Raw genomic sequence first — 72,089 nt, 5'->3', positions numbered from 1 at the left:
AAAGCAAAGGCTCCTATGACAACAATCATGCCAGCCGAGCAACCGAGTGCTCCCAAGGTAGCAGTCACGGAGGGGCAAGCTATGGGGAGCAATAATGCTTCCACTTCAAGGGAAACCTCTAGCACGCCAGGCCTAGATGGGATATTCCTAAACGAAAATTGGGAGTATGACCTACAAGCAGAAGCTTTAACTGATCGGTACACAGGACACACCTATCATGTGGGTTGGTTAGATGTTATACAATCCACATCGGGTGCCACTAGCATAGATGAGCAACAAGAGAAAGTCTGTGATGTCCTCCATAGGATTGTTGAGTTAGAAAGACAGAACACAGGGATCAACATGCCTTCAACAGGCCTAATGAGATTCTTGGATACGGGAAAGGCCAACCAACCAACCCTGTCACAAATGGAGACTCCCTCAGTGAGCCCCATTGATCCTCCATATGTTGTTTCTCCAGGAGCCTCACTACAATCTGAGCCCACAAGTGGCAGCTTTACCTTCCCAGATCTAGCTCATCTTTCTCTTAATGACACTACGGCTACCATGCATATCCCAGTGGTGAGCATGACAAGAAGTACACCATGGAGTTCATTTGTTAACATTGCGCCGATGCCTAGTAGCACAGTGCCCCCAGCTATACCTACATGTATGTATCAATCATGTGCACCTGTCGTACCTAAGCCTCATGTAGCTCCTACACCTCCGATTATTCCAAGAGCTTACAATCCACAATGGAATTATCCAGGCTTTTATACAAGTGGAGCCATGCCATTTAATAATAACATGCCATATCAGGCACCCCCTATGCCTAGGGCCACGCCTGTAAACTTTGGACCACCGTCTGGTACACCACCATACGAAATTTGGGACCCAAGAGCCGCGCGTATGTTAAGGCCAAGGCCAACTCCCATCTCACATGTGGTTCCAGGAGCACATACACCCATTATACCTGCTCAAATAGGAGATTTGGCAGCATTTGCTCAAACTATCGGTCGCTCTATTGCGGAAAACATGCGTAGTGCACCTGATAGAGAGCCTAGGAGCAAGGCAATTCAAGTAGCTAAGCTCACATAGAAATTCAGTGGAGACGGAGATGCTAGAAAGCATATGGAAGTCTTTGAACATGTGTGCGATTCCTTGGAAGAGCACAATGAGCTACATAAGTGTAAGGCTTTGAGTTTGACCCTAAGCGGAAAGGCTGGAGATTGGTATAGAACCTTAAGAGTAGAAGAGAAAACGATCTACTCTACTCTTAGGAGACTGTTCTTAAAAGAATACTGTGCGCTCCTTGCCGCACTGTCGAAGCAAGGGACTTGCCAATACACCGTATGCGAGCCACAAATGGCTCCAAGCACACAACAAGCCTAAACTAGCAAGCTCAAGAAAACAAAGGGTGTGTCACTCACCGCTCTACGCTCGCCTTCGTGGTGGATTCCTCGCCGCGATGAAGAAGAAGCTGCAGTCGTGCCGCGCTCAACCGCTTCGCCGCCGTCGTGCCTTCGTAATGCTCGATCGCACACACACTCTCCCTCTCTCTCTCTCTCACACACACACACAAGGAGGTGAAGAAGAAGAAGATGGAGATGGAGCAAGAGCACTCTTCAATTGCACAAATGAGAGAATGAGTAAAAATTAGGTTTAGTTGGCTTTTATAGGAGCTCACCCCATTCACACTTGGGCGCCCATGCTTAACCAACTAATCCCTTGAATGTCCAAGTTAAAGTGCGCCTCTCATCGGCGATCACTCTACCTTTCCCTATTGGTCCGACAAGCCCGGTACCTGACTCTACCAAATACATAATATGCGTCCATCGTAGGTGATGGGTGTCCGTGAGCCATGAGGGTTAACATGCCCCCCTTCCTGATGTAGATTCCGTCCTCGGAAGCTATTGAGTTGAAGCTGGTTCGTCGAGGTGGAAGAGCATTTGAGATGAATGTCCTTAGCCTTCTTCAGTCACTGCAAAATCAAACAACATTGGCACAGTAATTGCATTCTCTTAAAAAGCATATGCAGTTTTAGGTAGACACATTGATTGGTCAAAGAATTTCAAACAATTTGATAGCAATGAACATTAAATTGCAATGTAATCAAATGCATAAACAGATGTAAAGGTAGAAAATTAAACAAGTCTGGGGTCGCTAATTTGACGGTCGAAAAGCACTAGAGATCGAATATTAATACCATGGGTAAGCTTCTTAATTTTCTGTGGTCAATTAAGTTGTTTAATCGCGAGAGCCAAGTATTCATGTTCGAGGGCTGACTAGAGGCTATATCTAGAAAACCTTGTATTTAAGCTACCATAAAAGGAATTTCTCATGAGATCATCGCCTGTCTGATTACTTTTTCTTTGACCCCCCAAGGTCTTTTCACATTGATTCAGTTTTGTTGTGTGTGCTTATTTTGTATGCCTTGGGTTTTTTGCTTTTCAAGGAAAAGCGCCCACACTGGGAACCTCTAGGGCTCTAGTACCATAGGCGATACATGTGAGTGAAGTACCAAATCAAGCTAAGATTTCTCTTCCAGCTTAAAATTTTACATTGTGGCACTTTGATTTTTTGTTTGTTCATTTTTAGCATTTTAATTTTGTAACTTTGGGGGGTCATATAACACTGTTACCCTCCCCAGGCTCATCACATTATTAAACTCCCTTTATAATACTTAAGCTAAAGGTCGATAGGGTTAAGCCCACTAGAAATCCCTAGTACATTTCATACAATGCTGCCTAAATCGGATTAAGAACCTAAGTAACCATTGCTTATTAGGAAGGTATTCCCCATGGTATTAAGAGAAGATTTCTAATACCTAGCTTGGTCAAACTAGCTTAGTCGGACTGCTTGATTTTTAAACCTAGACAAGTGATTATGACAAAACATTACATTGAATTATATGTTTGATACTAAGCAAATGCACTGAATATTATGCTACCAATCACAATCAAAGCAAATGCACTGAATATTATGCTACCAATCACAATCAAAGCAGACAATCATAGATGCAAAAAGATAAGGGCAATGCTAATGGACAAGAAACACCTGTTTGTGTCGATGGTCGCGCTTGATTTGAAGTGTGAACGAGAGAAAGGTTCCATGAAGGTCCAAATCCTATCAATAGCAACACGCTTCTGTACACACTATGAAACACAAACAATACCTCTAGGAGGCACATCAATGGGAAAAGAGAACTTTTCTAATCACTCAACTCTAAAACAGAAACACTCCTATCGTACTAATCTTACCTACCCTCCATCACTCAAGTGATGAGGATCAAAGGTGTTTTATGGCATAGGTTTCTGCTTCACTGTACCAGATGTGACATGTGTAGGTCTGAGTCAATGTTTTGACTTTTATTGTGCATACTCGTTTGCTAATTGCTCTTGCTCTTTATTTTTTGTTTTTTGTGAGTATAAAGCTTTATATGTACATTCCCTAAGATTGGAGAAATAGAGGTCAGGGAAAAAGGTTGAGAGGGAAGCAAGTGAATGATGACTGTCAGCAAACACTCCCCCCCTCCTTGGGTAGATCATACCATTTGAAATGTGCTTGTCACCCTTTGAAACCAATTGTTCCAGTTGGTAATAGGTGAGGATTTTTGCCAGTAGTTTTCTATTACCCTAGGTGCCTCGCCAAGTTGCAAGGGTGGTAAGGTACTCTCCCAGGATTGAACTTGAAGTGGTTCATCAGGTGATTCTTGAACACTGGGAGGTGTGGATTCTTTTGTAGCTTCATGGAGGTCCACTACTATAGATGGATACTGTGTAGAAGCTTTTACCTCTATGGATGTATTACATGATGAGCTAGAAGCGTCATGGGACTCCCCCCTTCCTGAGCTAGGTGGAACAAATCGTTCTTTCTTTGGTACCCAAACTAGCTCGGGAGCGGGTATGTAGCATTCTGTGATTTTTTTCTTTCCACGATCATTGATTCGTTTTGGAGCTACGGGATTGGGCTCACTTGGGTCAGGTGATAGGTAAGAGCACAATCTACGTTTTGACACCCAGATTTGATCATTTCCTTGATAGTAGCCTTGGGCTTCCAATAGTCGTTTAGGGATCCATCGCAACATTTTCTTACTTTTCTTGGAGCGAGTGGTACGTTTCTTACAAGGCTTCTGTTTTTTAGCACTAGCTATGGTCACTAAAGAATCTTTAGGGACCCACTTGTATGTTTTCTTCGTTACATTAGGATGAGTCTTGTCAGAAGCGATATGCATTGCTTGTAGCATATTTAAGGGTATACGCATTTCATCCCCCTCAGGTGTTACCCAGGTCGTCCCCCTATTTCCCCAAGTGTCTATGGTTAATGCTAGGTGTACCCAATCCACATTGTCTGATTCCGTCATCCCAGGTAGGATATCCATATAAGGAGAATCTTGGCCAATGTCTGTATCCTTCTTACAAGTGTAACAATATTGTAGTGGGGCCAAGTGAACTGTGGTGTCAGAGCGATGATCAATAATGGTTTTACTCCCTAAGGGGTGTACCTTACCAGTCACCAAATCCACTCTAAGGACAGAGTCTTGGAATTGAAAATAGACATGATTTTTAGACCAATCATGAACCATTTGTGCTTCCCTCATGAATGGTCGTCCTAAAATCATTTCATATGACATAAGGTGTTTAGAGAAATCCATTACAATGAACGTATGTCGTACCTTGTGTCCTAGAACTTTGATCTTAAGATCCTTGAGCATCCCCATAGGTTTGGCTATGGTACCATTTGCCATCTTTACCACAATGTTAGTAACACTGAGGCGGGGTTTTCCCATGGATTCCCAACAATCTTTTGTAACGATGCTAACTCCCGCACCACCATCAAGAATTCCCTTTATAGTTAATCCCTTGGTAGTGATGGGTAGGGTCGCATTAGACTCGTCGCCTTCAAAATACTGCCCTAATTCGTTAATGGGTACCTCGATCACAGACTCGTGTCCATCTAAGTCAAGTGATTGCACATGATTTTCCTCATCAATCATAATCGAGTCAGGCCTATTTGGTTGCGCAAACTACGGTAATCCCGTTTGTAGCTCTCCGTTAAGGAATGCTCGAAGTGCAAGGAATAACTCAGGATCTCCATACAGCTTTGCTATGATCGTGGTTCGGACCTCAGAAGACATGAAGTCCACTAGTTTGGCAACATTCATTGGCGTTTTGCAGGGTGTAGGTCCTTGACTAGGAACTGGTGAGGATGGAATCTCATATTCCTCAATGGGATCAGGTATTCCTTCGTTAAACATCCTTTCCAACAAGAAGGGTGTATGCTCACTTTTCGATGTCCTGTCCTCACTCCCTTCTTGGATGATACTAGATATGGCTAACGGTCTATGGTTCATGTGGGGTGGATGAACTTGCGTGGGAAACACTGTGTCATGAATTTTGACCTGCATGGGTTCTGGTTCTAGTTTCCTTTGAGTCTCCTCCACTAAACCTCTTAGATGTTTCACCTGCTCAATCTCGTCTACTGGGTTTGGATACGTCCCAATCTTCTTTTTACGATTTTTCCCTTTTTGCCCCTGCGGTTTATCTTGGGGGTCTTGGATTGGATTTGGAAACACTTGTGGTGTTTTCAGAGGCTCTTTATGGTTTTCTCTTATTCGGTTTTCATTTGGTTCCATGTTACGGTTTTCTTTGTCGGTCTTTCTCTTTGTGGTATTGGTTCTAGTCTCCATTGTCTCGACTGAATCTGAATCATCCTCGAGGTCATTCATATACACGGGGTCATCTCCTGTTCCTATGTTTGTTTTGGAACTTGGCTTTGAATTTTCCGTATTCTGCGACTTCTTCCTTCGTGTCTTCTTTTTCTTTGCTTGGATAACTGACGCGGTATCTCTCTCTTCAAGGATATGGTATGGCCCTTGAAGCATGGACCGTGTAATCGCATAAGCGGGTGCGACGGGTGGTATTGGCGACGTCACACTAGCAATTTCGACCAAATTCAGGGGTGTGATTTTAGGCACATTTGGGTTATAGGGGCATTGGGCAATCAAGTGATCTATGCCACAACGATTACATGTGAGTATTGGCATTGCAGACGTGCTCCCTTGATTCATTTGCATCTGTGCAGCATTCTTTTGCAGCCTAATAGGGCACTCCGCTACTCGATGTGGTCCACCACACTCCTAGCATTGAAGAGGTGGCCTCCTAGCCTGGGTGTTGATATTTTGACCTCTGGATGCGAGAGCAGCAGCTTGATAAACCGGCTTGACTTGTCCCCAACAATCTTCCATGTAGTATATAGGACATTCTTCCAATGTATCAAGTCCGTAGGCAATACTAGTGTCTATTTCCTCCTCACAACCATCTGCATAAGCATTAGATGGCTCGCAGCCCACTTGGTTCATAGGGGCGACTCTTGGATGCGGGGGCTGCGGTCCTAGCACAGGAGGTGGTAGCGGTGTAGCTTGTACAACATTTTGAGGTCTAGGGACCATGTGTTGCGGTAGTTGCTCAACAGGTGGAGTAGGCATCAATATAGGAGCTCGAGGTGCATCCGTCCAGGCTACAGGTGGTCTATTTGCCATCATACGTTTGATCATTAAACAATCCTTAGCTTGGTGACCATACCTACCACATGCGTTGCAAGTTCCATTAAATTTTACTCTAAACGTAGGGCACTCACTAGTGCTATGTGGACCTAAGCAAATGGAACACCATTGTTGCTCCCTTCTCGGATACATGTGACTATTTTGAGAGGGTCGATTATCCTTAAGAGACTCTTGGATTGCCTTGGTGAGGTCTGTCAAGAATGTCTCAAATACCTTTGGCTCATTGGCAATGGGCTTTGCAGTCATGGGTTCATACTCAATGGCTTGTGGGCTAGTGGATCTCGTGTCAGTAGACACCCTCATGCCTGCTATCATCAAGTTGTCCTCTAATTGGATTGCATTGGCAGTGACATCTTCCCAGGTTGTGATACCTCTAATCACTAGTCCATTATAGATTCCTTCATTCCTCAACCCTCGAATGAATCGATCAAGCAGTTGGTTATTGTTGAAGCGCTCATTTACAGGGCAACGAGAGTTTAAGTGCTTTAGACGACTAATGAAGTCCCTTACTGACTCTCCTTCCTTACGTTCGGCCTTCTGTAGCTGAGATGCTACACCCCAAAGCACACCTTCTCGTATGTACTCCTTTAGAAACAACCTTCGAAGGGTAGGGTAGATTGTTTTCTCGTCCACCCTTAGGGTCCTATACCAATCTCTAGCCTTCCCACTTAATGTCAAGCTTAAGGCATTGCACTTATGTAGTTCGTTGTGTTCCCCTAAGGAATCACATACTTGTTCAAACACTTCAATGTGTTTTCTAGCATCTTCGTCCCCATTGAATTTTTGCGTGAGTTTGGCAATTTGTACTGCCTTACTTCTAGGCTCTCTATCAGATGCGTGACGCATATTTTCCGCGATAGATAGACCTATGGTTTGAGCAAACGCTGCCAAGTCACCTATGTGAGGAGGCAGGGCCGGTGGAGGTACTCTTGGAATCATATGTGGGAGAGGAACGGGTACCGGTCTTGGCATATGTGTGGATGATGCAGGATATGGAACATAACCAGGCATAGGTCCACTCGGATAAGAGCTAGGGAGCGGCCCTCGAGGAGCATAAGCAAGTGGTACAATTGGAGGTGTGGGGGCCATGTGTGCATAAGGGGCTAGAGGTACATACGGTCCAGGCCCCATATTAGGTACTACGACACTAGGTAGTGGCACTGCGCTAACCGTAGATGTCATCGGTACATTCTCTGTCAGGCTTATCCGTGGAGTGAGCACTGTGTTTTCCTTGATAGAGGGTTGAGCCAAGTTAGGGAAGCTAAAGTTTTCGCTCGGAGGCTCAGATTGCATAGAGACCCCAGGTGAAATGACGTAAGATGGGTCTATGGGGCTCATTAGAGGAGTCTCCATTTGTGATAGAGTAGGCTGTTAAGCCTTGCTCGTATCCAAAAATCTCATGGGGCCAGTTGAGAGTATATTTACCCCTCGGTTTTGCCTTTCTGATTGAATAATGCCATGGATAACATTACAGATCATTTTCTGTTGATCTTCGATGCTCGTGGCACTAGAGGTGGATTGTACAATCTCTATCCATCCTACATGGTAGGCGTGGCCAGAGTGTAGATCCATCAACACCTCAGTGTGGAGGTCGTATGTCCAATGATCATTAATGAACCATCCTTCTAGAGTCGACGTGTTAACGGTTTCTTGTGAGGTAGAAGCAATATTGCTCCCCGTGGTTTTACTTGTCACCAACGGTACTCTAGAGGGAACTTCTGAAGGAGGCAGCTCAACAGGGCCTTCTTGGTAAGAAGTTGGCAGGATATCCACATGGACACTCTTTGGGGGTGTGGGGTCCACATGCGATGTGAAAGGAGAGTCCACTTCCCCACCCCCTTCGTGTGCTTCATTTGCATCAGGTTCCGAGCGAGTAGCTCTACCTAATGTTTCCATGAAACGGCTAAACATACTAGTACTAGGCTGTGGAGCTTCGGGAGGTGCATGGCCTTCTCTCTCAGTGTTTTGGGTAGGGTATGCTTCCATGATTTCTGAGTCGGAGGAGGAATCACTAGCGGCTATTTTAGGGTCTTGGGTGGTGCTACCTTGTGTCCCTGCTGAGGGTCTAGAGCTTATCGTGGATGGGTAATGGGTGTCCGTATGAACAGAGGCACCCTCAATATGCTCGTGTTCTAGCACCCGCCCAGAGCGTAAGTGCATGTGCTTTTGATACCCTAAGGTGTCAAAAAGCTGCTCTAGGAGGCCTTGTGACTAGTTTTTAGCGTGCTTTTTGTTTATTTTTTTGCTAGATTTTTTAGAGTGTGTCGTGGAATGGGCCGTGTGATAGCTCAAAACGAGCGTATCGGTCAGAGGGTCGTGCCGTGCTTTACAGCCCTCCGTTTGGTCACTCTATGCCCTCGGAATCCCTAAAACTGTCAATTTCCAGTAGGGAACTAGGCCCAAACTAGAAAGTCTAAGGGTGCAAGTGGGAAGAGAAAGGAGGAGAGTGGAGGACTTGTCCCACATGCTCTCATTCTCTCTTGAGGGAGTAGGGTATATATATAAGAGTGAGTCTAGTATATATCAAAAGACTGAGGACTGAGGCGTGGGCCTGGGCTTGGGCTTGGGCTTGGGCTTGGGCTTGGGCTTGGGCTTGGGAAAATGATCCCGATCCCGATCTATCTTTTATACAGAAATTGTAGAAAATTTAAAAACGCAGAATTGCAGAAATTGAAAACGCCGAACTTGAAAATGCAGAAATTCAAAAAACGCAGACAATAGCAGAAATTGAAACTTGACAGCAAATGCAGAAAACGCAAAAAACAGAAATCTCCACACACTCCTTCCCTGCCTTTCCTATGATAGAAATTGCACCACAAGGAAGCGTAAAGTGCTAACCGAGCTTAGTGTAGGGCATATCCTCGGCAACGGCGCCAAAAATGTGCGCTCCTTGCCGCACTGTCGAAGCAAGGGACTTGCCAATACACCGTATGCGAGCCACAAACGGCTCCAAGCACACAACAAGCCTAAACTAGCAAGCTCAAGAAAACAAAGGGTGTGTCACTCACCGCTCTACGCTCGCCTTCGTGGTGGATTCCTCGCCGCGATGAAGAAGAAGCTGCAGTTGTGCCGCGCTCAACCGCTTCGCCGCCGTCGTGCCTTCGTAATGCTCGATCGCACACACACTCCCTCTCTCTCTCTCTCTCACACACACACACAAGGAGGTGAAGAAGAAGAAGATGGAGATGGAGCAAGAGCACTCTTCAATTGCACAAATGAGAGAATGAGTAAAAATTAGGTTTAGTTGGCTTTTATAGGAGCTCACTCCATTCACACTTGGGCGCCCATGCTTAACCAACTAATCCCTTGAATGTCCAAGTTAAAGTGCGCCTCTCATCGGCGATCACTCTACCTTTCCCTATTGGTCCGACAAGCCCGGTACCTGACTCTACCAAATACATAATACGCGTCCATCGTAGGTGATGGGTGTCTGTGAGCCGTGAGGGTTAACAAATACATACGAGAGGGAGTACTTTGGGGTGTAGCCTCTCAGCTCCAGAAAGCCCAACGAGAAGAAGGTGAATCCGTGAGAGACTTTATTAGTCGCCTAAAGAATTTGAATTCTCGATGCAATCCAAACGAGCGATTCAACAACAACCAATTGCTCGATAGATTCATTAGGGGACTACGACATGAAAGTATCTATAATGGCCTAGTCATTAGAGGTATCACTACTTGGGAAGCAGTCACCATGAATGCAATCCAATTGGAGGATAATTTAATGATTGCAGGAGAAAGAGTGTCTGCCGAGCCGAAGTCAAGTAGCTCGCAAGCATCAGGGCATGAGCCAATGAAGATAAAGCCAATCGTGAAAGAGCAAACGATATCTGAGATGAATTTGGCAGATCTCACAAAGGCCATCCAAGAAATCCTTAGGGGTAATCGTGCTCCACAAAACACTCATATGTATCCAAGAAGGGAGCAACAATGGTGCTCAATTTTCTCGGGCCCACATACTACGAGTGAATGCCCTACTTTCAGAGTAAAGTTTAACGGGACTTGTAACGCGTGTGGTAGGTATGGCCATCAAGCAAGCGAAGGATTGCCTAATGCTTAAACGCATCATGGAAAATAGACCGCCTATAGCTTGGGCAGACTCACCTCGAGTTCCTGCATTGATGCCTACCCCACCCATGGAGCAACAGTTGCCATTACAGCACATGGTTCTTAGAACCCAAAATGTGATCCAAACCACACCGTTGCCACCTCCAATGCTAGGACCGCAACCCCCTCATCCAAGAGTTACACCTATGAACCAAATAGGTTGCGAGTCATCTAATACTTATGTACATTGCGAAGAGAACATAGACTCTAGTATCATCTATGGAGTCGACATGCTTGAGGAGTGTCCCATGTACTATATGGAAGACCATTGGGGACAAATTAAACCGGTATATCAAGCTACTGCGCTAGCAGCAAGAGGCCAAAACATTAATAGTTTTGCCAGAAAACCACCTCTTCAGTGCTATGAATGTGGTGGACCACATCGAGTAGCTGAGTGCCCCATTAGAATGCAAAAGAATGCTTCACTAATGCAAACAAGTCAAGGGAATGCATTGGCAATGCCAGTACTCACTTGTAATCGTTGTGGCATAGATCATTTGATCGCATAGTGTCCTAACAATCCAAACGCACCGAAAATCACACCATTGAACATAATAGAGATTGTTGATGGGACACCACCAACTATAAACATAGCACCAGTGAATGCATTCACACGGTCGATGCTCCAAAAGCAAAATTACATCCTCGAAGAGAGAGATGCTGCATCCATTGGCCGAGCGAGAAAGAAGAAAACACGAAGAAAGAAATCCCTTAATGATTCTAGCTCAAAACCTAGTTCAAAGACTAACATAGGGACAGGAGAGGATCCCGTGTATATGAATGACCCTGAGGATGACTCAGATTCGATAGAGACCACGGAGACCAAAACTATTACTACAAAGGAAAAAGCCAGTGAGGAGGATCACGAGAGGGAATTACAACGAACACCAAAAGAGTATTCAAAGTTAAATCACCCAGTTGCGAACCCCCAAGATAAGCCACGAGAGACAAAAAATGAGGATTGCAAGAGAAAGATTGGAACCTATCCAAACCCAACAGTGGAAATTGAACGAGTCCAACAACTGAGGGGTTTGGTGGAAGAAACTCAACGAACATTAGAACTTGAACCCAAACATATCCAGATGTCAGACACAGTGTTTCCCACACAAGTTCAACCTCACAAGAACTACAGGCCGTTAGCTATACCCAGTATCATTCGGGAAGAGAGTGAGGGTAGGACATCTGAAAGTGGACACACACCTTTCCTACTAGAGAAAATTTTTGGTGAGGGAATGCCCGACCCCCTTGAGGAAGTGGAGATTCCATCTTCACCATTCTCTTGTCAAGGTCCTACGTCCCACAAGATGCCATTAAATGTTGCAAAATTGATGGATTTTATGTCTTCAGAAGTTAGAACCACCATCATGTCCAAACTATATAAAGACCCCGAGCTAGTCTCAGCTCTTCGAGCCTTCCTCAATGGAGAATTACAGGCCGGATTACCACAGTTTGCACATATGAACAAACCTGACTCGGTAATGAATGATAAGGAACATTTAGCACCACCATCTGACCTAGCGGGACATGAATCTGTAATTGAAGTACCCGTTAACAAGTTGGGGCAATACTTTGAAGGTGATGAATCTAATGCTACACTGCCAATCACTACTAAAGGATTAACTGTAAAGGGAGTCCTTGACGGTGGTGCGGGAGTCATCATGGTGACAAAGAGTTGTTGGGAGTCTATGGGGCGACCTCACCTTGAAGCCACAAGCGTAGTGGTAAAAATGGCTAATGGATCTATTGTTACACCTATTGGAATGCTAAAGGATCTCAGAATCAAGGTCTTGGGACACAAGGTAAGGCAAACTTTCATTGTTATGGATTTTTCCAAGCATCCTATGTCATTTGAGATGATCTTAGGGCATCCATTCATGAGGGAAGCAAAAATGGTGCATGACTGGTCCAAAAACCACGTCTACTTACAGTTCCAAGACTCTGTCATTCGAGTTGATCTTTTAAGTGGTCGAACGCATCCTCTAGGAAATAAATTCATCATTGATAATTGATCAGACACAACAATTCACTCAGATCCATTACAGTATTGTTACACGTGTAACGAAGACACGGATATTGGGGAGAACTCTCCTTATATGGATATCCTACCCGGAATGGCTGAGTCAGACAATGTCGATCGGGTACACCTAGCGGCAACTATAGATACGTGGGGAACTAGAGGAACAACCTGGGTAACACCAGATGGGAAAGAGATACCACACATTGCACCAGTAAACATGTTAGGTGTAGCGCATGTAACATCCGATGATAAGAAAGAGGCACACCTACCTGAGAGTGAAACTGATGATTCCTCAAAGGCTTCAGGCCAATACACATCAGAAACGGAATCTCAGGGAGAAATGGATTCAGAACCTGAGGAAACATCGAGTGAGCCAAGTATAGAAACTGAACACTCAAGGTCTAGTACGACCATCTATGGTAATTTATATGAGAGTGAAGAAGATACAAGCGAAGACCTATCAAGAGAGTCGAGTTCAAACATTTACCAAAATCAAAACCTTAACAAGAAACAAAGGTCATATAAGAAACGACGATATCGAGCAAATGTGAGAGCTAGGATAAACAAGGAAAGATCTATTGCAGAATGGCTTAGCTATCTAGGGGCATGTGATGCTCATCGAAAGCTAGTGAACAATTGGAGTGAACATCTCCAGAGTGTCATGTGGTGCAGCCCGCGACCCATTGACCTCACTCAATTGGAGGTTACAGAGCCGAAATTGAGTCGAACTATAAGAAGACGTCAAAACCGAGAGTTAGCACAACAGCAAAAGGAGGCAGAACTAAAAGAAAGGTCTCCGTCAGGACAAGAGCCTGCTGACTTACATACGGCTCCTGAACATTTTAAATCTTATACCACGGGGGAGCGAAAGGTTGTGTATGCCAAGGCCCAACAAATACCTACCAATGAAAGCAGTGGAGTCTATGATGGTCCAACGGTAGTTAAAGAGATAGAATTAGCAGAACCAGGTGAGGAGTCTAAACCAGTCTTTATTGCTCAAGACCTTACCAAAACTGAAGAGGCTGTACTTAAGGAGCTCCTCAAGGAATACAATGATATCTTTGCTTGGACATATCATGACATGAAGGGCGTTCCACCTTTTGTGGTGCAACATACAATTCCCATGATCAACACTGCTAAACCCGTCCAGCAACGACCCTATCCAATGAATCCTAAGTACGCCAAAATTGTACAAGAGGAGATTGAAAAACTTATCCAATGTGGATTCATATACCCTATTGAGCACTCAGAATGGGTTTCTCCAATAGTCATTGTGCCAAAAAAGAATGGGAAACTAAGAGTGTGCGTGAACCTCAAGAAAGTTAATGCAGCCACTAGGAGAGATCATTATCCCTTGCCATATTCAGAACATGTGCTTGAAAGAGTTGCGGGCAAGGAAGCTTATAGCTTTTTAGATGGGTACTTTGGTTACAATCAAATCACAATTGCATTAGAGGACCAAGCTAAAACTGCTTTTATCACAGAGTTTGGAGTGTTTGCATTTCGTGTTATGGCTTTTGGCTTAACAAATGCCCCTGCTACATTCCAACGATTAATAAATAGTGCGTTTAAAGAATTTCTGAGGGAGTTTTGTGAAGCTTTCCTAGACGACCTTTGTGTTTATTCTTCTTGGGAGAAGCATTTGTTATATCTACGAAAAATATTTGAAAGGTGCAGATTTTATCGCATCTCATTGAACCCTTTCAAATGCCAATTTTGGGTTAAGCATGGAGTCATTCTAGGGCATATAGTGTCCAAGAACGGGATATCCACATATGAGAGTAAGATTAAAGCCATTGCCGATTTGCCACCACCTACGAACTATAAAGGAGTTCAAAGATTTATAGGCCATGTTGGTTATTATCGAAGATTTATTTTAAAATTTGCCGAGATAGCACGTTCATTGTACAAGCTTCTTATCGAGTTTCACTGGAGGGAAGAATGTCATCAATCTTATGAGTTATTAAAGAAGGCCCTAACAAGTGCTCCAATCCTGCAAACACCTGATTAGAATGTACCTTTTCATGTCCATATTGATGCATCAAATTTTTCTATTGGGTGTGTTCTAACTCAACCACGAGAACATAAATTGGACTACCCTATTAGCTTTGCAAGTCACCAATTAAATGATTCCGAGATGAACTACACTTCTCCAGAGCGCGAAGGTCTAGCCATGATTTACGCAGTAAAGAAATTTCGCTATTACCTTCTTGCTACCAAGTTTGTGTTTTATGTTGATCATCAAGCATTGCTATATTTGGTAAACAAGCCGTGTTCCACAGGTCGAATTACACGATGGTTGTTAATTCTTCTTGAGTTTGACTTCACCGTTGTTGTGCGGCCTGGGAGGAAACATGTCATGGCGGATCATTTATCTCATATCCCTAATGGCGAAGCTCCTACGGGGGTTGATGATGAATTACCTTATACTCCTTTGTTCATTGTTGAGACAATGCCGGAATGGAGTGAAAAGATTGTTAACTTCTTAGTTAATGGTTTTCCACCCAAAGAACTACGAAAAGATATAGCTCGAAAATTAATCAAGGAATGCGAACCCTATTGCTTACTGGCTGGAACTCTCTATAAGAGAGGAAAAGATGATGTTCTTAGACGCTGTGCCCGCGAGGATGAGTATTTATAAATTCTACAAGAGGCACACATGGGCGTAGCTGGTGGTCACTTTTAAGGAAACTTGACTGCCCGAAAGATCTTACAGTCAGGCTATTGGTGGCCCACTCTGTTTAAGGATGCATCACTTTTTGCAAAGGGATGTGATGAATGCCAACGCTTCAAGAAGCCACAAAGAAGTGATAGGATGCCTCTACATCCCATCAAGGTAACCCAACCATTTGAAAAGTGGGGCTTAGACTTTGTAGGACCGATTAGTCCGGCTGCACGTAACACGCAATCACGATATATCATTGTCGCTACCGACTATGTAACCAAATGGACTGAAGCAAAAGCAACACGAAAGGCGGATGCAAAAACAACAGCTAAGTTCCTCTTTGAGAACATTATCACACGTTTTGGATGCCCCTTTGAACTTGTGAGTGACAATGGAACTCATTTTATAAATGAAGTAATAAAAGAACTCACATCAAACTTCATGATATCTCACCACAAGTCTACACCCTATTATCCCCAAGAAAATGGCCAAGCTGAGAGTACCAACAAAACTCTCAGCTCCATTTTGACAAAGACAGTCGAGGCTCATCGCACTGATTGGGACCTAAAGCTTACATTAGCTTTATGGGCTTATCATACTGCATATAAAGTTGCTATTAATTGCACACCGTTTAAGATGGTGTATGGCCAAGAAGCAGTTATGCCATGGGAGTTTGTCATTCCTAGTCTTCGAGTAGCTTCTCAAGAAGGTTGGGATGGTAACCCCTTAGTGGAGCGATTATATATCCTAGAAAGGCTAGATGAAGAGAGGCAATTAGCTGTGCGAAATGCTCTAGTGGAGAAGGATAGGAGAAAGAAGTGGTTTGATAGCCATTTAAAGGATAAAGACATCAAGGTTGGTGATAAAGTTCTTATGTACGGGGTACGTAATGAAAAGAAGAAATTGAAATACGATGGTAAGGGACCATATCGAGTGTGTGAAATTACCCCGCAAGATACCATTCGTGTGGAGACTCTAGATAGAGTTGAAACCATTGGATTCCTTAATGGGAGTAAATTCAAAAGATATTATGATCCTCTAAGCCACGAAGAGTTGCAAGCCATCCATCAAAAGAAGGCTTCCAAGGAACAAGCAGAGCTTTAAAAAATCCAAGCAAGAGTTGAGGCTCGAGAACGACAACAACGTCTTAGACGCCAACGAGAGGCTAATCTGGGAATCACGCAAGCATTTTGCGAGGACACAGATGATGACTCATTAGAATCTGAGCCACCCCTACGATACCCAATTGAGCTAAATAGCCCCTATGGGAAAGTACTATACAATGCCTTATTAGATATGGGACCTAAATACAATTTGTTATCCTATGGAGTTTGGTGTCAATTAGGGAAACCGACCCTATCCCCGAGTACGATGCAAGTCAAGGGCATTAATAAAAAGAAAACTGCTATTCTTGGAGTCCTTCAGACCCCTGTTGTCTATGACAATGGAAGCATAGTGCAGAGGTTTCTAGTCATGCCCGCAGGAGCTATGGAAGGCAACGTAAACCTGGGACGCACGTGGATGTTGGCAAACAAATGCACTATTAATTGGGATACTGGTAGTGTCACGACGCGACCACCGACTCTTACCCCTATCATTCAAGCAAAGTCACCTACGTTGCAAACTCTAGCAAAGTTGAAGGAGAGCCAACATTCACAAGCCAAGGTGGTTAACTCGTCTTTGCCGGCTACCCATGAATCTAGCACTTCAACACTTGTAGTTGCAGCAAGCAGTAATATTGCAAGTACTCAAGCTGCACGACCTAAGAGTACATATCAATGGGTCCCCAAGGCCTTACTTCCAACTACCTCAACCCTCCCATCCATTCCAAGAAAAAATTTCCCCGGAAAACCAAGAGCGCGCCCTAGGAGAGTCAAGACCAAATCACGATGGATTCCAAAACAACTGTTAGAAGCCCAAGGCTACTATGATGGAAATGAGCAAATTTGGGTACCTAAACATAAAATGTGTCCTTCCCTATCGACAACAAACCCATATGAGTCAAACAGTGTAACGCTAAAGCCAATGACAGACCGTGGGAAGGGAAAGATCACAGAATGCTACACACCTAGTCCATAGCTAGTTTGGGCTCCAAGGCAAAACCAATTTATTCCACCTAGCTTAGGAAGGGGGGAGTTCCATGAAGCTTCTAGCTCCTCATGTAATACATCCATAGAGGTAAAAGCTTCTACACAGCCTCCATCTATAGTAGTGGACCTCCATGAAGCTACAAAAGAATCCACACCTCCCAGTGTTCAAGAATCACCTGATGAACCACTTCAAGTTCGATCCTGGGAGAGTACCTTACCACCCTTGCAACTTGACGAGGCACCTAGGGTAATAGAAAACTACTGGCAAAAATACTCACCTATTACCAACTGGAACAATTGGTTTCAAAGGGTGACGACATCATTTCAAACAGTATGATCTACCCAAGGAAGGGGGGGTGTTTGTGGACATCCATCATTCACTTGCTTCCCTCTAAACCTTTCTCCCTGACCTCTTAATCTCCAATCTTAGGGAATGTATATATAAAGCCTTATACTCACAAAAACAAGATAAAAAAGTAAAAGAGCAAGAGCCATAACACAGATCATAAAAACAAATTATGCACAAGAACACGACCCTTGTAATATTTGCACTCTAACCATCATCTATTTGCGTGTACAGGTATGGCTAGTACGCTAGAGTCATCCACTCCTACCTTGGGTGAGAGGTACCCTCGTTACTTTTCACAAATATTTCACATGGTCTTTCCAGTGCTTGCATGTGAATGGGATTTGATAGGTACGCTAACATGTGAGAGGAATTTTGAGGAGTTAGAATGGCTGATACGTCTCTTGACCACGTCTGATCCATACTTAGTAGAGAGCGTTTCTCCCATTGCACAAGCCTATCCTTTTGACCAAGATGACTATAGGCGTCTAGTGACCTTCTGAGTAAACATTGGCACCTATGATGAAGAAGAAAATTTACACGACTACATGGATGGCACATATGGTCTCATGGATGATGACTTTGTTTATCTCGACGACGAGGATAGGGGTTTAGCCTTAGGGTTTCCCCCCAACCTCTACAATATCCTATTCCCTTGACTCTCTAGGGGGAGTGCAAATAATTAGGTTAGAATTCCTTATGTTTTTTGTTGTGTTCAATAAGTGTTGGTACCTTTTCCCACTAATGTGCCTCTGGAGGTATTCCTTTTGTTTCCTAGTGTGTACAAGAGCGTGTTGCTATTGATAGGATTTGGACCTTCATGGAATCTTTATCTCGACTCAGTCTTCAAATCAAGCGCAACCATTGACACAAACATGTGTTTCTTGTCCATTAGCATTGCCCCTTATCTTTTTTGCATCTATGATTGTCTGCTTTGATTGCGATTGGTAGCCTAATATTCACCGCATTTGCTTAGTATCAAACATTTAATTCAATGTAATTTTTTGTCATAATCACTTGTCTAGGTTTAAAAATCAAGCAGTCCGACTAAGCTAGTTTAACCAAGTTATGTATTAGAAATATTCTCTTAATACCATGGGAAATGCCTTCCTAATAATTAATGGTTACTTAGGTTCTTAATCCGATTTAGGCAGCATTGTGTGAAATGTACTAGGGCTTTCTAGTGGGCTTGACCCTATTGACCTTTAGCTTAAGTATTATAAAGGGAGTTTACTAGTGTGATGAGCCTGGGGAGGTGTATCAATGTTATATGACCCCCCAAAGTTACAAAATTAAAATGCTGAAAATGAACAAACAAAGAATCAAAGTGCCACACTGTAAAATCTTAAGCTGGAAGAGAAATCTCAGCTTGATTTGGTACTTCACTCACATGTATTGCCTATGGTACTAGAGCCCTAGAGGTTCCCAGTATGGGCGCTTTTACTTGAAAAGCAAAAAACCCAAGGCATACAAAATAAGCACACACATCAAAATTGAATCACTGTGAAAAGACTTTGGGGGGTCAAAGAAAAAGTAATCAGTCAGGCGATGATTTCATGAGAAATTCCTTTTATGGTAGCTTAACTACAAGGTCTTCTAGATATAGCCTCTAGTCATCCCTCGAACATGAATACATGGCTCTCACGATTAAACAACTTAATTGATCACAAAAAATTAAGAAGCTTACCCATGGTATTAATATTCGATCTCTAGTGCCTTTCGACCGTCAAATTAGCGACCCCAGACTTGTTTAATTTTTTTACCTTTACATATGTTTATGCATTTGATTACATTGCAATTTAATGTTCATTGCTGACAAATTGTTTGAAATTCTTTTACCAATCAATTTGTCTACCTAAAACTGCATATGCTTTTTAATCACTTATGAGAATGCAATTACTGTGCCAATGTTGTTTGATTTTGCAGTGATTGAAGAAGGCTAAGGACATTCATCTCAAATGCTCTTCCACCTCGACAAACGAGCTTCAACTCAAATAGCTTCTGAGGACGGAATCTACATCAGGAAGGGGGGCATGTTAACCCTCACGGCTCACGGACACCCCATCACCTACGACGGACGTGTATTATGTATTTGGTAGAGTCAGGTACCGGGCTTGCCGGACCAATAGGAAAAGGGTAAGAGTGATCGTGGATGAGAGGCGCACTCTAACTGGGACATTCAATGGATTAGTTGGCTAAGCATGGGCGCCCAAGTGTGAATGGGGTGAGCTCATATAAAAGCCAACTAAACCTAAAATTCACTTATTCTCTCATTTGTGCAATAGAAGAGTGCTCTTGCTCCATCTCCATCTCCATCTCCATCTTCTTCTTCTTCACCTCCTTGTGTGTGTGTATGTGTGTGTGTGTGTGTGTGTGTGTGTGTGTGTGTGTGTGTGTGTGTGTGTGTGTGTGTGTGTGTGTGAGAGAGAGAGAGAGAGAGAGAGAGAGTGCGATCGAGCATTGCGGCGGCACGACGGCGATGAAGCGGTTGAGCGCGACGTAGCGGCGTCTCCTTCTTCTTCACGACGAGAAATCCTCCATGGCAGGAGCATAGAGCGGTGAGTGACACACCATTGCCCTCTTTTGAGCTTACTTGTTAAGCTAGTTGTGTGCTTGGAGCCGTCTATGGCTTGCACACGGTGTAACGGCAAGTCCCTTGCTTCGACAGTGCGGCAAGGAGCGCACAATCAAACTGATAAGACGTCTTTGACATAAAATATGGAATTTGATATGCTTTACAAATGGGCTCATTACAACAGTTGGACCAATGGGGCTCCAACACTCCCCCCCTCCTAGTTCATGTCTACCATGACATGATCGTCTTTGTCTGTATTGTCGTTGTCGCCTTTCTTGAGTGATTTGTTGTAGAAACGCATCATAGCGCATAGAGTCACTTGCCATTAATGGACCAAAATTGTTTTACTTATACATTAAGAAGCCCGTGTAAAATGCTTCTTCAAATGTCTGGAGATGGTAGCTTGGCAAAAACTTCAGCCGTTGGAAATAAGCATACAATACTGGCTCTATCGGTGGCCCACTTAGATCGTATGACAATTCTGAGATGCTTCTTTCAGTATTCATATACTCTGATGTCCAGCTTTCTGAGAAGGTTGTGAGACAGGCCAAAAATGTGCGAGCTATTTTACATAGCACCTTGCAGGATAGGTGAGGAGAGCCTCCGAATTCTGCTATGGCGCCCTGTAGGGTTTTCACCATGTAAGAACCGGATATTCTCTCTCCCTCTGCTGGCCTTGGAATTACTGGATAATTCAGCCATGTCGGATTTTTGCTCTGTAGTGCTTTATGTTGGCTGTAGGTGCATGTTCGGCGAGTTGGGCAAAACGTTCTGTCATTCCTCAGCTCAGGCGGTGCGTTGACTAAGTGGATCAAGTTATGAGGATGGTTCAATAGCCATTGATGCCTCCACTTTGGCTGGCTGTCCACTATTCTGTTTTGCCGTTCCCTATCTTGTACTTCTCCTTCAAATACTGGCACTTGTTCTTCTTTTTCAAGCTGCCGTTGATGTGTTAGAGTCTCATACTTCAGCAAAGCATAAGGTAACATAGGCGCATTCCATTCTTGTCGTAGCTCTGCTGCTGTTCTACCCGATTTGGAAATCCCTTCTAGAAACTCCTTTTCAAGTTGCATAGCCTTGTACCATATCATTTTTGTTTTCTTTTCCATCTGCTCGGCTAGCCTCTGCTCTTCCATCTTTGTGACTGAATCTTTTTCTGTCTCTTGGTCTTTGGAGCCAGTTTGATCAGTCTGCGTATGTGCCTCCTCTTCATCTGAATCTTTGTCGTACTCATCTTGACCCCCATAAACTTTGGCGAGTCTAGCCAAATTCATTGTTACTGGCTCCATGTGCACTCGTCCCTGTCCTTGGTGCTTCCCTGCACTTTGTAGACTTGCGATTTGTGCGGTCATTGTTCTACTATTGATTTGTAGAGCTTGAAATTCCATGTCTTTTTTAGCGGCCGACTCCTCTAACTGTTTTATCCTGATATGCAGGTTTTCATTTTCTTCCCTGAGTGATTTGGAAACAATGCTTTCCATTTCACTGTCAAGAGCTGGTCCTTGTTGTTGTTCACTTTGCAAATCTGAAATTTGTCTTTGTAGTTCACCTTCTGCTCTAAGCGCACTTTTAGCAATCATTAAACGTTGTTTTCTTTCTAACTCCAGCTCCCTCTTTAGTGCAGCCACTTCCTCTTCTGGATGGACTACTGGTGTTGTTGGTAGCGACGTTTTTTGCTTTTTAGCACGTTCGATTTCTCTTGCTTGGATATTTGTTACCGCTCTTAAATCTTTGACTTCAATTTGTAAGTCATCGATGACGACTTGCAAACTTGTGATGGCCTCTAGTGCATCTTGCTTTTCCTTTTCCAATTGTTGGATGTGTTCGTCTCTTTCACTGACATCTTCAAGGAACACGTTTATTGTATCTTCACATATGGCATTGAAGTCTTCGGATTCCTGTAAATTGTCCTTGAGAAGATTTACTGTGCCTTTGAGCCCCAATATTTCAGTATCTCTGATGCTGATCAGCTTTAGAGTGTCTTCCCTTTGCTCTTGCAGTCTCTGAACTTCCTCATCAGTTTTTTGTAGCTTCATTTTGTTGGACCGGTTTTGATAAGCTAACCATTGACTGTGCAGTCTTGTTCGGTTTAGTATTGTCGCCATTGACTGCAAATCTTCATCTATAGTAGCTTCCAGCTCAATTTCTTGAGAGGAGGAAGCTTTATCTTTAGACTGATCCACCACCTTTTGCTTGCCTTTATCACTATGTGATATGGTTCCAGTGTTTTGGCGTCTATCTGTTCCTTCTTCTTCTTCCTATTCACTGGGCGGTGTGTGAAATCTGTCATCTCGATGTGAGCTTTCTGAATGCGAAGTAGATTCAGCACGGGGGCTAGATTGCCTCTCACTTGTATCTGGCCTTGGAGATGGCGGCGGTGTCTCCTGATCACGTGAAGTCGGCCTCAGCTGATCTCTCAAAGTTTGGAGATCCTCCTCTTCTAGTAGCAGTTCTGGCTAATCCCTCGCATTTCTTTCTTGGATGTATTTCTCGAACCAATCTAGCTCAAAAGCTCGGTTGTTTCTATTCTTCGTTCTCAGTGTGAAAGTGCTACTAGACGGTTTCCAAGTGGCGCCTACATCGCCTCGTAGAGATCTTTCTAGAGCAAACCCTTCTAGCATCCTTTCCATCTTTGCTATCTTCTGCAACCTGGTGTTGTTTTCCATTTCCGCTTTTCGCTTCTTTAGTCGGGCATCTTCCTCTTCAGTTCTTTTTTCTTCAGCCATCTTTTCTTGTGTACTTCTTGTCACTCTTTCTAGCTTGTGTCCTCCAATGGTATTAATAGATGCCGGTACTTTCCTTTGTGATCCGTCTTCACTATTTTCCCTTAATACCAGCCAGTCGTTCTGATGAGGGGCAGGTGGCAACTGATCTGCCGCGCCTATGGCATGGTATATTACTCTGGTTAGGACTTCTCCTCCTGCAATGTAATTGGGTATGTCCTGCCTTAGCTTTGTCATTTCTTCAAACAGATATAACGCGTGATCTATGTAGAACTCACGGGTCATTCCCATAGCCCATGTCAATGTGGTTGAGATGCTCCCGTGCGGTGTAGTGTATCTTGGAGACCTTTTGCTGTAGCTCAACAAACACTGACTGTAGATCTGTGTCAGCTCTCTTACTTCTGGGTTTGCTATGAGTTCGAAAGAAGGTAGTTTGGACTTTTGCAAGTAAACTGTGAGATTTTTCCTTCTTTCTCTCATGTTTGCTCCTTGATCTGACAGTTTCAATGCCTCTTTGATGATCTCTTTGGTGATCTGGATCTCCATCACTTCATTATCCATGCCTGCCACTCTGCAAGTTCCATCTTCTTGGATAGTCTCTATTAGATGCTGTACCCTCTTGAAATCTATCCCTACTGGTGGTAGTGACACAAAGTTCCACAAGCCGACTTTTTTGAGCCATGACCTTTGCGGTGATCTTTTCAAGTAATTCTCTGCCTCCTTGGGAATCATCACCGTATCCACTAAGTTTCTTTTGTCGTCCACATATGAACCTTGATATATCTGAAAGGCCGCTGCTTGTTGCACATCTGCAGGTATCCATGTGGCTGCTGGCTTTAAAGAATTGGGTAGAAGTGCATAGGGTGTTGCACCTTCCGTTGCTACGTTCTTGCCTTTTCTTTTTCCCTGAGAAGCCTCCATAGATCCTGTCATCACAATTATCAGTTAATGCACAAACATAGTACTACTCTCCTAAATTGATTACCACTTAATCATGCATCTAGATGAGCCTTCTTAATCCCAAGATTAGTTAAGATAAAATGTTAGCAGATAGACAAGTTCTTCCATTGTGCGACTTTGGCGGCTTTAAATTGATGTTGTTGGTGAAGGAGAACAAGTCCAAATGCCTTGAAACTTTGTGTGGTGTATTCTCTCATGGCATGTAAGGTCACTCCATAAGCCAAAGCTCAAATCTGTCCCTTTGCTACTTTTTCTTAGTCTATCACGATAGACTGGAATTTTTTTTTATCTGGGTCCTTTTTTGCAGTTGTGACTCCACCACTTGGTTTCCCATACCTTGCACATGGTCTGATCCCCTTTTCACCTCAAATGAATGTCAAGTGACCCCTTTTTGGATCAACTCCCAATTTTCCAGATTCCCTTCAGAGAGATGTTGGTCTATCTCCTTCATTTTGTGTTGTTTTGGGCTCAAACTTAGTGGGTGGTCATCTTGCATCATGTTGAAGACAGCTGCTAATTCAGATTTTTGATAAGATGGTCCAGTATCCCTCTGCTTGGTCTATTGCGATAGACTGGGACTTAGTGCCAGTTTGTCATTTTTTGGCTTCGTGACCATCTGTCTGCCCTCTCCCAGTTGATGCAAGGTTTCTTGACCCCTTACATGTAAATTTTACCTATCTGCCCTTGAGAATTTCTATTCTGACTCTGAGTTGTCTGCATGTCTTTCTCAGCTTGCTATATGAGTCCATCTTGGCACCAAATTTGGTGTACTGCCTTCATTTGCTTCCCCAAGTCTAGCTTATAAAAATTTGAAAAGTCTTTCCCCCCAAAAATTGTTGCAGCAAGTCTATCGCGATAGACTGAGCTTTTTGGCCAAAATAGATTTTTCTGGCACTTTGACTTGATATTGGTGGTTAACATTCCTTGTTAGCACCCCTCATGAAGCCAAAGTCAAAGTTTCCCTTATCTAAGTGCAAGTTCAAGTCTATCGTGATAGACTGGGCACTTTGTCATTTTTACCAGTTTTTTGATGTTAGTTGACATTCATGGTGTTAATAGGCCCTCCTAGACACACACATCAAGTTTTAATCAATTTAGCAGAATGTACTCCCTGTTTGCAGCACTTAGATGGTCCTGAAGTCGAAGTAGACCACTTAGGTGATAGTCGCGGTTCCTTTTGGTCTTTGTATGATTCCGGCTGTCTTCTACTTCCTTTTGACCTTCCATCCAAGCAGTCGGTTGTTGTTTTGGTGTTTGAAACACCAAGAACGACCATTTGGACGTCTTTCTGGCCTGTTGCCGGCATTTGCCCTAGTGGAAGAACTTTTTTTTCCTGAGTGGACACATTCCATCTCATAGTTGACCTCCTTTGGATGTTCCTTGTTGAATTTGGTGTAATTTTGTCACTTGGTCGGCCCGTTAGAGTATCGTGACGCTTTGTGCGGTTTTTGTCAGATAGGGACTTTAGGCTCCGTTTTGACGAACTTTTTCATAATCTAACCCTTCAGTCGGTTTGTCGAGGTCATTGGCTTGCTGTCTATGAATTTTGGCTCATTTCCGATCACCTTGGTTTTGTCGCCCATTTGCAGGTCCTACTAAATTAGGGTTTTCTGAGCGGCTTCCTTCACGCTTACCGAGGTCATAGGCTAGATCCCTAAGCTATTAGCATTGTTCCTTTCACTTTTGGTCCCATTTGGTGGCCTCTAGGTCTCCCTAACAACCATTCTACCGTATGTGTGCACAGGTTGTGATTGTGATGCCGGCTAGGTTTTGCGACTAACTGAAGTAAACAACACTTAGAGTCAGTGTTGATGAGCATACCTCTCATATCTGATGTCGATCTGGCGACCGTGCGCGATGGATGAGCTCCTGGAATTCTCAACTACTGTAGGGAGCTCTCTCTCTCTCACTATGAAAAATGACTCAAATGAGGGATTTCTAGCCTAGTCTCTCTATATGTAATCGAGACTCCGACACCAAATTTTCCCATCTTTTACCTGTGGCCATAACTTTTTGCGAGATGCGGTTTAGGCTCGCAAATTTCCTGATTTGGACTTCGGTTGCTCCAATTTTACCATTTTTGTAGATTTCTCCTTTTGGAGGTCCCTTCATGACGGTGGTCATTTTGCTCTGTCACCTTTGCAGTCCTTAGTTTTTCTGTGTCTTCTTTACCTTGCTCTGATCAGGCGTCTCTTCTTTTGTGTTTCCATTTGGATTGCGGATTTTTTTCTATAATTTTTGCTAGAAAATGGCTAAAATAAAGCAAATAAATCCCAAAATAACCCGAAAATAGCAATTCTAACCTAGAAAAATACCAATGAGAAGCAAAACACTTTGTAGCTCACTTTTCTCTCGTCTATGTACAATCTCGCTCACTATCGTCAAACCTTGGCCTATTTTTTGTTGTTTTTAGACAGTTTTTGGCCAGATTTGACTCTCTTTATAGTCTATACACATCCCTAGGGGCTCATGAATGATGATTTGGTCCCCGATTCTGATTAATTACGAGGGAATATTATTTTTCCAAAAATCACACAATAAAACACAAAAAATGGTTGAAAAATTGCTCGCAAACATTGCCCTCTAATATATGACATGATAAGTCCGCATTTGGAATGCCTCCCCCCCTCCTAGTCGGAGTCCTCCCGGACGACAGGGTATCGTCAAGGGTATGTGTTGTGCATGGGTTTGAACTCATGCGAATGCAGGCCTTGTAATATAGCCCTATATGCATGTACGGTCAATGCATGTAGAAAGAATGTATGCAGTGCAAGAGGAAGGTATAAGCGATTCGCTTATTGGCATTTGTCGTCGAGGTTTCTTGTGGTATCTTGAATTGGCTGGCAGATTTTCTTTGCAAGTAGTTTGATTGTTTTCCACTGGTTTTGAATTGGCGTATGTGGTTCCTTTGAAATCGCTATTGTCGTATCTGGTGGAACATTCTCTCTTGCTGCCTTGATGATTTGTGTCTGATACATCCTTGTAGTTTTCGTTGTTGATTCTGTTTGTTTCCTCGTGCTGTTTGTATGATGTTGCTTGACCTTGACGGTTGTAGATAGCTGCACGATTGTCATCTTTGTCCGTCCTTATTTTTTTGTTGGCTCGTTTTGAATTGGCACTTTTGGCCTCCATACCAATATAGTCCGTTGCGTATTTGACAGATTGACTATGTTTCTCTGTAGATTTGTTGGCTTTCGGTGTTGTGTCTGTTCTTCAAACTCCTCTTTTATAGGAATTAGGCTGTCGCGCCTTATCCACATTTTGTATTGCCGCTTTTGATGTAATTGTGCCTCGGTCAGCTCTGTACGCCGTACCCAAACTTGCCTGGTTCCCTGCATGGTTGCTGATTTTTTATAAGACGTTGCTGGACTTGTAAACTTTGTTTGTTGTTGGACAGATTTTTGCGGTTGTATTAAATTTTGTTTCCTCCTTGATATGAATTGGTTATATGATAAGAAGGGTTCTAAAAAGTTTTCCTTTCTGAACAGTGCCTCATTCGTATCCAAATCAATGAATACCCTATTAGCTTTCATCCATGACACTGCTAAGATACACAAAGTTGCTGACCTACTTGGTGGCAGTACATGGAATTTTGTAGTGTACAGGTGTGCCTGAACTGTGATTGGTATTATAATAGACCACATCGTGGTCACCTCATCACCCGACGCTACTTTCAACCTGTGTGTCTCTGGAATCATCTTCATTGGTCCAAGTTTCTGAAAGAGCTCAAAGCTGATGACATTCATTTTTGCTCCAATGTCAAGCAATGCATAGATTTCAACTTGTTTTGTGCCTCCGGTAGCTTTTTCGCCATGTAGTAATCGAGAAAGGTGGTCTGCTCTTTGATGAGTTTTCCTTTCTTAACCACTACCGTAAAATCAAACTCCAGCAACACAATGAACCATCTTACAATTCGTCGCGTATTGCAAGGTTTGTTTACTAAGTATAAGAGTGCCTGATGATCCACAAAGAATGTGAATTTGTTCGCGAGTAAGTAATGCCGAAATTTCTTTACGGCATATATCATACCCAATCCTTCTCTTTCAGTGGTAGTATAATTATTTTCTGCACTGTTGAGTTGTCTACTAGCATAACTGATTGGAAAATCCATCTTTCCCTCATCTGGTTGTGCTAGTATACAGCCTATTGCAATTGCCGAAGCATCTACATGTACATGGAAGATCTTTGACCAATCTGGTGCTTTTAGAATTGATGCAGATACCAATGCATCTTTTAATTTTTGGAATGACTCCTCACATTCATTTGTCCAAATGAAGAGCATGATTAGACTATACAAGGGTTTTGCTATTACAACGTACATGTAGATAAAACGTCGATAGTATCCACAATGTCCCATAAATGATTGTACCTCTCGTACAGTGTTTGGTCTTGGCAATTCTATGATCACCTTCACCTTGTCTTCATCAGTGCTAATTCCATTAGCCGACACTATGTGGCGTAAGATTTTACCTTGTCGTACCATGAATACGCATTTTTTTGGGTTGAGGCAAATCCTATACATTCTGCATTTTTCGAATACCTTTCTCAGATGATCTATATGGTCTTCTCTCAATAGCGAATAGACACACAAGTCGTCCATGTAAATATCCAAGAATTTTCGCAAGTATTCTTTAAAAGCGTGTGTCATTAATCTCTGAAATGTGGCTGGAGCATTGGTCAAGCCAAATGGCATTACCCTAAACGCATATATGCCCCATTCTGTTGCAAATGCTGTTTTGTATTGATCTTCTAGTTTGACCCCCAATTGGTTATAACCAGAGAATCCGTATATAAAGCTATAGGCTTGCTTGCCAGCTACTCGTTCCAGGACGTGTTCAGTGATAGGTAGAGGGTAGTTGTCTCTTATAGTTGTTGCGTTTACCTTCTTGAGATTTACACACACTCGTAATTTCCCGTTTTTCTTAGGTACCACCACTATCGGGGACACCCAGTCCGTGTGTTTTATCTCATAAATAAATTCAGCCTCCATAGTTTTGTCTATCTCCTCTTTTATCCTTTTGGCGAATGTCTCATTGTACGTGTATGGACGTTGTTTGCTTGGCTTTGCATCAGACTTCAGAGGGATTGAATGTTCACAAATGTTAGGATCCACTCCCTTCAAATCTCTGTACGACCAGGCAAATACATCTCGAAATTCCTTAAGTGTTTTGATCAGTAAGTCCTCCTCTTCTCGACCTAGATCTGTGGCAATGTAAGCAGGTCGAGGATTTTCTCCTGGCTCTGCTAAGTCTATTTTCTTGGCATTCTCTGGCCCGTCGTAGGACTCGTTTGATTTAGGCTCCCTCATTGGTTGTTGAACCACCAATCTTCTTTCCTGAATGGTGTACTTACAATAGTGAGGAGGTACATCTATATTTTTACTCCCATCACTAGCGTTCGTTCCATCGCTACTTTCCATTTCAGTTGTCCATACATTTTTAATTTTTTGTTTCCACTCATTGTATCTCTTTTTCCATTCAATTTTCGTCATAATTGGACTACCATAGACATTCAGTTTTTCTGTTGGAACTCTTTTTTTTGCTTTGCTAGTTTTCTTAGGTTTCAAAAGTCTAGACTTAAATCCTGAGTCTTCCTGACACTTTATCCTTAGCACAATCAACAGCATGAATGTTCATAAGGAAATGTGTCTTACCCTCAAACTCCTGCATGGGTCTCAACCTGGTTGGTGTACTGATGTTGTGTCGTTTACTCTTGTATCTTTTTTGACGTCTCTCATTTTGGTTTGGGAAATTGTAGAAGACGTCATTGTCTTGATCTTGATTGTCGTCTCCCTCTGTATTTACCGACTTCTCCTCATCCGCGTTATCCTTGTTTTCACTTTGATCAGAAGAATCATAAAATTCTTCTCCTTCTTGCTTGATTTCTTTAGTGGGGATGTCCACATAGCCCACTATCTTAATCTCAAGTTTCGTTTTTGTTTTATGGATCCTCGTATTCTCAGTATCTACCTCGTCCTCGTCCTCCTCCACAATTTTGCTTAACATGTAGTATGGTATGATATCGTAGCCATTCTCATCACAAAATTTGATGGGAGTGACTTCATCGACGCATACATCCAATGTAGCTAAAATTTGAGACCATTCTAGGGGTTCGAGTTTCTCTTCAGGAAAAGGTTCTCGTATATAGGCATCGTCTTCCAAGACCCTCTCTAGTGTCCTTTCATCGTGGTCAAATTCACTACATTGAGATGCCCCACACATCCATATCTCTTTTTTCTTACAAAGCCACGCTGGGACTTCTGATCCACTAATGGTGGTTGAGTCAAATTCTTCCACAGGGGTTCTCGTGACATCATGGTAGCTATGATTTTTCATGTTTACGCGTGTAGTAGTTTCAACATGTCTTAGATACAAATAATCATACCCCCAGTCCTGCACCATTTTGAGTTGCCTCATGAACGGCCTACCAAGGATAATTTCATAGTTGTTCTTCTTGCCAAAATCTACTATGGCAAAGGTATGTTCATACTCTATGCCACAAGAAGATACCACGATTGCCTCAAGCAATCCTATAGGCCTTTCTATGTGCCCATCCGCCAGTTGCAATTTCATTCTAGTTGTTCATATTGCTGGTTTTCCACATTTTTCCCATAGCAATTTGGTCTCAATGGCAATGCCAGCTCCACTATCAAGTATTGCCTTGGTTTCTATGCCATTATACTCAACTGGTAGGGTCGTGTTGCCGTCTTCACCCTCACAATACTCTCCTACCTTGTTGAGTGGCACTGGTCTAGTGTTGACTTTCTTCGGTTCTGTGTCATTAAGCTCGGTTTCGAAGACCTTAAGAGACGTCCTTATGCCAAATTTTTCAAGACATTTGCCCACTTCCGTCCACATGCTTGGCCTAATTTTTAACAATTCTGCCAATGTGATTGTACACTTGACCGGAGTGGTCAACAAGTCTGTCAGGATTTTAGTGTCCAATTGATTTGAACCGCCTATTCTCTGAAAAGGTACTCTTCCAATTTTTGATCTTGCCTCATAGTCCCCCATATATGATGGCAAAGTTCTGAGAGGTTGTGGTATGCTATCTTCGGATGCAACTGAACCATTATCCCCTTGAAATGATTTAACGTCCAAATCCCATGGAGTCTTATTCAAGTTTAGCTCCGAGAAAGGCGCTGACTCGACTGTTTTTGTCTCATATTTTTCTTGAGCTTTTCGCACCGTTTCCCATAGCTCTTCAGGCCAATTTTCTTTCACAATAGGCGAATATGGTGGAAAATCTTTCAGTGATTCATCAGTGCTATTAGGTACGTCTTTTGCATCCTCTACATCCGGCAAGGATTTAATGTTTTCTATCTTGCCAGGTATCCTTTGTTCGGTTTTGTGAGGTGTTTCATGGTTTGGTGGTTTGATTACTCTATCTCCCGCTTCCATAGGTGGAGGCTCTAGTAAATCTTGTGTAGTATTAATCAGCTGTTTGCACATCTCTAGTCTCTGTTTTTCTATCTCTGGATATGGATATGTCATCCACCTTTGCTCTAGGGTCTATCTATTCTTCAATCTTGCTTCATATGCTTGCAAGATTGCATCTAAGGGTTCATTGATCTTATCTACCAATACCGACCCTCCTGAGCTTGCACTCTTTGGTCCTTCCGTTGATTTTAGAGAGTCGGACTCTCTTTGCTGTTTAAGTTGTTCTCGAGCTATCGTTAGCTCAGCTTCAAAATCTTTTTGTTTTCGCTCACGTCTAGCTTTCATTTTCGCTCTTCGTTCTTTCCAAGGATTATCACGACTGACACTAGACTTGTCAGTCTTGATTTCTTCTTGATTTTCATCGTTACTCTTGGGCTGATTGTCATTTTTCCTTGCTTGGGCTCTCGTCAAGACCTTAACAGGAATCGGAGTTTCGTTTTCTGACCCTCCACTAGACGGTAGCGCTCCCAATACATTCAAGGTAGTTTTTGCTCCTTTGCTCGGGTTTTTAGGGCAATCAGGGATCAAGTGAGTAATTCCACACTCCGTGCAATATGCGTTGACCCTAATGATTTCTTCATGAGGACAATCCCTCAGTCAATGGTCTCCTCCACACTTGTAGCATGGTCCTTTAGGCTGTTGAGGTGCTCCTAGAGCTCCTCTTTGTTGGTGTGCAATTCCTTGCCCGCTCATGCCTCCGTTGGCTATGAACAACAGTGTTCTTTCATCCAGGCTATATCATCCTTCTCTCGCTGCCTGAAAGGCAGTTGGTGGTCCTGTATTTCCTATCATGCTCCATGGTTCTGGTGTAGAGGTTTCATCCTGTGGATAATAGACAGAGTTTGCCGTATATCCATTGGGATCGTTGTAGTATGCATGCATAGGTACCAAAGCCTTCTCGTCCGACTCAATTACTGTGGGTGTGTATCTTATGCCGATTGGTCATAATCCTGGTAGGGGTGGTTGTTGTCCCAACACTGGTTGTGGTCTTTCTGCACCTACAAGTCCTGGTAGGTTGCCAGTCTGATATCTAGGCATCGGTTGGACTTGAGGAGATGTTGCCTGAGCTTGTGGAGCATATGGTCGTTCTCTCACATATCCCTTGTTATAATAACACTCCTCTGTTCCATGGTTTGTCCATTTTTGTTCAATCGCACACCATTTTGGTTGTTTAGCTTGTGGTTTGGAATACAAGTTAATCTTTTTAAGCACTTCCTCTACAAGCTTCTCTTGGCTTATCGCTACTTCCCCCTTCAGTGTTGTCTTAGCAGACTTGCTCCCGCTTTGTTGTGAGAAAGAATCATCGTCAAGATCCTTGAACTCACCCTCTTTGTAGACCGCACAATTGTCCACAAGGTATAGCGTTTCCTTGGTCAAATCATTCAACGTAGTGCTCCTTTTCATATGTAAGTCCTTTTGAAGATCTGCATTCCTTAGTCCTTGTATAAATATAAGCATAAGTCTGGACTGAATTGGCATTTCTTCCACAGGACAGAACTTAACATATCTTTTTAATCGGAGGGCGGCCTTTCGCACGGACTCTCCATCTTTCGGTTTGAATTTATGGATTTGCGAGACGGTATTATGAGCTATCCCCCTTTGTGAGAATTCCTCGATAAACTCGTCAAACACTTCCTCCATAGAATCAAAGTCTCTTCGCTCCACCGAGTCAAACCATGTAGCCACATTATCCTCTAAGGTTAAACCGAATCCTGCAACTTGGGTAGGAAAGTCTAGCACCTCTTCAGCTATAATTACATGCACAAAGGCTGCTACATGATCTCTTGGATCCTTGCTTCCCGTTGTCAGGAGTTTTTTGGAGCAAGGGATTGCGCATATGTACATATACATGCATGGTGCATCAAATAAAGAATTGCCCATTTTCCAGAGCCAGGTGCTTATGTGGGGCCCACATGTGTACAGGTAGGACACCATGTACATAGTGCATCGATTTTCACTATTACCAGTACCGGTGTGTTTTTTCTACAATAATGAGGAGTTGGTAGCGCGTAAAACTTCTCGAGGAAGCTATCCGCGGGCCGACGACATGAGGTAAGCAAGTGCGTCAGATGGCATCTAGTGGCGTCAGGAGGGCGAACGGGGTCAATACTTGCACGCGGAGAAGTATGGACACAACGTGGGTGTTTGCTTGAGAATTATGCAGAAAGGTCATCATGAGGACCTTTTTTTGGGGCCACTTCACGTGGTGGCGAGATGCATTATTGGAGAAAAGCTGAGTGCCAGGTGTGCGAATGATGCAAAAAGGTGACAACTATGCACTGCGAGGTCAGTTTTTGGCCTGTTCGGGGTCCGTTTGAGGTCATCTAAAAGGCCAAGGGTGCCCAACTAATAAATCTAAGTGTGAGAACTGAAAAAATAGAGAGAAGACTAGAAAAAACGTGGAGAAGAGAGGAAGAACATCCGCAGGTGTGTTTTTTGGGTTTTTGGAGCCTGTTTTGGCCGTAAACTGCTCATCCGAGGTCGCATTTGAGCACTTTGACATTGTAGACTGGGGTTTTGGGCCATTCCGGACGCGATGGCACTGTCCATTTTGCCAAATTCCTCACTCTTTTTCTGTTGTTTTTGCTGTGTAAGTTTCTCCTATGAGCGAAGTTTCTGCTCCAATTTATGATTGTATCTGGCATATTTTACCCATATTGTGTGAGCTGTTTGCCCCATTGGTGTTGGACCAAGCTCATTTGTATCTAATTATCAGAAATTATCCTCTTTTGAGCTGAGTTTTTTGGGTGTGTGTGTGTGTGTGTGTCTGTTTGGAGTGGGCAAGTGGATAGTCTCTCTCCTCTCACTCCAGAGGTGTGTTCCCTGTCTCGGCCAGGTGTGTTGTGTAAGCCGAGTGGTGCCCCCTAGTGTGTGTGTGTATCTTCCCAAGAGTGTGTGTCGGGTCGTTATAGAGGCGCTGTGTGTGTTTTCATCCCGCTCACATTCTTTTGGCGCCCCCACTGAGGATCTTCTTCGAGTACCTTCTTCTTCGAGCTTCGAGCTTCAAGCTTCGAGATTCGGGATTACAGGTTACAGGTTACAAGTTACAGGGACATATACAGGTATAGGTAGCTGGAGTACAGTGATATACTAGCAGTGATGTCACTTGCAGTTGTTCTGGGTATGCATCATTTGGCGCCTGTTTGAGCGCATTGTTTGTTGGTATTGTACGTTACTTGTGGGAACTACCATTGTACGCCTTTGTGGAGCCATATTTGGTTTTATTTGGCAGTCCCAGCCATTTCTGAGACTTGGTCTGGAAGATAGTCATTTCTGAGACTTGACTATATGCGAGTTGCATTCGCCTTCGTGTGAGGGTCGATACCGTGAGGTTTTTATTGATCTGGGGGATTCTCAAATGTGGAGATCCTTTTGGTGATACAGGTAGTTGGAGCACCCTTTTTGTGACATCGCCATAGGCTATGTACTAGTGAGTCCTACTTGATGCTCGGGTTCTATTGTTGACAGTTTATGCATACATAGACAGTCTATATTTTGGGTTCCTACTGCTCTACTTCTGGGGAAACTCTGTCGAAATTTTCCAAAGTTATGATGGCTGGTTTTTTGGTATTTTGAGCCATTTATGCTGTTATGCTGCTGAAATTTTGGCAAAATCAGAGGATAAGACAGGTGTGCCTTCTTGGGAGCTGCATAGTTGGCTTTAATGGATGATCAAAATGGCCCTCAGTTCACTCCTTTTCATTTAACTCAAAGAATTCAGATTAATGTTCATGTGTCCAGGAAGATCTTTTTCCAGCAACGCATAGTCTTTATGTTCAGGCCAAGAAGATTACGAGAGATCTTGGAATGTCCTTTGCCTGTTGTGATTCCGATGATCAACTATGAAAACTCATTTGATGTGCATGTGTTTGTCCTTATCTGATGTTGATCTCCATTGAAGTTTTTGGGAATTGAGTCAGTTAACAGTCTTGGGTTCTTGCACGTGTGTTCAAAGGGGTTCTCAAAGCATTGTAACTTGGGTAACCATGGCTTTCTCTTATCCGGAATTTCATGGAAGAAGTGGTGAAGATGCGGAAGACTTTCTGGAGCAAGTCGAGGTGGCATGCATAAGCAACAATATGTGTGATGAGGAGAAGATTTTGAGGCTATTTGGATTGCTTTTGAAAGATGAGTCCTGTGTTTGGTTCATGGATTTGGAAGCTAAAGAAGCAGTGGCTTCTTCTTATGGTTTGAGTCTTGACAAGTTTATAGAAGCTTTTTTAGAGCGTTTCCAGGTTTTTGAAGATGCAAATGCAGTATGGAATGAGCTCAATGCTCTTAAGCAAGGTTCTTGTCAAGGTGTTGATGCCTATGTACAAGGTTTTACAGATTTATGGACTCGTTGGTGTGTTGCTCTTAAGGATGAGACCCCCCCTTGTTCATTGAAGAAAAGTTTTTTTGTTGATGGTTTGTCACCTTGGTTGCGGTTCGAAGTTGAGTTGAAGAGGCCCGAGTCTTTTGAAGATGCAGTATGCATTGCAAAGCACAAGGAATGGAAGTTTAAGCGTCTTGAGGAACATGGTATCAGTACAGGTATGCATGTGCAAAATGGATTTGACATGGAAGATGAAGTTAAGCCTAAGCAGGTGAAAAGTAGCCTATCCTATGATGTTTCTCATTTCTTCCCAAGGTCTATTGTGAAGCGTAAAGAGGTCTTGCAGGTTGACAGGTTTATGGAAGAGCCTAAAGAGGTGAGTAATGCTTTGGATACAGGATTGAAAATTCTTGAAGAGGATGCATTGGCTACTTGTGTACCTTGTGATTCTAGGTGTGAGTGTGAGGTCGAGGTTATTTATGATGAGCACGTATATTTGGATACTAGTTCCTTGGGAATTAGGGAAGAGGGCAAGGTTGAGAGCCATTTTGTGGATTTGTTGGATGTGGATCCTGTTTTGAAGCCATATTTTGATGCATGTGCAGTGATTGAACCGATTTGTGAGCATGCTTGTGGTTTAGAGCAGGGATCTGTATTCTTGGAGACTGATGAACCCATGCTAGAAGCTATGGATAGTGGTGCTAGACATGATTATGATGTGGATAAAGTTATGTGTGATGATGAGTATGCTTATGATGATGAGAAGGGGTTTGGCATATATGAGTCCAATCTCAGCTATGTGGATGCCTATGCCAGGGATATGTGTGTTGGAGGGATACTTTTGTGCTTTGGATATCAACAACTTTACCTTCACACAATGCTTTTAGCTACTTGGGTGCATGATTTGTAGGTTGTTTCTATGGCTGGTGAAGCCAAGATGCCAGGTGATGAGTCACTTGAGTTGTCTCTATCGGTTCGGTTGAATGTGGCATGCAATATTTATGCTTTTGGAACTCCGGACAGGGCGGATGTGTTAGTTGAATATACCTATGGTGCATTTTGGTTGATTGTTGACAAATGTAGGTGTGGTGTTATGATGCTTCTTGTGAATCAGGCGATATGCCTTTGGCCTTTTGATCCAGGTGGAATGAGCATCTACTAGTGCTGCTGCTGAGCATGAATGCTCTAGCAGGCTAGGGGGTGGGCAAATTATGTCAGGAGTTTTTTGGAGCAAGGTATTGCGCATATGTACATATACATGCATGGTGCATCAAATAAAGAATTGCCCATTTTCCAGAGCCAAGTGGTTATGTGGGGCCCACATGTGTACAGGTAGGACACCATGTACATAGTGCATCGATTTTCACTATTACCAGTACCGGTGTGTTTTTTCTACAATAATGAGGAGTTGGTAGCACGTAAAACTTCTCGAGGAAGTTATCCGCGGGCCGACGACATGAGGCAAGCAAGTGCGTCAGATGGCATCTAGTGGCGTCAGGAGGGCGAACGGGGTCAATACTTGCACGCGGAGAAGTATGGACACAACGTGGGTGTTTGCTTGTGAGAATTATGCAGAAAGGTCATCATGAGGACCTTTTTTTGGAGCCACTTCACGTGGTGGCGAGATGCATTATTGGAAAAAAGTTGAGTGCCAGGTGTGCGAATGATGCAAAAAGGTGACAACTATGCACTGCGAGGTCAGTTTTTGGCCTGTTCGGGGTCCGTTTGAGGTCATCTAAAAGGCCAAGGGTGCCCAACTAATAAATCTAAGTGTGGGAACTGAGAAAACAGAGAGAAGACCAGAAAAAACGTTCCTCACTCTTTTTCTGCTATTTTTGCTGTGTAAGTTTCTCCTATGAGCGAAGTTTCTGCTCCAATTTGTGATTGTATCTGGCATATTTTACTCATATTGTGTGAGCTGTTTGCCCCATTGGTGTTGGACCAAGCTCATTTGTATCTAATTATCAGAAATTATCCTCTTTTGAGCTGAGTTTTTTGGGTGTGTGTGTGTGTGTGTCTGTTTGGAGTGGGCAAGTGGATAGTCTCTCTCCTCTCACTCCAGAGGTGTGTTCCTTGTCTCGGCCAGGTGTGTTGTGTAAGCCGAGTGGTGCCCCCTAGTGTGTGTGTGTGTGTGTGTGTGTGTGTGTATCTTCCCAAGAGTGTGTGTCGGGTCGTTATAGAGGCGCTGTGTGTGTTTTCATCCCGCTCACACCGTATATTTCTTGTTTATCCATTTTTGCACTTGAGAAGGTCTAATTCTATGATGGTCTCCAAATCTCATCATGGGATCTCCCCGTCGTAGTCGATATACCTCCTCTTGTCTTCTGTAGTGGCCAGGTTCTTCTCCCAATGGTGCTCCTAATCCATAATTTCTAATAGCTCTCGGCAGAGATGGTTCATCTCTCCGAACTCGTTCTCATGGTGTTCTTCCAAGCTTAGTTGACCCCTGAGTCTTTGGCTTACTCTCTCCTTGATACTGTGCATGGAGTGGTGGTTCTTGTAAATCCCTTAACCCTCGTGCGGTTTGATAACCCTCTCGGGTTCAGCCTTGTTCTAATGTAGCACTCTGTCGAAGCCATGTCTGCAGTGATGGCTGAGTAGCTGGTTGGTCCTGGTATTTGGTCGTCGGTGGTTGGGTAGAATGTGAGGTAGCATCATACTCTTCTGAAAAGGGATTAGTCGACATGCTAGGGGAGTAGGTGGCTCTTGGTACTTCGTCGGGGCCATAGGTCGATGCTCCCGGAACTGTTGCCTTTTCAACCTCTTCTGGGAGAATACGTTTGTATTCTCGCCCGTATCTGTCAACAAAAACAATATCTTTCCCCATAGCAGTTTCATAAGAAAATAAGTAAAGAACCTTGTCTTTGCTTAATTCATTCGGGTAGGGTTCCTTGCATTGAAAGTAAGAGACTATTCCTTCGCTTTCATGCTTGTAAATCCCTACATTCTCATTATAGGTTGGGACTCTGTTTGTTTTCTTATCATACATAAAAAGTGCTCCAGGTCGATCAATGTTAGGAGGCGGTTCTTGGGTTTCTGAAACCATTTTCCCTTTGGCCACGTTATCCCCATATCTGTTGTAATCCTGAGGGTTACTTTCTATCAGATAGTGGTTTCCCTTTTCATCTCTGAATCTGTCTCCATCATCGTAGACTCGAATTATCTCTAGTCTCTGAGCCGGTCTTTCTTCAATACAGATACACTTGCGTCCCCGATAGTCAGAATAGACTAGGACTCCCCTTGAGTTAGTTCCTTCCAAGAAGATTATAGTGAACTTGGTTTCGTTTAAAGGATGTAGGGAGGTGCTCCCCCCTGGCATTGGTCCTTCACCGTTGAAACCTACTGGCTGTTGACTCCCCATCATGAAGAAGGAATTTTCTGACGAAGTGTCAGTATCACTTCCCTCTTCAATGATTGGTGCCAATGGGTCTAGTCTCGTCTGAGTTACACTCTCTTCTGTGGACGTGGTGCTAACTTGACTTTTGACACTTTTAGCTCCCGACTTAACAAAGGCTCCTGACCTCAAATACATAAGAATAAAAGTTTTGTTGCAAACTTAAAGCTTACCTGGACTACTTCTTCCTGTATAGCTTTGTGATGACCTCCTTCTGGGATCTACACAAGGATGGTTAGTCTGTTCACAAGTGTTTTCCCTAAATTACCAAAAAAACTTTCAAGTATATACAACAACCACTTAGTCAGTCTTCTGGTGGTCCAATTTCGATGATGAAATGATGGCTGGGATCTATATAGAGAGTATGTTCTAGCAGTACAGTCACAAAATGTAAAAATGTCTGACTCACTACTTCCTTAGTCTATCGCGATAGACTGACAGTTTGCTCAGCACAAGTCAGTTCAAAATTGTGACTTTACCCTTGGGTTCTAGTTACCCTCTATAGCCTATCCCTCAAGTTTTGTGAGGTTTGGACACTTGGGTTGGGTTTTGGTCCCCTTTTAGTATTTCAGTCAGAGCTTGATTCTCTATCTAACCCTCACATTGACCTTTAGTGATCTAAATGCCTTGAATTTTGGTGTGTCTGCTATTTAGGCCCTGATAAAGCTCTCCCTAGGGAAAATTTGAAAGAAAAGTTCCCCAACAGAAAGTTCCTTGGTCTATCGCGATAGACTGAGCTCTTTCTTCATTTTCAGCTTTTTTTTCCAAAGTTTTCCCCACAGTTAGTTTAGTTTCCCCTTGTGTAGTGCATTGACCAATTTTGGCACTGTTTGGACATCTGGTCAAAGACTTCTTGCCCTTGTCTCTGAATCCAGACTCCAAACACCAGTTTTGAAGTTTTGGGGTCAAAATTGGTGTTCAAATTCACTCAATTTTTGTGAGTACCCTTGTATTGATGTGTTAAGCTTGTGGTGTAAGGGTTTTTTGCTTGTTGCTAGAAAAACACCACCTTCACCAGTCTATCGCGATAGACCAGGCAATGAGTAATAGGGACTCAATTTTTTGTCTGTTTTTGCATACTCTTGTTCCTTGGGCCCATACAAGTCTATCCCCCAAGTTTTGTGAAGTTTGGACTTATTTTGACCTCAAACTCAAGCACTTCAAAAATTTCACTTTTCTCTGACAATTCACAACTCCATTGCACTTGAAGTGATGCAAATTTGATGACATTGCATCTTAAACTTGTGCACATCAGTCATACCTCATGACACAGTCAGTTTACCCTTGGCTAATGGTTATATCTCATCTTGGCCTCTTTTAGGTTCTCTTAGTGTTTCCTTATGACAATCACATGTTTCTTTTTTTTTTCTTTTGTTGGTTTTGGTCACAGTTTTTATGTTTTCTCGAGTGTTGAATCATAAATTTCAATGTCGACTCTTTTCACCCCTTTCAAGGGTATATGAGGTGGGTTTTTCTTTCAAGGCAAGCAAACAGCCTTATTGTTTCTTCTTTTTGTTTGTTTTTTGCGGTTTTATAGCGTTTTTCTACTCTATTTCCTCACAAGTATAACAAGCACTCAAAACCAAAAACCATAACTCCTCATTATCCTATTTAACTAAATCTAACTAGTCGCAGACCCTCGGCAAGACACTGGCTTCCTGGCTATCCACTAGACCTCAGGATACTCTATCTTGGATCTTGTTCTAAAAGTTTAAGCTCTCTCTAGTCAAAACTAAAGTAAGCTAACCATCACACGAGTGACGTAGATCTCCCTACTTAAGGTCTTGTGTCCCCGGCAACGGTGCCAATGTTTTAGGGCTTAAGTACTCCCATGTTCATACTCACGAGCACGACACAGACAACATACTTATCATCCGATGACACGACTAACCCGTAGGTGCACGTAGGCAATCTCGTTAGCTTGTCAGGCTGAGACCAATCTACACATAAGCACTTTTATGATGCATCAATCACTAACCCTGGTAGAATGCAACCCACCCTATCCCTTAACTCTCACAACACAGTTTACACGTCCAATGAACTCAGAATCGCATCAAACTTACTAGGCACCATCCTCTCACTAGGACATACTTACCTATAAGTCTAATCTCACCAGATTTGAACCCTAGCTATCTCGAATGCTGTTGCGATAGACCAACATGTCATAATCCAAAAGTGGGCGAAACTTAAGTTTATCAGTATCTATGTGTAGCTAATCTCTTTCTCATTCCATGAAGCACTTGATTATTGAAAACAGACACCGTTTGAGCTACTTACAAGCAAAACAAGCTCGAGGAAGAATCGATCGCGATCAACTCGAAACGGCGAATGCGTGGCGTGGGCGCGTAGCTCTCGAAGAGACTATCACGGTGGTGTGGTCGCATCGTGAATCCGGTGAGGGAGAAGCGCGTAGCGAAGAGGATAAGACACACTCACTCTCTCTCTCTCTCTCTCTCTCTCTCTCTCTCTCTCTCTCTCTCTCTCTCTCTCTCAGACTCGTACGACACAGGATTAATTCAAATGTTATCCAAAAAATGGTTCTAAGGTGACTTTTATACTTTAGTCACCTTAGCTCAAAAAATGTACATGGGGTTCTCTTGCTCATGATTACAAAAGTGGAAATAATTCTGAGTCCTGACTAACTGACTAATATTTACATAATCCAAACGAATGGATCAAACTGATAAGACGTCTTTGACATAAAAAATGGAATTTGATATGCTTTACAAATGGGCTCATTACAACAATTGGACCAATGGGGCTCCAACAATGTACTCATTAGAGCAATTAGTTTACATCATTTCCATTCCAAAGGTTGTAGATGAAGGTGACAATGGTCGAAGAATTTTTGGGGATGCCCAACAAAGAGACACATAGACGATACACCACGGCATGGCAATGTGGAATGATACATGTTTTCATAAAACATCGGTAATGACTTCTTCCTTGTACAGTTGTAGTATTTTTACAATAAGAAAGTCCCTCCAACACTGGAGGAGAAGCATAAGTCCCCCTTCAACACTAGAGGGGATAAAAGTGGCGGGGGAAGGGCACGTTCCCTATGGTATTATTATAAATGTGGAGAATGGTGCCAACTCCACACCATATGTATGTATGGTTTTTTCTTTTTTTATTTATGGGCACAATCATCACAAATGCACGAAATGCATCTCTCTCCATCTTTATTGTAATGTGTATATTTTCACCTCCATACATCTTTTAATGCAAAATCTTGTTTGTGATGCGAGGTCATAGAGTTTTTGGTGAAAGCTTCGAGGAGAGATGCTACAAAGCCTTCAGAATAAGAGACGCGATGAGGTGTAAGGTACAAATCTGCTCTTCTTGTTTAATTCACACCATTTCCACAGTGATTCGATTGAGGCATACTAGTTTTGGACATGTTTAGACACCTTCTATATGGCCAATGGACTGTAATCAACCACACTAAGGCTGGATAGAAGTCCTCCAAGGATCAATTCAAACAAGTCATTACTAAAGCTAGATGTATGGAAATCAGATATGGGCAAGTCTTAAACTTCTTGACTTCCCAATGGGCGTCGAGATTACCTATGCTCAGAGATGGGAATGGGTGGCTGACAAATTTAAGCACAAAATCAACAAATGGAAGTTCCATCAGACTTCTATCTCCTCAAGAGCATTTGTTCTTAATCACTATTTGCTTCCTTCTCTAATCTATTTTCTGTCTTGTTGGTGTCCAACCAAGTATCAGTTGAATCATGTGTTCTCCCTGACCCGATCCTTTCTATGGCGAGGAGATATATATCACCCAAAGATTTCTAAAGTGTCATGGGAACATGCTGCCTTCCAAAGGAGAAAGGAGAGTTTTGCATCCTCAATCTTGATTATGTCTCTGTTAAAATGGCAGCAAAATGGATCTGGAGAGCTTCAGACTCAGAAGACTATTGGGTATTTCTACTCAAAAGAGATGTGCATATATTTAAGGTGCATAATTACAAAGCAATGGACCAATCTACAACTCAGAGATGTCTTGCTTGCTCTTGTCTTATGTATCCCCTATGGTTCCAAGCTGGTGTGCAGAATGTGAAATGTGTGGAACTCTGTTAAATCCAACTAGGAACCTTCCAAGATATTTTATCTAACCATATATCCTTTTTGCTAGATTCCTTTTGGTTTGGATTCTTTGAAGGAAAAGCCAAAGTTGGAGTCAGGAACAAGGCTCATAACTAGTGTTTGAAGGTTGGAATCAAAGTTTGGAAGGATGTGGGAGAGAATGGACAACTCAAATCTCCTCAAGCTATGAAAAGGGAATTCTCAATTTCAGCTGCAAATTCTATATGGTATCTTCAAAGAGCCAAACAATGTATGGAAAAGATAAGGGTACTTGTCAAAATAGTGCACGCCACTAGCAAGGCTTCCTTCATAGTTTCTCAGATGCTCAAAGAGTTTAAGCCCAAAGGATTGTGGAGAACTCCCTCAAACAAAAGCTTAATAGGATTTGGAAGTTGAGCTAGAGCTATAAGCAATAGACATATCGTTTCAAATGTCTTTGGGCCTACCCAAATGCTAACAAACAAACAATTTTAATGTGGCTTATAATCCATCAAGGTATATGGACTATTGAAAGATCTCTTAGAGTTGGAATTGGCAATGGAATGTGTATCAAATGCAAGCTGGTCACAGAAAGTTGTGCTGACATCTAGTTTAAGTACAAGGATAACATGACATCATTCAATTTTTATATAACTCTCCCAAATATCCTCATACCCTTGGACTTTAAGGATCTGCTGTTGGGCAATTGTAAAGGGATGGGTGTTTGACCCTATGGAATATTTAGAAAGGACATATTATGTAGTATAGATGGCTACAGAGAAATGCTTCAGTGTTTCAACACCCTTCTTCCCTTCCTCTGTCCCTCCTCAAAAGAGATCTTTTTTAGTCATCAAATCAATTGTGTAATAAAGCTAAAGATGCCTCTTTTGAGAATTAAACTTATTCCTCTATGCAAAGAAGTTTCAACTCTATACATAGTTGTGCCTTTTTTTTTTCAAGCCTATAGACTCAAAATGAAAGACGCTTTGGGAGAGATGCAAAACTGGCCATTGCATGCAAGATTAACCTGCACCAAACCATACAGGCGGTATTAGTGTGGAATGAGCCTCTGATGATAGCAAAACTCCGCCCTGTACAAGCTACATGAGCTTGCTTCATCACGGATGCCCTTTTTTCCTTTCCCCTCTCCACGAATCTCTGAGTTCTCCTCAGCGTTCCTCCCTCTCTCTCTCTCTCTCTCCTCCCCTCCCCCTTGGGGTGGGGGGCGGAAACAATGGAACTCCATGATGCACTGAGAAATGGGTTCGTGCGCTCAGTACCCAACAATCCAGGTTCATCAGTCATTTCGCCTTTTGTGCCATCTATCACTGCATATAGTCCTCTGTTTCAAGGTCCTTTAGCTAATGGCTCATCCCCTGTTGTCCTCCCTGTTAGACATGCCATCCAAAGCCCTAGAGGAGCCCTCATGCAAGCCTTACCCCCCTCTTATGCATCAATGGCTAGCATGCCTCCAAGGAACCCAATCAATGGGGGCTTCCCTCTAGTAGAGCAACTGAGGCAGTTGGGTACAACTCACATACAGCAGGCGCAAATGTATGAACATTTACCTCAAGTTACTCTCAAGGCAGGTATTGCTCCTCCAGTAATACATCATGACATTCGATTGTTCTCCAAGCAACTGGGAGAAGGCTATGGCATTCAAAATGTAGTCACCCCTCCAGGGGAGATAGAGAAAGACATTCCTCTCCAGCCTCCACTCAACCAAAATAACCAGGAATCAGACAATGGTCCAGAATATTCAAATGCTCAGGAAGATGAAGGGGGTACTTCTCCTGAAGAAATAGGGGTTACCATCCACTCCAAAGAACTAGAGCAGTGGCACTCCCAACTGCAGATAATCAGATTGCTACATGGTGCAAGACCCTCTATTGAAGCCTTGACAACATGGATGGCTCAGAATTGGGATAACAACAACATCAAGGTAACACATGTTCAATATCTCTTCAACAATTACTATCTATTTTTTTTGTGAGGATGCGAATGATGCTCTACATATAGTCAGCCAAGGGCAATGGCTAATCAGAAAATCTCCATTGCTGGTGTTCAACTGGTATTTAGGGTTTAACCCTAGAGGGCCTAAACCAATAAAAGCCCCTATTTGGATTGATTTCCCTGACTTGCCTGTGGAATTTTACCCATGGCTTAAGAACACTGGGTTATGCATTGGTAGAGCTCTAGGGCAAAGATCAAGAGGGGGAGTTACCCTAAATGGGACCCTCAGCTATTGATAGAAGTAGACTTGAAAGCTGATTTGAAAACATTAATCCCTATCAAAGACTCAGAAGGCAACCAGCTTCACCTTCAACTTGTGGCTTATAGGAACTTACCGAATGATTGCTTCCACTGATTTAAACAAGGCCATTTCATAAAGGTTTGTCTAGATCTAAAACCTCAACCTGCTCAGTCACCTCAGCCCCCTCCAAAAAAGAAGGACTTCCAACCTGTCTCAAGGAGAAACAACTCAAGAAACAACAGCAATACAAGGCCAACTACCGCGAGGAATAAAAATAGCTTTAGCCCCCTTCTTGAGGATGTATTTGATCCCTTCAGTTATGATCTTCCCAAACATGAAGAAACTGAAAAATCTCAGGAGTGTTGCCCCACCCAAGGTGAGGATATCAATAATGCATCTCAGGACCGAGTTTTCTCACATGGACCAGTACAAAATCCCTTGCAAAAAAAAGCTGTTCTCCCCTCTGAACAGTCCCATGAATGATGTCAAGGGGACAACCTCCTCTTCATCTTCTGACTCAGAAGATTTCTCTGTTCCTAGCACTCAAGACAAAGGCAAACAAAAGTGAGGACAATCTTTTTGAAACCCAACTACAAGAACAAGACAACCAAGTTAAAGCTCAGCTTAGCATGGACCCAGACAAATTAGTGGACATTCTTATGACACAAGCTGAAGAGGAGAGGCTCCCACTTCTACCCAGTATCTCAACCAAAAGGAAACAAGAACCATCAAAGACCCCACAAGGGTCTCAGTATCTCTGGCTAAACCCTCTAAAAACAGCAAGAAATGAAATGCCCAAACATTAGTGCTTTGTCTTTTAATTGTAAAGGCTTGACAGACCCAATCAGGGCCCAAGCCATCAAGTGTTGGATGCTGGAATCTAATGTAAAAGCTGAATTTATATGCTTACAGGAGATCAAAGCCTCTGGTCAGATTTTGTCCTCTAACCTGCAGAAACTTGGAGCAAGCTTTAAATGGTTTACCACCTCGCACCCCACTGGCAGGGTGGAGCTGCATTGGGTATTTCAGAAAAATATACTAATCAAGTGATAAACATCCATTCCTCTACAAAAGGTCACTGGGTAGCTGTTACCCTCAATAAACCTTTTGGCTTCACAGTCATTTCCCTTTATGCTTCTAATTCATCAGGAGAAAGAGCTTCCATCTGGGAGGAGGTCACTAGTCTGCCAAGTCCGACCTGTTTTTTTGCAGGGGACTTTAATTTGGTTGAGTCTATATATGACAGATGGAATCAACTTGGACAAACCATCAATAGTAGAGAAAAGCTCAATTGTAATAATACAATTGCCAAGCTTAACCTGGTGGATATTTCAGAAGAAACTGGCCTGACTTGGTCAAACAAGCAACATGGTAGTTGCTACAGCGGAGCAAGGTTGGACAGAGTTTACTTGAGCAGAATGTGCTTAATGATTTCTGGCAGGTAAGATGCAAAAAGGATAATTCCATTCTTATGTCTGATCATTCTCCTGTCATTGTTGATCTCCAGAAGGAAGTATGTATGTACAAAGCCGGTTGACCTCATGTGGATCAAACACTGCTGTCCTTGGGATTTATAAGAGAGAAAGTAAAAAACATCTTTGCAGATTCTTTTTCTGGTAATACCTCTATCTTTAAATCTTGGGATCAAGCTGTTAAACAAACACAAAAGCTTCTTACAGAGTATAAAGCCAAGGCTAGAGACATTAGGAATAGCAGAAGAATGATGATAAGGAGACAAATTAAATCGCTAAAAGATGGCCTACTGCCTGGGAGCCCTCCTAGTCCCCAACTAGTCGAGCTAAAGACCAAGCTTAGAGATGAGGAGCTCTTAGCTACTAAGGCCTCAATCCATTGGACAAGAGACTTTTGGGCTAGCAAAATTGACAGGTCTGATAAACACATGTTTAATCTTCTTAAAAAGAAAAAAACAAAGGATTTTATTCCTTTTTTGAGAAATAAAGATAGTCAAGTTGTAAATAATCATGTCGATGATCTGAAGGTTGCTGAAGCGTTCTTTTCTGAAATCTTTTCAGCTCCCCCCAAAAGAGGGGTGATCACACCATTGCTAGAGCTACCATTGCCAGAATAAGAAAGAAATCTGTGCCAATACAGGTAGCTCAAAGGTTGGATCAGCCCCTATCCGAAGGGGAGCTAAACGATTCTATAGATGCTCTTAAGGATGGTGAATCACCTGGTATTGACAATCTTCCAAATGAATTTTTCAAACTGTATAAAGATTTTCTAGTCCAACATCTCTTGTCCATATGGAATGGGGCCATTAGGATAGGAGCTCTCTCCACCTCTATGAACACTGGTGTTAATAAGCTCATACACAAAAGGGGAGAAAAGGAGGACCTAGGGGATTGGAGGCCTATCTCCTACCTGACTTCTGTGTACAAAATTTTCTCTTTGTCTCTAGCTAGAAGAATAAGTCCCATTATGCACCAGATCATCCTCCCCGAACAGAAAGGATTTATTAGGGGGAGGTTTATCCTTGATACCATTATTACTTTGTGGGAAACCATTGATCTCCTTCAAAGCAGTGAGCAAGACTTTGTTTTTTTCAAAATCGATTTTGATAAGGCTTATGATAGGATGGAATGGGATTTCATCTTTCAATCTCTGCATGATATTGGTTTTGGCCAAATCTTCATCAAGTTCATTCAATTACTTTTTGGAAATGCCTATGCTAGAATCTCGATTAATGGTGATCTATTAGATGCTTTTTCTTTGAAAAAATCAATCAGACAGGGCTGCCCTATATCCCCTCTCCTTTATGCCATATGCTTTGCCTTATTGGGATGGCTAGTGCAGGACGCTCTTAAGAAAGGCCTAATAAAGGGCATCAAGATCCCTGGTTCTTCCAAGGAGCTGGTTTTACAACAGTTTGCAGATGACAAACTCTGTGATGTCTAATGAAACAGGTTCTGTCGAGCACTTTTGGACCTGCTTGGACACCTTCTATAAGGCTAGTGGTTCAGTGATCAACCATTCCGAGACTAGATTTAAATGCTCCAAGGACCAGGTCCCACAAGTCATAATCGAAACTGGTTGTGTGGAAATCAGAGAAGGTCAGGTGTTCAGACTTGTTCCTATGGGTGTGAGCCCCTCTCAATATTTAGAAGACAAATCCCCCCCCCCCCCCCCCCCCCCCCACACACACACACACACACTAGCGATCTCGCTAGTGCTAGTGGAGAGAGAGAGCTCAAAGGCAAGGGAGAGCAGGTCTAGGCAGTCAAGAGGGCAATTAAAAGGCCATCCGAATGGGCAATGCAAGGTCAGGCCAACCACAACTGGAGAGAGAAAGAGAGTGTGTCAGAGAGAGAGAGTTCAAAGGACGACCGAGTGAACAGTTCAAGGGAGGGGGATGGTCAGAGGAGAATTAAAGGCAGGTCAATGGGGAGACACACCAAGGTGGAAAGAGGCCAAAAAATATATAAATTTTCAAAATGCCAAGGGGCACTAGCGACATCACTAGTGCATCCCTCTTCAACAGAGAACCTAGAGAGCAGATACAAGACGACTAACCCTTCCAAAGATGCCAAATATGGATGCTAGATGGACCAATTAGAGGGCAACTTCCAAACATGAAGACTCCCCACAGAAAAGTCGATTTATAATAAAATTAGAGGCTTTTTTGGTGCCTTTTGAAGCTTGTAGAGTGTAGTTTTTTGACAGAGGAGTGTGCCTATCAACCCCCTTTGTATTTTCTCATGAAAATGGGCATTTGGATGGTAGTGCAAAATTTGTATGTGCCTCTTGGAGTATAATCAAACCACTATTGCCCAGTCTTGCTGTCGTTTACCCTTCCCCCTTCTATTTCTCTTGCTCTTGTGTTACCCCGCAGTGCCGGCAATGTAGATGTATGTACCCCCCCAGACCGGCAGTGCATTGAGTTGTTGTTTTTGTTTGTGTGTGTGTGCGCGCGTGCGCGCGAGGGTAGAGATGAACAGTGGTAGTAGGTGTGCATTGTGTGGTGGTCCTGTGAAGTTTGTAAGCATCGAGAAATGAGCAAGCAATGGTCAGCTAGTGTAAAGTGTGTTTTTTGAAGGTTTTTTTGAGAGGATAGGAGTGTTGTGGATACCTTGAGCTATAGAGATGCCTTGGTTTGTGTGCCGGGTGTGTTCCCCCATTCCCCCTCTCCAACGTTAAGTAATAATTGTGTAGTTGTTATTTACCATTCTCTGTCAATATGGCTGCTTCTTCCTCCTCACCAAATCCACTCGATGAACATTACAGGGGCCAACGATGACAACGTGGAACCTATGTGTGATGAATCTAGTGTCCACTCAATGGTCTTTGAAGATGGTGAACAAGATAGTGCATTGTGACACAACTACGTCATTCTTGGAAGTGGATAGTGGCCTCATTTCTGATCATGTGTCTCCTCTCCACACAAGGGCCGCTTCGAGCCTACCTAAGATTGATGTTTCTTCTGCTCTTAGCATTGGGACCAAATCCCTCAAATGTGTTGTTCAAAGCGGTGCGTTGGAACATACTCTTATCAATACTTACGAGGAAACAACAAAATTAAGTAAGGCAGAACCACCCTAGAAATAGGTGCAATAACATCAAGAATTAAAAAACTTAAAAAACAATTACACCCCATGATTCCCTTGAGCATAAACATTGAACAAGCCTCCTTACCAAACAAAGCTATACAGCAAGCAAATGATGTTCCTATATATCAATGTTCTAAATGTGGATGTTTAATGTTTTTTTCACAATTAGCTCAAAAAGGGCGTAGGTCGGCACTTGGGAGGTCTGGAACCAACAAGATACATGAGAACTATGTTTGTACTTCCTGAGGGCGTAAAAGGCAAGACCATGGTGCATTTATCACTCCATTGAATTTCATAGGATTTAACTCCTCTTTGGATACAATAGACAAGTTAAATATTTAGAAAGTCTCCTAGTGAGCATTATGCTACCTTTTGCCAAAATTAGGGAGCTTACATATGATGGTCAATTTGGATTACGAGGTAGCGTTGTTAACATTTTGGCATCCCTGGAGAAAACACAACAAATACTGTTGAGGTTCATTCATGATGAAGCCTCGATACTAATGGGTATTAAGCGCGGTCTCCAGTACAACTATTGCTACCTTTCCGGAGTTGTCCGCTCATTGCTTACAATGAAAGCCACTACTCAACTATTGCAAACATCTTTATACAAGAAAGAAAAAATTACTCTAAATAACGAGTGGCTCAACCATTTTCATTGTATGTAGAAGCCTCTGCCTAACGATTTTGTTGATGACAATGAACCGCCAGAAGAAAATGATCTAGCCACAGATGTCATGCTCCATGGAATTGAGTCATCTCAGCAAGTAGTGGATCATAATGTCGAAGTCTTCTGTGTAGCTCCTACTGAGGGAAATAGTTCTTTGAGTATTTTCAAATATGAATACTGTGAAGAGCTAAGTTTTCCTATGGTGAGTCCCATAAATACCACTCACTTGTTACGCATAGGTATCAACATATGGCTCAATGGGAACTTATGCTCAGTGCTAGAAGATTTTCCCTAAATATAGAGAATCTTTTTTCAAAACAGTCAAAGTAATGACTCAAAAAATCGTGGGGTCCTCCCAACCACCTTTACCTCCTGATGGAATTAACTTCCACCCATATTAAAGTAGACCAAATAGCTTTAGATGAGCTGCACCGTCTCAAAATACGAGCCACTTGGCAACCTTCACAGGTTGACCTCCTCTCTCTACCCATCACTTGATAATATAATTTCTTAACATTGTATCTCTTAAGAAACACTACAAAAATCTTATTCATGATGATAACCTAATGGCTTCACGCATTCTTTGTCTTCAAGAAACAAAACTACAACATGATGATACCATAGTAATGCATGGTTACACACAGACTTGAACATCTGGCCCCATTGAAGTGTCCCTCTTCACATCAAAAGAAGGCAACCTTCACAGGTTGACCTACGCTCTCTACCCATCACTTGATAATATAATTTCTTAACATTGTATCTCTTAAGAAACACTACAAAAATCTTATTCATGATGATAACCTAATGGCTTCACGCATTCTTTGTCTTCAAGAAACAAAACTACAACATGATGATACCATAGTAATGCATGGTTACACAGACTTGAACATCTAGCCCCATTGGAGTGTCCCTCTTCACATCAAAAGAAAACATACATCTACAACACGACAACATCATTTCTATAAAAGAGATAGAATGCATTACATCACTCCTCACTACGCTATATCGTCTGTCAATAACCCTGGTAACATTGTACCACATACCATCCAGTCCAATTCCCTTGCTCCTACAAACATTGCGCACTCTACTTACACCTCACCACCAACACACCCCTACCATTCTACTTGGTGACTTTATCAATGCTAACTACCAAATCCCTAAATACATTGCTATTTTTAATCTTCTCGCCACACACACCATGGCGCAACATATAACCCACAGCACAACAATTTACAATTCAACTTTGGACTACAAATTACTTGCCTGTCATAAAATAGTCACTAACTTCTCATTTTGGTCAGACCACTTTACTATTTACTTGCTACTCCCACTAGCCTAGCACCACACATTTCAATCTCCCCCTCTTCCCGTTTTCTGCCCATGCCTTCAAGATTCCTTTCGTTAGCAGGTCGCCGTGATTCCTCACCTTGTTTTTTTCCAAATTGTGGAGACCTAATTACCTTGAGATTAAGACATTTGGGACAGAGTTTTGATTTTTAATTGTATCCAATAAGAATAAAAAAAAATCAAAGTTCTTTTTAGTCAAGGAAAAAATATTTCTCTCTACGTCTCAACATGGTATCAGAGCGGGAATGATCACGCGACGATTCAACTCATGGTGACAAAATAAATTATGTGTATGCAGTTTGCTTATAGGATTCATAATTTCTCCAAATTTTATTTTTGAGCATTGATTCTTGTTAACCATGATTCTTTTGTGTTAAGAGGAATATGATTAATGTTTGTTGTAGTGTTTAGTGCTAAATCGATGTTGTGAATCGTTGATTACATTTACTTCTTGATTTGTATTTTGACGCCCTCAAATTCGTCCCAATTTTTTAGGGTCTTCTGCTCAAAATTTGGAGAAATGGGAAAACGCGATGGAGTGTAGCTCGATCACACTTTGATATTGAGCTTTGCTCTATCACGCTTTTGTATCAAGCTTGATGGAGGTTTATTCTTCGTGAAGCGTCCGTGATTATTTTGCTATTTTTAGCATCAACTTTTTCAATCAAATTTAGTGTTTAACTATTCATATTGTGGCCGTCAATCTTGAATCTCACGTCACTCTATTTTGAGGATTCTTTTATTATTGACTTCTCCTTTCACCTATTTTTTGGGTGTCGTCTCTCGTCATCTTTGAACTTTTGCAGATTGGAAAAATTCTCGTCATATTTGAACTTTTAGAGGTTGGAAAATCATGACCTTGATATTATTCTCTTATCCTTAGTCGTGGCCCCAACGTGTTTCCTTTAGGATGTGCGTCGTAAGCCAACCCACCTTTGGTGCTTGCTTGTCAAAGGAGACGACACCTATAGGTATTAAAATTATTCTAGTGGAGAGCCAAGGCTTTGTGAGCTCAAGAAAGCTTCAAATCAAGCATAAGTGGATTCATTGGAAAGCTCTTTGCTAGCTCTTTTACACACATGAAAGTTTTTATAGGGGTTTGGACTAAGGTGGACTAACAAATTGAAGCATAAAATGAATGCAATGCTCACGTACACACACAAGGTAATCAATCCAAACTTGTGTCCATAAATAAATGCAATGCAAGAAAGTATGAGTGGCGGCCTGTGTGTGTGTGTGTGTGTGTGTGTGTGTGTGTGTGTGTGTGTGAGAGAGAGAGAGAGAGAGAGAGAGAGAGAGAGAGAGAGCTTCAATTTCCTAGCTTGGAAGTGGTTATGATGAAAATGCAAACTTGATAAGATCCAATGCTAGATTAAAAGACAATCTAGCTTTAGCTCTAATACCACATGTTAAGTACATAGATTAAAGTGTATAGATTATGCTTGCATTCATGATGATAGAGAAAGAGCATCGTGTGCAACCACCCTAAGGACTATTAGGAGACTCAATGCACAAGGAGAATAGACACAAATTGGATTGATTATCGAGCTAAACTCCAAAAATTAATAGTGAGCCATTATATAGGCTTCTGGAGGGAGCATTGCATGACATCATAGGTAATGGTAGGCATCAAGAACATACCAAATATCTTCTAGGTCATGCATGAGTGTGTGTACCATGTGGATTCAATGAAACCATCAACTAAAAGTGGTAGGATTGAATCTTGACAAAGTTAAGTAAGGGGAGAGCTCCATGGTGTGGGCTTAGGGCTTAGGCACCAAACCTAACATACCCTAAAAAAGGAGACCATACTCATATATTAAAGAAGAGCTTATTCCCTCATGTACAGTTTTCACCATAGTAACGATCCAACTTAGAATTTGTCCCACAATCTGTTCAATGCAAGACGGGGCATTGAATTAGTGATAAAGAGCCCGTCCATGTATGCATACTATGCCCTTTTCAGTGTTGAGCTTTCTATTTAGTAACAAAGTCAAAGGTTGAAAGAGAGAAGGAAAAGAAGAAGAAAAATATAACTTTTTAATGACATAGGTACAGTCATCTCTGGTTCTCTCTCTCTCTCTCTCTCTCTCTCTCTCTCTCTCTCTCTCTCAATCTCCATATCTCGCCAAAGGTGAAGTGGGACAAACCAACTAGTAGGTCGCTTTGGAATACTAGCTAACAAGATTGCATTTTCAAAGTATTATTGTTCTTTCATTGAAAAGTTATTAGGCCATGTAGAGCTTCGTATGCAACTTCAAGTTCAATGAGTGCTCAAAAATAAGGGTTTTGATAACTTTAAATTTTGTGGAAAATTTTGTTCAATAATTGGTAAATAGTATTTACCAGGAGTTACAATTAATTTACCTAAAGTTTGCCCCTAAAAATGGAATTTTTGTTGTTTGAGAAAAATCATGATTGTAACCATGCAAAATTCCTTTTTATGATTTTTTGAAACCAACAAGCACCACTAGTTATCTTACATATTACATCGTGTGTGCAATTGACGGGAGCAAAGCGATACCCGAACCCCGATGGCCTCTAAAACGTCGGGGGCCGATGGTACGCCTCGAGTCGGTCACGGTAAAGCGAACAGGGGGCACCACTTAGCTTTGAGCGGCTACATTAAGAAAAGTTTGGACTCAAAAATGGGCCTTGTAAGAATTGTTGATGTGGCATAGCTTTTAAAAAGTGGGGATCGGTAAATTTTTGCAAATAAGATCCAAACTTGTCTGAGGTTGGATATTTAGAATCTACTCTAAAAATTGCTATCTATTGATATATAGCATGTATGTATCGGACATTGCCTTCATATAGATCTAGAAAAAGGTGATTTTAGATTACCGTAACAAAACCTGGCTGATTGAAAAAAAATGGCATAACTTTCATAGAAGTCATCCAAACTTTTCGGACGTTGGCTCTTTAGAATCCATTTTTCAAGAACTTTCCAATTATAGGTCATATCATGGGGTTCTAAGCAATATTTAGAGGGGTCTATGGGTTTGCTTTCTTTTGTACAACTTTGATGATGTGGCACTCTTAAAAGGCCCAAAAATGAGTTCAAAATTTTCCTAATGGGACACAGAACATGGTGATGTGAACACCACAAACTTACACAAACTTACACACACACACACACACACACACACACACACACACACACACACACACACACACACACACACAGATTGACAAATGATGAAAACCCTCGAGGGTGTGAGAGAGAATTATTTCTTGCAGTATTTACAAATGACCTTCCTTTCGACGAGGTGGCACACGGTGGTGATAGAGAGGTAGGGAAAAGAGATGGTGAATCTACTTGGTGCGTTCTCTAAAGACGACTTGATGCTTGTGAAACTTGCTACCAAGAACGTGTATGTGTGTGTGCATCGACCATTGGAGTCGAGAGGTGGATGTAGCTCCCTTCACATGGTGCAATTTCCAAAGCAAACAATCACACAAGTCCCCTCCCTGTGATGCCAATAGTGTCAATTCTTACCACTAAAACTCTACCAAGTACTGACCTCTCATGAACTGCCCCCCCCCCCCCCCCCCCCCCCCCTGCTGCTGCTGACACAATGGGAGGTTATCAAGAAGGCAAGATTTCTCTCTTGTAATCGGGATTAGGGTAATCACGATTTAATTAGGGTAAGCTAATCGGGGAGACAAAGCAAGGTGGTGGGCCCGGTGTGGTTGACCCTTGCTTTGTCTTGGGAGTTATTAAAAATGAAAACCTCTAGGTGGGCCTTTGTGACCATCACCTAGAGAGAGGGAATTTACAAATTGGGAATTTTACAAGGCTTGTGTGAAAACTGAAAAATGATGATGATAACCTACGGTTTACTGAAAAATGGTGTCGTGGTTGCGTGATACCGTCGAATGGTGTGTTGCCGGTGCGTCGGTGTAGTACGTACGCCTTTTTGGGGTCGGCCGGGGCATGCCTTCGGCGCCTTTGTTCTTTTTGTTGTCAGTGTTGCGTGCTTTGGGCCGCTTTCTTTTGTGGATGGTGTCGATAATGGATCTTCCGTTTTTTTTGTATTTTGTAGTTCAGTGTGTGCTTTTATGCATGTGTATGTATGTATGTACGAGTGGGTAGGTGTGTGGATATATGTACGAGTGTGTACGCGTGAGTGTATTTGTGTGTATTTGTATATGTATATGTGCAAATGAGTGCGTGGGAACGGGGGGGTTGTGTGGCTATATATATATATATATATATATATATATATATATTAGCGATGTTGTGGGGACGCAGAGGCGGAGGGGAGGTGAGGTGAATGAGGTGAGAGAGAGGGGTGCGTTATGCTCGGGTGTGTGTGTGTGTGTGTGTGTGTGTAGGTGTACTGTGTGTGCACGTTCAGGATGCAGAAGGGTGAGCATGATAGAGAGCGGGGGGGGGTTGATGGGGGGCCTGCCTGCGGCATGTGCGCACAGAGTGCATGGGAGAGGGGAGGGGTGAGTGCTGGAGAGGGGGGGTCGAGGGTATGAGAGAATAGGGGAGGGGTATGGGTGGTGTCCACAGCGCCCGCAAGGGCCGGGTGAAGAGCGCGACACAGAGAGCGGGGGGGGCTGTGTGCCGGGAACGGGGGGAATTAGTCAACGAGAGAGAGAGAGAAGGGGGGGGGGGGGGGGGGGGGGGGTGAGCTAAGAGAAAATAGGGGGGAGGTCCCACCATGGGACTAAGAGAGAGTGAGAGCAAGTGGTGAGGGGATAAGGGAGGGGCATGGGTCGAGAATAGAGAATAGAGAGAGAGAGTGAGAGAGATAGAGGGAGGGAGAGTGTGGCTTTCCCTAAGGCTCGTGGAGCCGCTCCTAAAGGAGAGAATGAGAGATAGCTAGAGTTAGGGTTAGGTGAGGGGGGGGGGGGGGGGGGGGGGGTATGGGGTATAGCGGCCCGTCGGGGCTGGGGTGTGGACAAGCAAAGAGAGAGAGGGAAAATATTTGGAAGAGAGAGAGGGAGGATATACAACATTTGTGGCGGCCCGCCGGAGGGTGTGACAGAGGCACCAATGCGCCTACCGGGCCGGTGATGCAGCGGTAGAGTAAGAGAGAGAGAGAGAATATTGACGGAGCCAGGCAGTAGGAGATAGAGGAGTTTGTCTTCTAGCAATAATGGAGAGATGGGTGGCCAAACTGGCGGTGCCCCGCTAGTGGTTAACCTTAGAGGGGGGGGGGGGGGGGGGGGGGGGTATGGTGAATGGTAAGAGCTTTTCTTTTTGTTTTTTTTTTTTCTTCTTTTGGTAACAAGCCTTCCCTTCCTTAGGGTGTGGTTCTCACGGTCATGGTTTCGAAAACCGACCATCATTAGCCCTCCCATCTGGCTAGAGGCATTCATGCTTCTAGCCCTTCCACTGCATCTTTAGTTGTGGAGTTAGAGGGTTCTCCCTCTTCTGGAATGTCTAGCATGAACTCTGGATCAAACCTAAGAAAATACCTTTGCAGCCTCCATCCATTGACTCTAGTCTTGCGAATTCTCCCATCTGCTTCCATCAGCTTATAGCTACCGTTGTCATAGCACTTTTTGACAATGAATGGTCCTTCTCATCTGGGTTGAAATTTATTGTCCTTCCTGGTGTCAAATATGTTGTCATATCTCAGCACTAACATACCTTTTTCCAGGCCCTTCTCTTTAAGCCCTTAATTGAAGGTGAGTCAGTGTCATTCTGCCTGTGCTGCATAGTGATTGATTGCTTATTCCCTATCTAGTTGAAGCCTCTCTAGATCTAGGATGTGGTTTTAGAGATTTATAATTGGGCGCTGTATCTGGCTAGCCAAGACTCGTAAGCTGGCTATCTGTACCTCAATGGGTAGAATTGCCTCTTTCCCATAAACTAGATGGAAAGGGGTGAAACCTAATGATGTTCAAAACATCGTTCGGTAGGCCCAAAGAGCTTCCATGAGATGTTTATCCCAGTCTCTTGTATGATTGTTGAGCTGCTTTGTGATGATTTTGCAAATCATTCCATTTACCTTCTCTACCATACCATTGCATTGTGGATAGTATGGTGTGGAATGTTGGCGTGTGATGCCTAACTTTTTCATCAGTTCTCCCACCAGATTGCCTCTGAAACCTGGTTATCTATCTAATATTATCTCTAGAGGAGTGCCAAAACGACAACAGATATGCTCAAAAATGAACTTTGCTACCTCTTGGGCTGTAATGCGGGTGGTGGCTGTTGCTTCTGCCCATCGAGTCATGTAGTCTACACCCACTATGATGTACAGTTTACCTGATTGGTCCCTTGGTAAAGGACTAATTGCATCTATTCCCCATTTCTCAAATGGACCATATGAGATGGTAGCAGTTTGTGGCTTGTAGGTTAATGTGCGATCACTGGCCACTTGACAAGCCTTGCATGTTTTACACCAATGGTGCACATCCCTGTTCAAGCTAGGCCAAGGGTATCCTGCTTGTAGAATCTTCCTACTGGTGATATCTAGAGCAAAATGACTGTCGCAGACGCCATCATGGCAACTTGAAATTACCTTTGTGATCACACTGGAGGTCGGCACTCACCTGAGAATCTGATCCTTGCCCTTACAATACAAGTGGTCGTTTACAAGGCGGTATCTAGTAGCCTTCCTTACCAACCATTGTTTCTGTCCTTTGGTGTAACCTTCCAGACTCTCCTGTATCTAGAAAGTTAATGATATCAGGCATAGCACCACTACTTTGAAAGAGGGGTAGCTTCAGTTTGATTGCTCCTATGGGAACTTCTTGTACTCTTTCTTTGGCTAGAGCATCTGTCTCCTGATTTTTTGCTATGGGGACATAAAATAGTTTCACTGCTTCAAATTTCCTTAGAAGATCCTTAAGTTGGCATAGTTGACCAAGTAAAACCTGATTTTTTTCAAACCCAAGTGCCGTTTATCTGCCTTATCAAAAGCAAAGCATGGCCAAACACATTTAGGTGCTGAATTCCTTGTGAAATTCATTGTTCCAACCCAAGAATCAGGGCTGCATATTCTGCTTCATTGTTGGAGTGGGAGTGTAATAACTGTCCGATGGAGAATACTCTTTCTTGTTGCTCATTGAAAATGACTATGCCAGCTGCTGCAGACTGGTCCACTGTTCTTTTGTATGCTCCATCAAAGAAAAGAGAGTGAGCTCTTTCTAGCCTAGGATTCTCTATCATTGATGTTTCTTCCTTTGCTTTCGTGTTGACCTTCAGCTTCTTCTCATAGTGGCGATGAGTGAGAATTCCCGCTAAACTAGCCCTGGTGGAGTTTTCTACTTGCATGGTGTAGTCAAACTCTTGTAATCTAATTAGCCACTTGGAGATCCTAGATGAGACATCCATGTGTCGCATTACATATGGGAAAACCTCCTCCATTGTCAGGATTACAAAGGGTCTATGCAAAAGATAGGAGCGGAATTTTGTGGTAGCAAACATTAATGCCAGAACCATGTGTTCTACTTCGGTAAATCCTTTTTCTGACAAGGTCATGACACAACTAGAGAAGTAAATAGGACGCATGAAAGAAGTTTGGGGGTCCTTTTGCATTAGCATGCCTCTGAGTGTATCACTTCCTACACTAGGGTTCACATAAAATGGCTCGTCCCACTTAGGGGGTGAAATGGTGGGAAGCTTAGCTAGGATTTGCTTCACCTCGGTAAATTGTTGCTCATTTTCTTCACTCCATGAGAAGACATCCCTCTGGGTGATTTGTTGTAGAGGGAGGACCACTTGAGATAGCAAGTGAATGAACCTACTTAAGTATCTTACCTTCTGAAGGAAAGAAACCAATTTCTTAGCGGTGGTGGGTGATGACAAAGATACCAGGGCTTGAATCTTGCTAGGGTCAACCTCAATCCCTTTTCTGAAATTACATGGCCAAGGAGAGTGACTTTGCTTTCACCAATGTGACACTTATCCACGTTGAGCTAGCCACCCAAGGTTTGCATCCTGGTTAAGCCATCATAGACTTTGCTTAAATGAAGGGCTCGTGAACTATAGATGCAAAAATCATCTATGAAAACCCGTGTTGATGTTCCAAAGTAGGGTTGGAAAAAAAAGGTCACATAGCGTTGAAATGTGGCTGGGGCGTTAGTGAGGCCAAAAGGCATCGCTTTGTAAGCAAAGTATCCCCAAGGTGTGATGAAGGTTGTCTTCTTATGATCTTCTTTCGCAATGCTAATCTGGAAGTATCCTGAGTAGCCATTGCACACTGTGTATCGTTCGTGACCCGCCACTTCATTGAGAATTTCATCTTGGAATGGGAGGGGAAAGTGATCCCTCTTTGTGGCTGCATTGAGAGGTTTATAGTCCACACAGACTCTCCACTTACCATTCTTCTTTGGCGTGACTATTACTGGGGAGACCCATTCTGAGTCTTCGACAGGGTAGATGAAACCTGCCTGTAGCAAACTTCTCACTTCTTTAAGTAGTGTCTCTTGTTGGATTATTCCAAGTCTTCTGAGATTTTGCACTAGGGTTTACTGCCTTCCTTGAGTTTTATGTGGTGTTGCACTATTGTAATTCCTATGATCTTATCATAGCCATCAATGAACAAGGTAGTGAAGTTACCTAGAATGGAGACATACTCCTTCCTTTCTTCATCGGTTAACTCGTTTGAAAGCATCCTTTGTAATTTACCTGCATCCTCTAAGGACTGCGTACCTGATGGTTCCTCTTGGTTTGTTGGGGGTGTTTCAAATTGTGTCAATCTTTTTGGGTCTTTAAGAATGACCCCCATCACTTCAATGTTATTGTCGCTCCCGTCAGTGGTGGTTGTCTCTTCTCCTGAGGTAGACGAATAGTCGCTGGTGGACTCATCTTCTGAAGCCTCCAAGATCATGTTGCGTTGCTTCCCAGTCCTCATGTCATAGAATATGGACTTCCCTTTAGCGTCCTTCATCTGAATCATTCCGGTGCTCCAGTCTTGTTTAGCTTCCATAGCCATAAGCCAAGGCCTCCCAAGAATGATAGGGTAGCCCTCCCCTTTGTGTGGCATGACAAAGATGTCCATCTCCACTTATGTATTGAATGCTTTTACTTTGACCGCATTCACAATGCCCACACATTTCACTCTTACATTATTTGCCATTTTAGCTCGACAAGGTGCCGGCCTACTTACCTCTAGTTCTAGATGGTGCATCAGTTTTTCACTCATGAAGCATATTTGCGCACCACCATCTATGTAGACGTTTGAGATTTGTTGCCCCTTGATGTGGGAATCCATAGTTGGTAGGATGTCGTCAAGATCCCTTCCAGAGATAGCCCCAGCTATCCTTGGTCTCTATTTCTTGGTACTCACCATTTTTTTCCATTGCCTCCTCATTCTTGGTGCAAGGTGGAGTAATTGGGGCCAAGTTATCTTCGGGCCCTGCATCAACACATCTTGAACTAATTCATAGGGTTTTGCATACTCACCTAGTGAGAAGTCCACGATGTCTATCTTCCGTCGCGGTTTAGCTTCTTGCTTGCTAGACTCGCCTTTCCCTTTAATTTTCTCTTCTCTTTGAGAGGCTTCCTTGTGCCTGGCATGCTTCACTCCCATAGCATCCACTTCTTCTACCTTTGCTTTCCCTTTGTGCTTCTCTCGAACTGATTCTTCTACCTTTGCCTTCCCTTTAGTCTCCAAGCTAATAACACTCACCGCTTGGTTCACAGCAGGTGGTGGGGGTAGTAGTGGAATGAGAAGTTGTGGTGGTGGTTGTTGTTGTACAGGTGGTCGAAGGATCTGGACCGGTGGAATTGGCCCTGGTTGCCTAGGTGGTGGTGGTCTTGCTCTTGGCAGAGAGATTTGATTCTGTCTCCCCCCTCTATTGAAATTCTGCCTCCTTGGATGTGGGCAGTAGTACAAACCATGGCCGTCTTCCCCGCAATTGTAGCAGTGGTACTCTTGGTTCTGCCTTCGTTGCCCTCTTCCTTGTTCTAGATTCGTGACAGGTGCATGCCGTTGCTGCAACAGATGCACGGATAAACTCTCTAGTTGGGTGGTGATGCGACTTAGCAGGTCTTGCTGCTCCTCTGATGCCTCTTGCGGTTGGGCTCTATTACTGGCTGTTGCAGTCATTGGGGTTGGTTGGGCCGAGCTTGTTTCCTCTGACTCGTTTACTCTTGCTTGCATGCGCAACTTCTTGTCTTTAAAACGGGCTACTTCTACTGCCAACTCATATGTTGCAGGAAAACTTCCCTTCACCTTCTCTCTAAGCAGCGACCACCACAGACCAACAATGAAATGGTCCTTCTTTAGGAAATTAGGCGCTCCTTCGCCATCCTCCTGTGAGGCAACCCATCTCTCCCATAAGTCCACAAACTTGGACTCGTAGGTGGCATACTCTAGCAGACCTCTCTGCTTCAATTCCGTCAGTAGCTGCCATAGCTTCTCCAAGGTTGTGCCCCCACCAAACCTCTTTACAAAGGCAGCCCTTAACACATCCCATGCATTCTTCGTAGCCTGGGGCACTGCATTTTACCAGGACTTGGTCTCTACTTTCATAAGTAGAGAAAAATTCGAAGTCGTGAAGCGTCGTCATCTTTGTTGGAAACGACACAAGCAATGTTGAAATCATCCAAAACGTCGGTGGTGAGATCTTCTCCCTTCTTTCCACTGAACGTGGGAAAAGAAACACTTGCCATGGTAGTGACTCAGAAAATTACAAACCTTTATTATTATTATTATTAATTATTATTTTTAATCTTAATGACAGTAGCGGCTCATAGCGGCTTTTTACAGAGTTGAATGGATAGGTTAAAACAGGATAAATATAGAAACATTAAAGGAATGGTGGTAATCCAATATGGGGAGAATGATAGGATTTGGGGAATTAAGGATTTCTCCTAGCACCGCCGCACCGAATAGGTACACGATCTTCTGTTGGTAGAAGATTTTCCTATCTACATAGATAAACATGTATATGCTGTAAGAATCTGAACGGGAATGCTGTCGGCTCGTTTTCTATGATGCCCAGAGGGTGGAGTACTTACTTATACTCTTATCATGCCAGTGTTGATGAGTCGGCACATCCACAGGAGGTCGTCGCCTTTCATGGGCTCTACCTTTCCTTCGTCGCTCAGCACGTACGGGGTGATGGCGACGCGTCTGACCACTCCCAACCTCTTGGCTAGTAGCAATTGCAAATAATTTCCGTAGTCGGCATGTTGCGCGAATTCCAATCCATTCAGCTGCACCGTCTCCATCCCACTGGGTTTCACCCATGGTGGAGAGCTTCTTCAGGATAAGTTGTACAAGGAGAGGAGGAAGACCCTCTACCCGTATTCTAAAACAGCGAGAGCAATAGCCGAACCACTCTTCCTTAGGACAAGGAAATCTTCTTACCACTTCTTCTTCAGGATTGTCGAAGTGGACTGGTAGTACTCGCATAGGTCGTGTGAATCGGTAGGCGACCTTCCGCCGCTTAGCTTCGGATGGCTTCCTCTTTGGAAAGCTGGGTACGACCCGGCTCTCTGAGTTTGAAGCACTTGTTTGGCCAGATGCTTCTCCCTTCGGGGACATGTGTTTCCAGTCTGGCTTATCTTTTCCTTACCTTTGGCTTGAGCAACCCCTTTAGGCCATTTTGGAGTAAAGGTTATAACTTTGACTACAGTTTCTTTAGGGAAGAGAGGCCTCACCGTTTTCTTTCCTCCTTTGATGTGGATGACTTCTTCGCGATGAATGTCGATGTAGACGATTTCAGCCCCTTTGCTGCCTTCGTTGCTAGCACTCATTGACAGTGTGTTTTGGTTGACAACAGTGATAGCACTTCATAAACATCCCACCCGATGCTCTCAATTTGTGGTTAGAATGAGCAACACGAGATGGAGAATTTATCTCTTGAATACTGACAACACTGCAGCCTGGCAGTAGTACTTCAATGAAGGCGGCTAGTGCCTCCTTAGTCTCCTCTTCTTCCGTCCTCCAGTTAGAAAATTCCTTCAGCCATTCATCCATGATTGATGGCGTGCGTCACTTTCAACATTGTTAATTGAAGGTTTCCTAGAAGCCCTCCTCAGTGGGGGCACCAAATGACGGGAGCAAAGCGATACCCGAACCCCGGCGGCCTCTAAAACTCCGGGGGCCGATGGCATGCCTCGAGCCGGTCACGATAAAGCGAACTGGGGGCACCACCTAGCTCTGAACGGCTAGGACGCAGACCACGGTGATGTGGACACCGCAAACTTACACACACACACACACACACACACACACACACACACACACACACACACACACACACACACACACACACAGATTGACAAATGATGAAAACCCTCGGGGGTGTGAGGGAGACTTATTTCTTGCAGTATTTACAAATGACCTTCCTTTCGGCGAGGTGGCACACCGTGGTGATAGAGAGGTAGGGAGAAGAGATGGTGAATCTACTTGGTGCGTTCTCTAAAGACGACTCGATGATTGTGAAACTTGCTACCAAGAATGTGTATGTGTGTGTGCATCGACCATTGGAGTCGAGAGGTGTGTGTGCATCAACCATTGGAGTCGAGAGGTGGACGTTGCTCCCTTCACATGGTGCACTTCCCAAAGCAAACCATCACACAAGTCCCCTCCCCGTGATGCCAATAGTGTCAATTCTTCCCACTAAAACTCTACCAAGTGCTGACCTCTCAGGAACTGCCCCCCCCCCGCCTCCCCCCTTATGTGACCTCTCAGTGCCCTTTTATAGGTGTTGGCTGCTTGGATTAGGGTAATCCCGATTTGATTAGGGTAAGCTAATCGGGGAGACAAAGCAAGGCGGTGGGCCCGGTGTGGTTGAGCCTTGCTTTATCTTGGGAGTTATTAAAAATGAAAACCTCTAGGTGGGCCTTTGTGACCATCACCTATAGAGAGGGAATTTACAAATTGGAAATTTTACAAGGCTTGGGTGAAAACTAAAAAAATGATGATGATAACATACGGTTTATTAAAAAATGGTGTCGTGGTTGCGTGCTACCGGCGAATGGTGTGTTACCGATGCGTTGGTGTAGCACGTACGTTTTTTCGGGGTCGGCTGGGGCATGCCTTTGACGCCTTTGTTCTTTTTGTTGTCGGTGTTGCGTGCTTTGGGCCGCTTTCTTCTGTGTGGATGGTGTCGATGTCGATGGATCTTCCGTTTTTTTGTATTTTGTAGTTCCGTGTGTGCTTTTATGCGTGTGTATGTATGTATGTACGAGTGGGTAGGTGTGTGGATATATGTACGAGTGCGTAGGTGTGTGGATATATGTACGAGTGTGTACGCATGAGTGTGTGTGTGTATTTGTATATGTATATGTGTGAATGCGTGCATGGGAACGGGGGGGTGTGGCTATATATATATATATATTCTGTTTTCTTTTTAGCGATGTTGTGGCGACGCAGAGGCGGAGGGGAGGTGAGGTGAATGGGGTGAGAGAGAGGGGTGCGTTATGCTTGGGTGTGTTGTGTGGGTGTGTGTGTAGGTGTACAGTGTGTGCGCGTTCGGGCTACAGAAGGGTGAGCGCGACATAGAGCCGAGGGGGGGGGGGTGGGGTTGATGGGGGGCCTGCCTGCGACATGTGCACACAGAGCTGGAGAGGGAAGGCGAGGGTATGAGAGGATAGGGGAGGGGTATGGGTGGTGTCCACAGTGCCCGCAAGGGCCGGGTGAAGAGCGCCCGATAGAGAGCGGGGGGGGGGGGCATGTGTGCCAGGAACGGGGGGGATTAGTCAACGAGAGTAGAAGAGAGAGAGAGAGAGAGAGAGAGAGAGAGAGAGAGAGAGAGAGAGAGAGAGAGAGGGGGGGTGAGCTACGAGAAAATAGGGGGGAGGTCCCACCATGGGAGTAAGAGAGAGGGAGAGCAAGTGGTGAGGGGATAAGGGAGGGGCATGGGTAGAGAATAGAGAGAGAGAGAGAGAGAGAGAGAGAGAGGGAGTGAGGGAGGGAGAGTGTGGCTTGCCCTAAGGCCCGTGGGGCCGCTCCTAAAGCAGAGAATGAGAGATAGCTAGAGTTAGGGTTAGGTGAGGGGGGGGGGGGGGGGGGGGGGGGGGGGGGGTATATAGAGGCCCGTCGGGACTGGGGTGTGGACAAGCAGAGAGAGAGGGAGAATATTTGGAAGAGAGAGAGGGAGGATATACAACATCTGTGGCGGCCCGTCGAAGAGTGTGACAGAGGCACCAATGCGCCTACCGGGCCGGATGATGCAGTGGCAGAGTAGGAGAGAGAGAGAGAGAGAGAGAGAGAGAGAGAGAGAGAGAGAGAGAGAGAGAGAGAGAGAGAGAGAGAGAGAGAATATTGGTGGAGCCGGGCAGTAGGAGAGAGAGGGGTTCGTCTTCTGACGATAATGGAGAGATGTGTGGCCAAACTGGCGGCGCACTGCTAGTGGGTAACCTTAGAGAGGGGGGGGGGGGGGGGGGGGGTATGGTGAATGGTAAGAGCTTTTTTTTTCTTCTTCTTTTGGTAACAAGCCTTCCCTTCCTTAGTGTGTGGTCCACACGATCATGGTTTTGAAAACCGACCATCACAATAAACAAGGTGAGGACTCATGATGGCCTGTTGAAGATAAGGGGGGAGGAAATATTTATAAATGTGATATGTTTAGATGTAATAATTTTCTTTGTGTGTGTGTGGGTGCGCGTGTGTATGAGAGAGAGAGAGAGAGAGAGAGAGAGAGAGAGTTCAATTAATATTTCCGAACAACTTGTTTATAATAACTTGTGCTTAAGAGTGTACTTCATTTATAAGAAATTATTAATTGTACCTAAGAGTGCACTTCATTTAGTGCAAACAAAAGTTATATCACATTTAATGTGATGGTGAAATTTTTGATAGTGAGAGGTTTTGCACGTTTTCTCCACCATTCCTCTATGGCCTTCTTGGTAAAAAACAAGAGAATTTTATAATTGTTTGTACGAAAAGGTAAATACAATCACTATAAAGAAACAATAAACTTTTATAATGTCCATGAAAAGGTGATGAAGAGAAACAATTGAAGGGACAACAAAGTTATTTTACAAAGACCCTTGCCATGTGGCACTCATCCGACCAAAGAATCCAACTGAGCCCATTACAACAAAAAACATAAAGAAAATATCCTTTTGGATTCTACTTAATAATATAAGTCCACTACCTTTTACTTTCCATTATGAGCTTATCAATAAAATAGTACTAACAAGTTGTTATCAATATTTACACATTGTGTCAGTTTGCATGTTGTTGTAGCCAAGGTTGCGTTTTGCCAAGAATTTTATCCTTTTCTGGATATTTTATCCATTTTTACTACAGGGTGAAAAATCCAGGTACCTTGCAAGAAATACACTAAACTACCATGAAAATTATAAAATCCTTACGATTTAAAAGACAAGGGTGCCCATCAAAAATCAACCTTGCCTGCACGGTCATTGTGGGTGCAACCAATCGCATACTTTTATGAACAAAAACCCTTTTAGGCAAGGCCAAAAGTTGGCTCCATTTTTTTTGTAGCAAAATAAATTCGGGCATTGGTACACCATGTACATGGGAATGAAGTGGTTAGCCCATTAGCATGAGAACTTAGACCATGGGGTGCCACATTCAAGCCTTAGCTTGTGGGGGTGGGAGGGCCTTAGTCCATCCTCATTTTTTATCATTGTCTGGGTTTACCCGATCTAGAGAGCTCAATCACCAGTTCCCTGTTGTGTATCCCCATCACCCCCTTCACTAAATGCTTGTGTTACCTAGGGGGCACCCACATGAGAGGTGGTAGGTGTTTTTGAATTACCGCCTCCTCCCTTGTCTAACGCCACCTCTTTGAGGTATAGTCACAAATGTGAACAAGGTAAAACCCTCGGGTTAAGGACACTGAGCTGATTGTGCTCCAAAAATTAGAATCAAAATAAAAAAATAAAAAATAAAGTAATTAAGAGACACATTGACAAAAATAAAACAATTCTTTTCTTTTAATGTTGTCATAAAAAAAGATAGAGTTAGTAAGCATAGGAAATAATAAAATAATTTAATGAAATGAGTCTATGTTAAATCTTCTTTTTGTGGAAAAACTCACAATGGTGACTATTAGCAATGTATCAATTTTGTGATAATAATTTTTTTTCTGTCCTTAGAAAAGAAAAATGTAGAATTGCAGGTAGGGGTGGCGATGGTGTCTGGGTAGGGTTTGTGAAGGTTTCCCTTTCAAGTTTGGGGTAAAGGTAACCTCTATATGGTGCACCAGGTCTGCTCTTTGGGGCTCAATGCTATGCTCACTCTGATTGTTGCACTAGATCATCCCTCCCCATCTTGGAAGGGCAGCTTTACATTTCTTCCCTTGGCGTTTTTTGAATCTTTAAATAAAAGGATTCTTTGCAAATTAAAATATAAACAAGGTGAAGAGTGACAAAGGCCTAGTAAAGATAAGACCCATCATGGAGGGGGATTGAGAGTTATGGGAAGTAGGCCATGCAAATATTTTTTAAGGTGCTTATTAACAAGAATCTCAATGGATTCCCTTATGTGGCTTTGAAAGAAAAAGGGAGCAAATGGCACGTGGGTGTGGAGAGAGAGAGAGAGAGAGAGAGAGAGAGAGAGAGAGAGAGAGAGAGAGAGAGAAGGGGGGGGGGGGGGGGGGGAGGTGTCATGCTCTATACAGTGGCACTAACCGCTTACGTGGGACATAGATTTGAGAGAGAGAGAGAGAGAGAGAGAGAGAGAGAGAGAGAGAGAGATTTTATTATCGTCCTCGGAGGTGAAATATGACCTATGGGACCAAAGCTACATGTGATATAGTATGTGCATGGCTGATGAGGGACTCTTGATGCTCCAAAATTGTGGTGATGAGAGTCGCAATGGAGAGCCCACACTTTGGTTGGGAGAGGAAAGTGTGTAGGTCTAAGTTATGGCTAAAAATGTGAGAGAAGCAAGTTCGGATGTGACCAAAAGCTAAGCACTCTAGTAGTGTGTGGTACTCAGAGTCGAACTTGCAGTGAGCATAATGTGCACACACACACACACACACACACACACACACACACACACACACACACACACACACACACACACACACACACACACACACACAGAGACAGTTTTTTCCCTTGTGGGAACATGAGAGAATGATGTCGTGCCTATTAGCAGGAGGACGCAGAGTCTCAGACAAAATGTGATTTTTTTGGACATGATGCAACGATGGAAATATTTGTAGGGAGGGCCTCGGAGTTGGGGAAGGGAATGGGGAAGTATGCAATGCCTTTTCCTTCTAGAACCTTGGATAGAGAAGAGGGGGGAGAGGTCTTTTCTTGAACCCCAAGTCAAAGGGGAGAGAGAGAGAGAGAGAGAGAGAGAGAGAGAGAGAGAGAGAGAGAGAGAGAGACCTTCGAAGAGGTCGACACCATGCGGGACTAGGGAGGGTGCATGGTGCAAATTGCGAGACATATACATGCTCTGCAAAAGCCCCCTGTACTTCCAGCCATCGCCAATCCTGCGCTCTCTATCTATGTTTGTGTATGTTTCCCATTGCATGTTTGCACAGTCGATTGATTCACTACGGAGATTAGAGGGGAGCGCTCTGCAAACCTGCATATGGTGTGGGGATGAGGGGGACGAGGGGCGTAATGATGATAGGAACAATTGGATCTCGATCACAAATTAATGGGGGTTTTTGGAGTGAGTAAGTGTGCCATCACGTAGTGGAGGGAGCCATTGTCCTATAGAGTAGCACACTCAAATCAGGGGTGCAAGGTGGAGGAGTGCATGGTGATGGAGAGCAACACAGTCAGAGCGATTCGGGGGGGGGGGATGATGGTGACAAGCACAAATTTTTTTCTTTCAAACTGCGAGATTCGATCGAAATCTCAGAAGAAAATTAATGCAACTGTTTTTTCGCAATGGGAAAGCCTTCTCGCTGATGTGGAGTGCATACGTGAGCGCTACCTTTAAAACCAATTTGTAGAGCTTAGCAAAATTTCTATAGTTTCCAATTAATAAGAGTATGTAGACCCACTAGGTGTCCAAAATTTTGTAGCATGAATGAGTGCTTACAATCACATGTCATTTTTTTGTATTTCAATACCCTACTTTTTCATTGAACTCACATGCTCCATCTGCCATGCTGATTGGAGTGCATACGTGAGTGCTACCTTTTAAACCAATTTCTAGAGCTTAGCAGAATCTCTTTAGATTCTTGTTAATAAGAGTATGTAGACCCAGCAGTAGGTGTCCAAAATTTTGTAGCATGAATGAGTGCTTACAATCACATGTCATTTTTTTGTATTTCAATACCCTATTTTTTCATTGAACTCTCTCTCCATCTCTTTATACTTTTTCTTGCTCTTCACATGCTCCATCTCACATGGCTCCTCCTTGGTGGCATCCTCCCTAGCCTCAAACCTAACATGTGCCTCAGGCACAGGTACACCTCTCCTCTCTATGCATAGCTTATGATCAAGGTGGAGAGAGAGTGACCATGGATGTACTAAGAATCCCAACTTCCAGTGTTGGTGCCTCACGAATAGGTGCACCTCTCCTCTCTATGCATAGCGTGTGATCGAGGTGGAAGAGAGTGATCATGGATGTATTGAGAATCTAGTTTTTCAATGTATGTCATGCCCTTCCATTTTGGGACTATTGGAGACGTGTGTTTACAAAAACAAACCAAGATTAGTGTATTTTTAATCAGCTAAAATTGAAAAACCAGGGCTAGATTCCGAGCTTGCCTTGAAGAAAATTGGAAAATTTTGCAAATTGTAGTTGAATATAGATTTTTATTTAAATTTTGCCTAAAAATTGATTTTTTTTTACTTGTGCTGTTATTTATCAGATTACTTTGATATTATAGGTAGATAAAGTATTTCTTGTCGTAGAACAAACTCCCTTTTTCTCAAAACAATATGTCATTGCTTTTGGAAGTTTGCGAGGTTGTTGGGGAAACCCTCTCTCCCTCTCTCTCTCTCTCTCACTCATATGGATACCCCACGTGAGGGTGTAACAAATATAAAGGGGCACCCCTTCTCTCTTTGCATAGCATGTCCTTGGGGTTATGAGAGAGTGGATGAATTGAGCTTCAACTCTTCTACATCAGTCATGACCTTCCCTTTTGGAGATATTCAAGACCAATGTTTGCAAAAACTTGAGGTTTATTAACTAGATAAAATTATAAAGTCTAGGCTAGATTCGAAGCTTGGCTTGAAGAAAACCGTCCAAATTTTGTATGTTTTAGTGTAATTATTGGCAATTCTTTAATTTTTCACCTAAATATTGTAAGAGTTTTTATTGTTCTCTTATTTATTTCCAATGTTCACAAAAAACCAAAGATTATTGTATTTTTAACCAGCTTCAATTGCAAAATCTTTTTTTTCCATACTTACACGTGTGAGTGGAGAGAATTTATATTAACATCCAAACATCACAGTCGCCCTTAAGCACTACATGTGCCTTGAGGTGGCATAGTGTGCGCATCTGTTGCACGTGTTAAAGCAAGGGACTTTCCATACATTGTGTGCGAGCCACAAATGGCTGTAAACACACAAACAGACTAATCTAGCAAGCTCAAGAGAGCAAGGGTGTGTCACTCACCGCCCTACGCTCGCCTTCATGGAGGATTTCTCACCACAAAGAAGAGGGAGCTACTGCCGTTCTGCGCTCAACCGCCTCACCGCCACGCTGTGCCGCAATTACTCTCTCTCTCTCTCTCTCTCTCTCTCTCTCTCTCTCTCGCATACACACACACAAGGAGATGAAGAAGAGATGGAGGTGGAGCAAGAGCACTCTTCAATTGTACAAACGAAAGAATGAGTGATTTTTAGGCTTAGGTGACTTTTATATGAGTTCACCCATTCACACTTGGGCGCCCATGCTTAGCCAACTCACCCTTGAATGTTCCAGTTAGAGTGCGCCTCTCATTGGCAATCACTCATACCCTTTTCCTATTGGACCGACAAGCCCGGTCCATGACTAATAGAAGTGGATGCCGGTAATTTACATGCCCCCCTTTTTTATGTAGATTCTGTCCTCGGAAGATAATAGTGCATCATCGGGATCCATGATAGGAGTACCTGTATAGCAGAAGAAAAACAACATTCTGAAAGTTCAAAGGCAGCATGTGCAGGCATGCAATAAGTGAGATCCATACATGATATTGTAGGAA

At 43.2% G+C, this 72,089-nt stretch overlaps 1 protein-coding gene across 1 annotated transcript; it reads left to right on the top strand.

Annotated features, from left to right (window-relative positions):
- Positions 1–44,228: 44,228 nt before the first annotated feature.
- On the top strand, positions 44,229–47,105 carry LOC147443548 (uncharacterized). Its single transcript, XM_086526346.1, has 2 exons — positions 44,229–45,185; positions 46,410–47,105. The coding sequence occupies exons 1-2, from the start codon at positions 44,478–44,480 to the stop codon at positions 46,545–46,547; spliced, it is 846 nt and encodes a 281-aa protein (XP_086382472.1). The 5' UTR covers positions 44,229–44,477; the 3' UTR covers positions 46,548–47,105.
- The last annotated feature ends 24,984 nt before the right edge of the window (positions 47,106–72,089 follow it).

Source organism: Adiantum capillus-veneris, chromosome 13, assembly GCF_014529385.1.
Source record: "Adiantum capillus-veneris isolate H3 chromosome 13, ASM1452938v2, whole genome shotgun sequence".
In the NCBI taxonomy this organism is placed as follows: Eukaryota; Viridiplantae; Streptophyta; class Polypodiopsida; order Polypodiales; family Pteridaceae; genus Adiantum; species Adiantum capillus-veneris.
This window is presented reverse-complemented; position numbering and strand designations above follow the sequence as displayed.

Excerpts from the sequence above, each read along its gene's own strand:
- LOC147443548 (XM_086526346.1), top strand. The coding sequence starts at position 44,478 with ATGGAACTCCATGATGCACTGAGAAATGGGTTCGTGCGCTCAGTACCC. Across the intron at positions 45,186-46,409 it reads GGGATAACAACAACATCAAG|GAGATCAAAGCCTCTGGTCA; the intron begins GTAACACATGTT and ends ATATGCTTACAG.